Consider the following 72,089-nt stretch of genomic DNA (forward strand, 5'->3'; position numbering starts at 1 on the left):
TACATCTCAGTGACTTTTAACGTCACCTTACATTGCTTTTACCCCCACATTATAATGTAACCCATTATTTTAACAACCAGAGGTGGGTCGTGCCCAGTATGACTATTGATAAAGCCTTCACCCTACTTGGTTAAATGCTGACTGTGTTCTTGGCTCACTTCACTTTTTAGTTGCAAAAACAAGACATTCTACAACTTTTTTTCTTGTTTTGTCTGTCTCTCCACAAGAGCATAGTGAGGTATCCTGTATCCTTTTCCCTAAATTTGTGCACTTAACTCCTTTTATTTCTACTCACCAAACTCCTCCTATCAATTCCTTCTCCATTCCTTCCTGAAATTCCCTTCAGCAAACTCAACATGAGATTGCCTACGTTGTCATCAACTCACTGGTCTAGACCTCAGTTTCTTCATCTGTAACAGGGAGGTTGGAATGAGCTGCGATCTCCCAGCTCTGATGGTCTCACAGAGTGCACAGAACCTTCTCTGGTAATGTTCTTTTGCCACCTCCTTATCAAGATTTTACTTTAAATCATGAGCTGTGCTAATGAGATAATTAATGCCTGTCATGTTTTGAAACAGAAAAAAATAAAGCCTATGAGTTGAATTTTGGATATGAAATGTCTCCTTTAATTTGAAAATTTCACTTTTCTTTAATTTTTTTCAAATAGCCTTTTGTGAATTGAATCATTTAGGATCATTCTTTAATTCACATAGCTCAGTATACATCTTACTCTTGCATGTAAGCAGTGTTATGATTCATAAATAGGGAAAGTATACAATTCTTCTGAAAAAATAATAAGTCACTTCCTATGGATTTTCTTCCCATGGTTTTCCCAAAGACTTAGTAACTTGAAACCAGGACTACATAGAGCTATTGAGTTAATTTTGAAGATAACAGATACCTAAATTGATGAGATGCTTATATAGAAACTTAACCATTCCCTTGTACAAAGGTGAGTTTCTTGATTGTTTTAACTGCATAAAAAATATAACTAAAATGTTTCAGGAAGTGGGATCAGTCCTAACTCTATTCTCTTCACAGAATGTTCTGTTTTAACCATGTCTTTTGAAGACTAAACATTGAGGGGAAAATGTCTTCCTCTGTTGATATGGTTATTTATTAAGCAGCATCAACTTTTAAAATCCTTTAACCAAAGTAATGTTTAGGTCAATAACGGTGAATGCAAGGATTTTCCTCTCAAAGCTGACGACATATCCATGGACACTCTTAGCAATGTGGGATGGTTTGGGGTCACACTCAAGATACACAGGGCCTGTGTGGGTGCGAAATGGTGTGTGGGGCCTGGCCTGCATTTTGAGGCTGTTGTAAGTGTGCATCTGAGAAGAGGTAGGGTTGTGCATTTTTGTGCTCTGTGTTCAGGCTGTAGGGGCTGTACGTGTGCTCATCGTCTCAGTGAGAATGTAGGGAGTGTAGTTTTGGTGCGGGGGAATTTGGGGAGAGTGGGGGCATCAGCGTTTGGGTGTTGTGATTTGCATGTATGTAACTGTGGGACATGGACAGGCGCTGTTTATAGATTTTCAAGGGATATGGGTCTGTCTGTACTGGGTGTGAGGTCATGTGTGTTTGAGGGAGTGTTAGGAGAAGGTGGGAAACCCTGCATGTCTGTCAGATGGTATTTACGTGTTTGTTTTGGCCTCTGACACACTGTCCGGAGTGGATATCATAGCCCTGGGGGACCGTATGTGCTGTGTTTGGGACTGGGGGTGTGGGTCTAATATTAAGAAGTAAGAGTTTGGTGTGAATACACTGAGTGATTCTTACAGGGATTGAAGGCCTCCCTGGGAGGAGATGCAGGTTTGGGTGATTTCTGAGGGACCAGAGGATGTGTGTGGAAGTGTCTGATTACTGAGGGTGGTTAGAAGTGTTTTGTATTGAAGACTAGCTGTGATATTACTGGGGTTTGGGGTGCATATCTCTTTGTGGCACAAGGGTGTTGGGTGCACAGCCAGGCACCTGGTAGGTGGGGGGTTCATGTATGAGGATGTTCAGAGCTCCAGGGCACTGGGTGATGTTGGCATAGGTCACTGCGACTGGGTGGAGCATGTGTCGGGCTGGGAGGGGTATTACTGGAGACTGTGAGGCTCCCCTGTTGGGTGACCCCTGTTCCGTCTGACCTGTGACTCGAACTCCTGTGGTGTCCTCAGGGCTGCCACTCCCCTGGTTGGCCAGTGATCTCACCCAGGCTTCCAGAGGTGAATGGGCTTGGCTTCTAAGATTCAGGGCTGGAGGATGCATGCAGAGTGGGGCACTCTCCTCAGTGGAGGGCCTGGGAGGCCAGGGCTTCTCCTCCCAGATCAGACACCACCAGTCCCCCACAGAGTGGGCTGACCCCATGGACAGACCCTGCCGGGAGATAAGCAGGCCTGAGGGCAGTTCCTGACGTGAAGTCTGCATCTGCCCATCTGCTGCTCTCTCTCATCGGTGGCTCCCATTGGCAGGCAAAGGCTGACTCCCCACCGGGCCCTTCTTGGCCTGGCCCATACGCCCTGGCTCACCAGGTGACCTCTGGGGACACCAGCCTGAGGCCCCCGCACGTCAGTTCTCACTGCCCTTCCCTTGGCCCATGCTGCCTCTGCGACCCCTCCGCCAAGTTCACACACTGTCCTAGTCCCCTTCTTGCACTCACAGCTCTCAGAACAAACTGCAAGCTCCCATTGACACCCCTCCCAGGCAGGCCAGCCCATCCCCTTCCCTGCCTGCTGCTCTGGCCTTGGTCAGGAGCCCCAGGGGCAGCGGCCTCCTCTCTTCCTAAAATGCTCCTTGGGGCCTCTGCAGCCTCTGGGCCCATCGTCTAGAATGCTGCCAGAGGCCCTGGAGAGTGCTTGCCTGACTGCTGTTCTCCTGGGCCTTCTCGGACTTCACCGGCGTCCAAGTGTTGTTCTGTCTCTCTCAAGTCAAAAATGGGCAACTGGTCAGGGTCTTGGCCACTGACTCGTCTCCAGTAACTGGCAACCTTGTGATATGTGAAAGATGTAAAGACCTGCCGTGAACCAACGAACAGCACTACCCAGTCTGCTGGCAGCAGAGGCCTGTGAATCTGCTGCCAAGCATCCCAGTGCTCCTTGAGGGTGAGACCACCGGGCCTTCATTACCTCCTCCCAGAGCACATCCCAGGGCTGATCACACTAACAACTCACATCCCTGGGAGGCAGAACAAACTCTGAGCCAGGTAACACTGACCAATGGCACACTGCAAAGTCCCAAACACAAGTGCTGCTTAGGAAAACTAAACTAAGTTGGCTCACAGTCCAAAGTGCAATGACACAGGCATGACATTATTTCATGTAGGTTGAGCTGTAGGATCATAAATGTCTGGTAACCTTTAGAGAGCACTGTGTTTCCCATGATCCAGAGGCTGAAATGCTCATCTGTGTTCACTGGGCTCCAATGAGCATGCAAGTTTGAGTTGTCACTGCATCACTTGAGTCTCTATCACATGTGCCACGCACGGCAGTGGGTACATTCATAGTCACTGTAAGTCCGGAAAGAGGTGATCCCAGGGCAAAATACCTCTAAAAACCAAAATCAGTCAAAGAGAGAAGTGAAGTTTAAAATCCGTTTATTGCTTACAAACTGCAGTCCAGCGCTGTCTCTCTCCCCTGCTCTGGAAGAAGCAAGAGAGCAAGCAAGCCCCTCCTCTTAGGCTCAGACACACCCTCAGTTGCCCAGGTAATTCCCATTGACATGGAGATGAACTTCTCTCAACCCCTGAAGATATGCAAATGAACCAAAGCCAGGAGAGACATTATAGAAATGTTACAATTTTAGCCACAGTCATGCTTGCCAAATTCATAAAAGCCCAGTAGACGGATACATTATTAGTTAGCTCTCCTTTGAAGGCAAGGAAGCTGATGTTCAGAGTGAGTAGTCGCGACCAAGCACTTTGTACGTGCCAGAATTTATCAATCTGATTGGTTAACCCATCTAACAAACCAAGTGTCCCCACGATTGGTGCACTCTGTGCTAGCCCGTCAGGGCCCAACATTCATCCCAGCCGCGGAATGAATTGTGCCAAATATTCCAACTCCTCCAACTGGTATGAGGTGACACCTCATTGTGGTTTCAATTTTCATGTTCCTGACAGTGATGGTGAGCACCCTTTCATGTGTCTGTTGGCCATTGGTATTTTTTAGAGAAATGTCTATTCAAGTCCCTTGAACATGTTTAAAAAATTGAGTTATTGAAGTTAAATGTTATTCTTCCAAGTTTAAGGAGTTCCTTATGTATTTTGGATGTTAATGCCTCATTAGGTATATGAGTTGAAAAAATGTTTTCTCCCATCATATAGGTTGTTGCCCTCTTTGTTTTCTTTGATTCCTTCCTTGGCTGTGCAGAAGCTTTCTGGTTTGATGCAAATCCACTTGTGTTTTTACTTTTGTTCCTTTTGCTTTTGGTGGCTGATCCAAAAATCAGTGCCTAGACCAATGTACAGAAGTTTTAGACCGATGTTTTCATCCAACGGTTTTATGGTTTCTGGTCTTATGTGTACATCTTTTATCATTTGCCATTGAGTTTCACATATGAAATTAGATGAGGGACCAATTTCAGTCTTATGCGTATAGATATCCAGTTTTCCCATCACCATTTATTGATACGAATTTCCTTTCCCCATTGTGAGCTCTTAGCATTCTTCTTGAAGATCAGGCTACAGAAGCACATATTTATTTCTGAGCTCTTAGTTCCTTTGATCTATATATCATTTTATATGCCAGTACCATACTGTTTTAATTATTTTATCAAAATTATTTTGGCTACTTACCATCTTTTGTGGATCCATATGAATTTTTGTGTTTTTGTTTTTTTTTCCTATCTCAGTAAAGAATGCCTTTGGGATTTCAATGGGGGTTGCAATAATCTGTAGGTCACTTCGGTAGTATGGGCATTTCAACAAAAGTCCTCCAATCCATGAATATGGAATGTCTTTCCATACTGCCAGTGCCTTTAATTTACTCCATCAATTATTCATACTTTCAGCGTATAGGTTTTTCACCTCTTCAGTTAAACTTATTCCTAAATATTTAATTCTTCATATTGAAATTGAGCATCAGATTTTTTTTAATTTCCTTTTTGAGTAATTTGGTGTTTTGTTTAGACACATGACTGGTTTCCATAAGTTGATTTTGTATCCTGCAAGTTTGCTGAATTGGTTTATGACTTCTAAGAGCTTTTGCTGTTGACACTTTAGGGTTTACTACATGTATGATCATGACATGTATGAGCAGAGATAGTTTTACTTCTTTTCTGATTTCGGTGCCTTTTATTTCTTTTTCCCCCCTAATTCCCCTGACTGGGCCTTCCAGTGCTATTGAATAGAAACAGTGAGGGTGGGCACCTTTGCCTTCTGCCTAATGTTGGAAGAAAAGATTTCAGTTTTTCATCAATGAGTATGCTTGTTGTGGGTTTTTCATATATGCTTTTATTGTGTTGAAGTACATTCCTTCTATACCCAATTTGTTGAAGTTTGTATCATGAAATGAGTGCTGAATTTTCTCAAGTCCCATTTGTGCATCGATTGAGACAGATTATTTTATTCCCTCCCTTTGTTAATTCAGTGTGTCACATTCATTTGGTATGTTGAACTGTCCTTATATCCCAGGAATAAATCTGACTTGATCATTGTGTGTGATCCTTTTAATGTGCTGTTTAATTTGATGTGCTAAAATTTTGTTGAGGATTTTTCCATCTATGTTTATCAGGGATATTGGCCTGGAATCTTATTTTATTGTATTATCCTGTCTAGCTTCAGTATCAGGTAATGCTGATCATCTAAATGAGGTTGTAAGTGCTCCCTCCTATCCAATTTTTTGGAACCATTTAAGAAGGACTATATTAATGTCTCTTTAAGTGTTTGGTAGAGTTCACCAGTGAAGCCATATCATCTTGAACTTTGCTGTTTGGGGAGGTCTTTAAAAATTGATTCAATCTCATTTGTTCTTTGTGTGTTCAGACTTTCTATTTCAGCTTGATTCAGTTTTGGTGGATTATGTTTCTAAGAATTTATCTGTTTCTTCTAGGTCATCCAATTTGTTGGCACATAATTGCTCATAGTTATCTTCTATGACCCCTTCTATTTCTGAGTCATCTGCCCTGGCTGCCGCAGCTCCGAGCTAAAAGCCCACGAGGTGCTGGAGGCAGGCAACCGCCTGTGAGTCCCCGCCCCCAGGCAGTTGCCACGCCCCCCTCGCAGCGAGGATGCAGGGGCCACGCCCCCTCAAGCACCAAGCAGAGCAGCCGCCCAGGGCCAGACCAAATGCACGGCCGTTGGCCCTGCCCCCACGTGCTTGCACGGAGCTGGAGGGGCACGCCGCAACTGACCCTGGGAGCCCTCGAGGTGCTGGAGGCCGGCAACCGCCTGCATATCCCAGCTCCCAGGCAGCCAACACACCCTGCCCACCACGCACCAGCAGCTAGGACGCAGGGGCCACGCCCCCTCACGAGCCAGGAGGACCAGCCACAGCCAGCTCCGGACCAATAGCACGACCGTTGGCCCCTCGCCCGCACGCTTGCGCACAGTTCCAGGGGCCCCACCACAACGACCCTGTCAGAGCTGCTCGTCCACGCTCCCGCAGCTGCTCCCTGGGCGTGTGGTGCGCGTGCGCGAGGCAAAGCGGGAATCCGCTGCTGGGTGGATCCAGCTTCAGGGTCCTGGGGCCTTGGAGCTGGGCCTGCATTCTGCTGCCTGTGGACTGGGCATCCCCGGTCCACATCCTGTGCGTGGCTGCCCAAGCACCGCGGGGTTGCTGCCTCACAACCATCCTGTCTCACAGGCCTTAGGGGCAGCGGGCTTGAGTTCAGCGGCGGCCTTCTGAAAGACAGGCTGAAGCTTCCCTCCAGACCTCATCGATATTAAAAACATTTGCTCTGCCAGTGATCCCCTTAACAAGATGGAAAAACAAGTTACAGGCTGGGAGCAAATATTTGCAAAACATGTATCTCACAATAGACTAGTATCTAAAACGTAAAAGTATCTCTCTGAGAACACTCCGGGCTCGGAGCTCTAGACCCACCCGGGAAACACTCGGGTTCTTCCACGGGCCTGCTGCACTAGGTGTCCCCTTCAAGGCACCTGCTGAGTGCATGCAGGTTTCCCCACCGTGAGCACGCCTCCAGGTGGAGGGTGGCAGGCACACCCTGCTCTGTGAGCATGGCGCTCTGACCTGGATCCACACGGGCCAAGGGGCCAAATGAAGTTCCACAGCAGGTAGTGTAGGAAGAGCATCACTCCCCTCCTCTTCCAGGGGGAATTTTGTAGAATTTGAGCTGGCAATGAAAACAACAGGCAGCAGAAGCTACTTTGGGACTTGAGTTTGTAATGCATTCCAAGAGGCTCCAAACACCCATCCGGCCTGTTGCAAGGTGGGTACCGGGTCTCAACTCCGCAACCTCACCTACCGCACTAAAACGTTATGTGCACACGTGATCTCCCCATTCTGCTGCTCTTCCCTTACTGGGAAGACGATCTTCTGTCCGCTAAGGCCTGAGACCCACGTCTGGAGATTTTTGTTTGCTCAAAAGTCACCTGCCCCTGGCCTTCCTGCAGGAATGGTCAGAAATCAGAGTGCAGAGGACTGACATCTAGCCCTTGCATGGGTGGTGTTTTCAAACACATTTGGGCTAACAATTCTGTCTGCTTCTGGAGCCTAGGCTTTTTGATGGAGTCATACAAAAAGGGATGTGGAATTGGGACGAGATAATTTTTCCACAATGCAGTTTTCCAGTCGGTGGTCCTGAGAAGAATAAGCAAATCCTACATCAAAGCCGTGAGGGAGATTCTTGTCCACAATTGGTGGAGGAAGCAAGAGGGAAGCCTGCCTTTCGTGAGTGTCTCAGTACCATACTTTGCTTCATCATCCCTCTGAATATGAAGTTACTTGGTACAAATCATCTAAGGTTTCCCATGATAAAAACCCAAGTCCTGGGAGATGTCTGCAAGTTGTTCTTGTTTCAATCCCAATCAGGAGTTCTGTTAAATAAAGCTCACTGTGATTTGCTTGCAAGGCTGTAAATATCTGCAAATATATCAGAACATAAATGAATTTTCACCAGAAGAGAAAACGGAAGAAATGAAAAAATAAGAAGAGATTGCATTTGCCTTTGGCCGCATAGTACATGTCTGAGAAGATCTGCACAATCAGATGACACTGGTTCCCGGTGGACAGAGATCTGAGCTGCTGGGAAAGAGACGGGAGAAGGACTTGCCACTGGACTTCCCATGTTTGCAATGGACTGTGAATCATGCAAAGGTCTTACTTGTGTGAGATAGTGCATTAAAATAATTAAAAAGGTAAAAACATATTTAGCAGGAGCATGATGTCCCAAGAAGAGCAAAGGAGGAATTTCTGGTCTTGGACGTGGAGGCTGCAGGGCCTTTCTTTGACAGGCTGGGGCTTTCCAGCAATGGGGGCCTGGCTGGGGTCTGCAGGGACTCCACAGACAGCCCTGGGGACACACGGGCTGCTTCCTAAAGCACGATGGGCACAGTGCCCTGAACAAGGCATGGCTGCATAGACATCCCCATGTGAAACGCAGGGCTGCCCGTGGCCATGAGTACCGGGGTGCTTATCAGAGCACACGTTCCCATGGGTTCAGAATGCCCAGCCTCTGTGGAAGTCAGTCATGAGCGGTAGGAAGCAGTGGGTTCCCAGCCACAAACTAGGTCGATGGACACAGAATGAAAGTAGTGGGAACAACAGCTAGGACCTTGGTGCTGTGAGCCCGAAAAACGATTTGTAAGATGCCAAGAGAGGCACCCACCGAGGGTGTGGCCCTGTAAGCTGGGAAAGCACCTGTGCTCTAGCCCACCTGCCAGAGTGCCCATGGAATGCCTCCCCCTCCCTCCTGCCCCAAGCCCACCTGCCCCTGCCCCTCCCCCACTGCAGAATGTCTGGACCCCCTACATTCTAGGCCTGTTTAGATTCAAACTTGCCCTCCCTGAGTGGGCTCCTGAGCAGTTGGTGGAGGAGGCTGCTCTCTCGGACTGACTGCACTGGGTCCTCGATGTCGAACGGCCAGGCAGCTGCGGTCGGCTCTCAGCCCGTGGGGATGACTTCAGGAGGAGGTAAGGCCTGAAGGCTGGGTGGGACTGTTTCAGGGGCCCCCACCCACCGGTCCCTGGGATTCAAATGTGACTCTTATCCAGGCACAGTGGTTAGACCATCAAGGGAGGAGAGAGCTCCGGGCCCGAGGGTATCTCACCTTGCAGGTGGGGGGGCCTCTGGGAACCTGAGGAGGCCCTGGGAAGGTGGCTTCTGTAGGTGGGTCAGGTGACACGAGGGAAGTGCCCTGAGCAGGGAGAAGGGACGGCCACCAACACGCTGCTGCTTCCTAGAAGGGAGGCAAGCCATGGGCCCTGCGTTTGGGGAGGCTCTGGTGGTGGCTCGGGGGGATCCCAGGAAAGCCCAGTCCTGAGTCCTTCCCCTGGGCACACGGCTGGCCCCACGATGTCATCCCAAGGGATCTGGAGTGGACTTTACCAGACCCCACAGTGCGCTAGGAGAGGTAGAGAGACTTGGAGTCAGAAAATTGTCCAGGGGCCCTATCTGTGGCCAAGTCTGCAGGCACATGTCCTCTCCACCAGCAAGGCCACAGCATCCCCTGACTGCTGGAGCCCAGACCTCCCGCCCTCCCTCCAGCCAGAGCTCCTCTCCTCTGGGCAGTGGGCTGTTGTTGGGCTCAATGGGGACAGGGCAGCCGGGTGACGCCAGCAGGATAGGGCTTGGGCTCCTGAGTCATCCTGAGTCCTTCTCCCTATGAGGAGACTCAGTTGTGTAGAGCCACTTCCTCCTGGTGCCTGGGGACCAGCTGGCTCTGACCCCCCACAGGAATGTCCCCGAGCTCGGTCCTCCCTGAGCACACTCGGTGCTGGGGAGTTGCCGCCGGGCCACCCACCCTCCTTCCCTGCACCCTCCTCAGCTCGCATCCCCGAGAAGGCCGGCACTAGGGCCCAGCCCACCACCGCCCAGGCGCACCAATGCCAGCGGAGCCTGCACACCAAGGCCCTGATTGAGATCCCTCCTGAGGCCATGACCGACGACCTCGGCATCACGGAGGGGCCACCGGGGCCCGGCAGCCCAGCTGATGGGGCGCCCGGTGGAGAACGGGGAGAGGAGAGCTCTGGGCCGCCACCAGGAGAGGAGGGCGACTACCCAGACCCGGGTCTCCTAAGCTTCCTGGATGATCTTTGTGCCCAGGATAAATATTTTCTCATCAAGGTGGGCTGGCCCTGGCCTGGGTGCCACAGGATTTTGGGGAGCAGCACTCCCACCACCCACGTCTGGGTGGTGCCCAGGGAGCAGGGATTAAGTTTGTTTCTTATTCCTGAGCTCTGGTGTGTGTGTGTGTGTGTGTGTGTGTGTGTGTGTGTGTCTGTGTGTGTGTGTGTGTGATGGTGGAGGTGCACATGTAGGTATGTAAATGTGTGTGTGTGTCTGCGTGTTGTACAGGGATAACCCAGGTGAGCCAGGGGTGTGTGTGTTGTTGGTGTGCATGCTGGTGTGTGCGTGTGTGCGCATAAGTACGTGTATATATACTTGTGTGGGCGTGCATACGTTTGTGTGCATGTCTCATGCGGGGTGTGTGGCATGCAGATATATACTTGTGTATAATCTGTGCATGTGCATGTGTGCCTGTGGTCGGGGACCATGACCATGTCTTTCCAACAACCCCTTGTTGTGGAGGATGGAGCTGGTCTCTGCTCTTCCCTTGCCCTCCCGGTCCTGTGGGTGCCCAGGAGATCCCCTCCAAGGGTGCTCACAGCCTCTTGCTTCTGTGCCAGGTGGACGTAGTGCTGCACCCACGCTTCCTGGCGGAGTTGCTCTCCCCAGATCCGGAGCTGGACCTCTTGGCCCTCGCTGAGGAGCTGGAGAAGGAGGAAGGACTGTCCATCTTACAGGTGAGCTGGGAAAGGGAAGGAGACAGGTGAGCCCGGGGAGGGGGCAACCCAGGTGAGCCAGGTCAGGGGACCCCAGGACAGGATTCCTTCCTGACTGCCCCCTGCATTGCATGGCAGGAGTGGCTGGGAGGGCCTCTCTGAGGGTGGGGGCTGGGCAGGAGGATGGCAGGGAGAGGATGGGGAGCCGGGGAGGTGAGGGAGGACACAGGCTGGGGTACCAAGCAGGAGGATGAGGTTTGGCAGGAGAGCCACAGCGGCTGTCGTTGACATGGTACCTCCTCCCCCTCGGGCCGCCTCACAGTCCTCTCTCTCCTCGCAGCTGGAGCACATCCGACTCCTGGAACTGAGGCAGGAGGAGGGTGTGCAGGCCCCCCCGAGTCACGGCGCACCCCGACTGGACTCAAGGCCTCCTGAGTGTGAGGCGGAACAGTCTCCCCAGAGGCCAGGCCTCAGCCCTGCTGGCCCTCCAGCTGCCAAGGCCAGCAGTCAGCCCCCGTGTGCAGGCACAGCCCCTGCTGGGAAGACACCCCTGCCAGGGGCCAGCCTCGGGGTCGCTGGGGGGCCACCCTTGGCTCTGGGTCTGGGCTGCCCCTCACAGGCCCAGAAGAGAAAGGGGGACCCTTTTGTCCCAGAGAGGTCTAAGAAGCGGCACTGCAGCCAGTAGGGAGGAGCCGGCCCTCCAGGGCAGCTTCAGGCTCCTCCACATCCCAGTCCTGATCCTGGCTGCCGGGGGACAGGGAGGGTGGGGTGGGAGAGGTGGGAGGGCGGGGCCCCTGGGGGTAGCTGGTTGGGGGGTGGGATAAGAGGGCGGTGGGAGAGGTGGGTGGTGGGGGGTTTCAGCCCATTAGGACATTGTGTGTAAATGTAAATAAAGCCTGTTTTGTTAGGAAATGCTCTGGGCTTCTCCGTGGAAGGGGCACCAAAAGCAAGAAGGTCCTGGGCTTCAGGATCCAAGGTGCTGTCCCTGTTCCCCCTCCGGATTCATGTGCATTCTCCAGGTGGCTCCCGACAGCCCCCCCGCCCCCATAAGCCCCCAGCCCCACCCCTGCTCCTCTGGAGGCCGCTTTTGGGAGTCCGCAGGACACAGCATCATCACAGGACCCCAAACGTCTAAGGATGGCAGCTGCTTGGCGCTGTGCCCTCTGCAGCGTCAGCCGACTTTCTGCACAGAGCCTGCAGACAGTCCTTGTCTAGTCTCGCTGAAGCAGGCTGGTGGGCTGGTGGGGCGCTGCTGAGAAGACACCTCTGCCAGCCAGGGGTCAGCCTCGGGGTCGTTGGGGTGCCAGCCTTGGCTCTGGGGCTGGGCCACCCCTCACAGCCCCAGAAGAGAAGGGGGGACCCTTTTGTCTCAGGGAAGAGTAAGAAGCAGCACTGCACCCAGTATGGGGGATGCTCAGACATCAGGGTCTCCTGGGGGTGGTGAGCAGAGAAGAAAGGCATGTCATGAGGAGAAAAGCTCCACAACCGACATAGAAGGCCCCTCCTCCAGCCTCGGTGGGAGCATGGCATGTGTGGGCTGGTGGGCAGGCCCTCTTACCTCGGTGAGTACAGAGGGCGTCGGGCTGGGAAGAGAATCGGGGCACTCAGAAAGGATATTGGGCGGGTGGCACCTTGTCTCTCTGGGGGATTTCTGTGCAGGAGCGTCTCGCCCACTGAGGTAGGAGGCCCCATGCAGCTGTAGCCTGAGAGGCTGGCCTTGGGACCTTTGCGTTTCAACGATGCCCACACTACTGTCCCCTCGCCTCCCCCCAGGGCTGGACCCTCTGTGAATAGGTGTGGATGTTGCTTTGGTTTTGAATGTGCTCCTACTGAGACACCACAACTGACACACACAAGCACATGAGGGCTGCAGGGGCTCCGGGCTGAGGTCTGCACCCAGGGTTGGCGGAATGGGAGTCCAGGCAGGGTCCTCCTTGGCCCTTCTGGGATGGTGACACAGACCTCATGGCACAACAGTGGCCAACCTGGCTCCCAAGAGGGAGAGGAGCACAGAATGAGGGGCAGGAGCTGCAGGTGGAGGCCCTGCCTTCCCTCCTGGCCAACACCGCTTCTCCAGGTTCTGAGTTCTGATTCCCTCCCGGTGGGTCCTGAGGCTGAGTCTCCCCCAGTGGGGCCCTGCTCCTTCGGGACCCTCAGGTGGCCTGGCCCTCTGCTTGGAGCTCTGCAAAGGGAGGGCTACCCCTCCCCAACTCCCACAGGCCCCACCAGTCAGCCCCTGACCTTGCCGTCTGCCTCCCTCACATGCCCAGGCCCAGGCGGCCGCACCAAGGACTGGTCCAGGTGTTGTGTTCCCTCGTGGCCACTCTGCTGTGTCCCTCCCCGGGGAGGCCCATGTGGCAATCTGGGGGGACTGAAACAAGGTGGGTGAAGGTTTGCATGCTGTCTTGGAAAGGACAGAGGGAGGTCCACTGGGACGAAAAATGAAATGTTTAAATTTGCATCATGGCCAAGCTTGTTTATTATAGAAAAACAAAGCAGACTTGATGTTTGCTGGGACAGTGTACAAGGGGTGACTCCGGGAGGCATTGGTAGGAGGTGAAGCAGATTCTGTGCGAATGGCCAGGTCCCTGTCTCCCCTCCAGGTCACAATGCTCCTCCAGCAGGTGCTGTGCCTCCTGTAGCTTGTGGGCTCCCCACATAGATCAGGAGGGGTCCCACGTCACCCGTCACTCTGTGAGGACACGGGGCTCAGGCTGGTATGGATCCCGGGGCAGGTCCAGCACTCGGAGCTGAAGACCCCGGGCTGGCACCACGTGGCCTGGCTTCAGAGTCCCCTTCCTACCTTGCCAAAATCATCCCCCAGAGAGGCCGTGGAGTCCTGGGGAAATCCCAGTAACCCAGAGGCAGCCTGGGCCCATAGGAGCTGCCCCTCTGTTCCGGCTGCAGATGTCATGGTGTCCTGGTCACTGTGCACGGGGGGGCGGAGACCCACTTCTGGGGCCTTGGCCAGCTGCCCTCGTCCTTGCCAATCTGCGGACGGATGGTGAGGCTGCCTCCTCTGTCTCATCGGTCCTTCACTGGCTGTCCCTGGGCATGGGTGTCCTAGGAGGCTCAGACAGAGGAAGATGTGTCGGGCGGGTGGGAGGACAGGCTCTGACTGCTGGAATAGCTGGACAGATCAAGTTGGGAAAAGAAGTCCCCCACTCACAACTCTAGGAAACCCTCACTGGCTTCTTGGCCAAACTCACCCCTTGTGGCTGCCAGTAGGAGGGACACTGAGGGAATGTCAGCAGGGAGGTCAGTGGTCTGGGTCCTTCCCCAGCTCTCCCATGCTTTAAACAGCAAAGTGCCCGTGGGGCGCCCCGAGGAGACTCTGGGAACACCCCAGAAATCTAATCAGAAATACAGTCTGCTTTGATAACTCACAAATCTGTGTTTACACCTTCCCCTGTTTTTATTACCTGTTCCTCCTCTGTAGAGTCTTGAACCATGTTCACGGATCCTTGATAAATAATTGTCATACTTCGGATTCTTTGAAAAACAGACTCAGAGACAGAGTTTAGGGAACACCCGGGAGGGGTAGAAGAAGAAAGGATTGGGCAGAGGCAAAGTTGAACTTTGACCCAGACCCCAAACAGCCTCAGTCCACCGCATGGGAGCTGAGGTGCCAGCCCGTCTCTTCAGAGGTGTCTCAGTTGGAAGGATTTGGCCAAGCCTTTCTAAAGATGCCTGTGTCTCGTATCTGCCTCAAGCAGCCTGCAGAGCCACCTGCCATGTCTCCAAACTCACATCCTCTGCCATTTCTTCACACCGTGAGGGTGTCTTCAGGGTGGTGGTAACTCTGTGTGCGTGTGTGTGTGTGTGTGTGTGTGTGTGTGTGTGTTGGGGCTGAGAGTGCATGTATAAGCGTGGTACTTGTGTGAAGCCAGGGAATGGGGAGGTTTGTGCTTGTATGTTGTGGTGCAGCACGTTGGGGGTGTGTAGCTGGGGTGTTACATGAGGAAGACACAGACTATGACCTGCTGAACGAGACACAAGCCACCTACAGAGACCAGCAGGCGGCTTCCTCAGCATCTGAGCTCCCACTCGAAGGATGTGAAAACCCTAGAGTCCCTTTGATCGGAGGCGCAGCTTCAGTACACCCACACAGAGGTGTAACGTCACAGGTTTATTGCTCATGGAGCCCAGAGGTGGGGAAGGGCAGTCCTCTGCCTCAGGTCAATGGTGAGCAGTAGGCGGTGGGGCAGTAGGCGGTGGGGCAGCAGGCACTTCAGTGCCTACGCAGAGGCAGGGGTGGTGCCACTGACTTCACAGCCTCGACTCTTCAAGTGCCTACCTTCAAGGTGCCCTGGGAAGAGCAACGCTGGAACTTGGGCCAGCAGCCTAAGCTCCGGTCTGATCTTAATGTCCAGACTCGGTGTGAGCAGGCTCCCTGCCGTATAAGCCTGGGCAGCCCCTTGGGATGGCCGTTTGCTCCCCCAAAGGGCAGCTCCACATACATACGTGTGCCCATGAGGTATGGGCTGTCTGTGCTGGGGTGGTGGGCAGCTCCTGCAAGGCTCAAGGTGTTTATAGTAAGTTTCCTGGGTCTGCTTTGTGTACATAGTACAGGTTGAGTTGTGGCATGTGTAAACTCAGAGTGTTTAGTAACCTAATGTGTGCACTGGAGGATCGAGGCAGGTCATATACGCCTGTGTCCATGTGCATCTGGACAGCTGGGCTGGGGGTATATTTCTTTGTACAGGTATATTTATTTCTGTACCTATGTAGGTGGTCTGAGAGCGTGTTGGAGGGATGGTGTGTATTTTGAGAGGTTTGAGGGGTTGACCCTATACACTCAGGTCCAAGGGGATTTTGTGAGTACTTAGTCTCTCAGGATTATCAGGGGCCTTGGAGGAGTGGGGGGCTAGAGGGGTTTTTTTTTTTTGTGTGTGTGTGTGTGTGTGTGTGTGTGTTTTGCATGTGGAAGGAGGCTGGGAGAAGCAATACAGTTCAGGACGTGGTGGGTTATGCTACCAAGGGATGTGCAGGATCTGGGGGTTCATTGGGGTGTGGGATAGTTTGGGGTCCCCCTCAGGATGTGAAGGGCCTGTGTGGGTGTGTCCTGGGGGAGGTGAGGGGCATGAGTGCCCTGGTCCAATTGTCCTCCTTCCTCAGGAGCACACAAGAATTCTTTGTGAGCTTTGGTTATAATGAGAACCATTAATAATGAAATCTGCAGTGGTCTGGGCTTTTTAAAGGCGGTACAAGGAGAGAGGATGGCAGGTCGACATGAACATAGACACATAGGACACCATTTGCCCAATAGCCTCCCTCTCTTTCCTTTTCCATTCTTGGTTTTGTTGCTGGTGCTGAAATGTAGTGAAATTGCCTCAGCTGCTGGAGAAAGTTTTCTGTTAGCCAGTGTACTCCACTCCATGTTATCTGCATCCAGTTAGTGCATGATTTCCACTTTGGTGCTGTGTGAACTTTTTTGAGTATTGCAAAATAGAATTTCTGGCCTTCAGCTTCAGGAGTGTACTCTAACCCTGCAGTTTCACTGTAGAAATCTCATCTGCCTCTAGGAGATAAGTCTGTGGGAAGCAGCACCGTGAACTTGGAGCCCTAGCCCAGGAGTTGGCTTCTGACTGCCATTGCCCAGTTGTGTGACCTGGGACAAATCATTTGTCATCACTATTATATGAGGAAATGGAGGGGCTGGGACACTACTGTGACCTGCAAAAAGACATTTGTAAACAATGAAGTGTTTTTATTTATGATAACATTATAGTCCAGACCACTGGTGTTGGCATAAAGACAGACAGATGGATCAATGGAACAGAGAAGAGGGTCCACAGGTAGGCCCACACAAAGGTGCCAAGGTCACTCACTGTTGAGGAGACTGTGTCTTGTATTTTTTACAATAGAACCACTGGACATTCATGTGCAAAGTAATGAACCTCAACCACACCTTCCATCATACAAAAGAAATCAACTCAAATGGATCATAGACTTAATAAACTCTAAAGCTATAAAATTTCTAGGGGGAAACATAGGGGAATATCTTTGCAACCTTAGAGTAGGGAAGGAAAAACAGATATAAATGGAGAAATATGACAAAGAACCTTATCAAAATTTAACATCTCTGATTCTTAAAAGAAAATGAAAAGGCAAGCCACAGAGTGAAAGAAAATATTTTATAATACAAATATCTGACAAAAGACTTGAATTCTGAATATATAACTTCTCTATGACTCAAAAATAAGATGATAAGCCCTATTTTTAAAAAGGAGGTGGCAAATACTTGGAAAAAACATGTCACAAAAGAAGATATACAAATGGTCAATATGCACACAAGAATGTGTGCAGATCATCAGTTATTAGGGAAATGCAAATCTTAAAACCACAACCAGCTTCTGCTATACACCCATAAAAAAATCTAAAATTTAATACTAAATGTTGGCAAGGATATGTAGAAACCAGAACTCTCCTACACTGCTGGTGGGACTAATAGAATGAGATAACCACTTTGGAAACAGTTTGGCATTTTCTTACAAAGAAAGAGTGTCAGTTAAACATACACTTGCCATATGTTTCAGCAATCTCACTCCTGGGTATTTACCCTAGAGAAATGAAAACATGTGGCCACACAAAGACTTGTACAGAAAGTTCATTGCAAGTTTATTCAGAATAGCCAGAGAGTGGAAACAACCCAAATGTCCATCAATCGGTGAATGTATAAACAAATGGTGGTATATCCATACAATGGAACACTATTTAGCAAAGGAAAAAGGAATGACCCACTTACACTCAATAATATGGATGAGTTTCATAAGCACTGTGCTGAGTCATGAAGTTTACATGTTCAGATATCCACAAACAAAAGAATGTCTGCCACATGGTTACATTGATGTAAAATTCTAGAAAACACTAAACTCATTTATGGTGACAGTAGGTGGTAGTTACCTGGAGGCTGACTGCAAAGTAGTATAAGGGAAATTTTTGAGTGATGCAGATGGTCTGTATTTGGTTATGGTGGTGGTCACACAGGTAGATATAGACAGATTTGCAAAAATACATCAACCTTATAATAAATAAAATTGATCTTACAAATAGCTTAAAATGCTATACAAATACAAATTGCCAGGAAAGAGGCTGTAATGCAAATAAATGCCATGTGTAATACTTGAATTTAATATTAATCTTAATGTTATATTATTAAGAATGTAGGTGCTGGAGTTCAGACACCAGTTCTGCTTGTCATCATTCCTAAACTATAACCTTGACCAAGTTATTCAATCTTTCAGACCCTCAGTTTTTAAATCTATAAAAGGAGGACTATCATATCGACCTTACAGAGCTTTTGGGCACTAACAGACATCAAGTATTTAGAACAGTGCCTGGCATACAGTACATGTTTATAAATATTGTGTGTAATTATTAATGGACTTTAGTCTTTTCTTTCCTTCTTCTGTTAACCAGATTATATCAAGTCTTCTGCAAGTAGCACTGAAAGGAAGATCCTTATAAACAACCTCTGTCTTCATGTCTTTCTTATCCAAAACCCACCAAGTCTAGTCCTCTCACAGGAGTTTAAGAACCAAGACTAGAGTTAGGGCCAATCCCTTTCCAGCCCAGCATCAAATCAAATCAGGAGCCCTTCCACAGTTTTCAGGTGCAAATGAGAGGCTTTCTTCTTCCCCATGAGAATCTACACTTACATGTGACAGTATTTTCTGTTTGTCATGTGAGTCCTTCCATTTCCTTAAGCTACTAAATAACAACCAGACAGTCCCTCATGGGCTTCAGCACACCCAGCCCAGTTTGTCCTCTCATGCCTTGTGGACTTCTTTACCGGCAAGCGAGAGAGAGAGGAAAGGACAAGCTTCAGAGTTTCCTTCTCCTGCAAGTAATTTTCAACCACATGGAGTGGAGATCTTCTTACCACCACTTGTCATATAAGAAACCAAGAAAGTAAGTAAATAAGTGTCTCTTCCCCCAGCCCATCTTCCCTGTCCTTCTGACCTGGCCTTTAACTCTTACCAGGACCCTAAACCCAGGCTGAACCCTTGGCCACTCCTGACCAGGGTTTGATGGGTCAGGAAGTTGGATGTAGTGAACCTGGCCTGCAATCTCTCTCTTGGCACCTGCTTTCTTTGGACCATTTCACTTGGCCCTCTGGTGCACTACTGAGGTAGAGTCCTGTCCTGATCTCTACCTGGCAGTGTGTGGCCCTGGCACCTTGCAGTCTCCTCCTGCCACTTGCATTCTCTTTTCCAATCCCTGTCCACTCACAACTGGCATTAGGCACCTTGGTCCCATGGAATTCTGATCATGCCGTTTTTTAGCAGTGTGGTGTGGAGAAGGTTTTTAGCCTATCTGAGTCTCAAGTTGCCTTCCATAAAGTGATATATAAGGTGCACTTTTGAGGTTGTGGGGAGTAAATTAGATCACCTCTATAATTTTAACCTCATATGTAACCCACAGTAGGCAGCCAATTAATAGTGGATATTAATGCCATTTTTATCTATTTGAAATGCACATTTCCTCTACCATTTTAGTACCTCTGAAATCAGGGTGTGTGTCACAGAGGATGACATCTTACCATCTCTGTGGGCCAGGAGACTGGTGTGACACGGCTGCCCATGCATTGCTGCTCCTAGACACTTGGTGGTTATTTCCAGTGGTGCAACTAAACCATTTGAGGAAGGGATATGAGTCCTGGGAATGGTCTGCAAGCCTTCCATTGACACCCACAGGGGAGGTGAGGAAAGCAAGCATCAAATCTTGCTTGAGTGGGTGTTGAAGACTTGAGAAAAAGTCCTGAACAGATAACAGAACCCTCTCTGTGAAGTTCTGCATCACCAACACACTCCTCTTAATGGTCCAGGAAATGATCGTGTGTGTAGAAAAAAATGGACAATTACAGTTTTGAGCCAAAAAAAAGTTATTCAGATGAGCACATTCTGCTTTTGAAGGTTTAAGGAGTCAACTGATTTGTTTCTGTTTCTCTTCTTATATAAGCACAAGAATGATATAAAGATGATCATCTCTGTCTAAATAGGTCCAAAAAAGCTTTTTAAATAACTGTTAAATAAATCTAGTTGTTCTGAAAATGTTGTGTTACATTTGAATAGGGACCATATTTTTTCTTCCTTAGTGATATATAAATATGGTGCATCTTACCACCAATGAAATAAAATAGGCACAAACACGATTACCCAGAACATGATTATTTTCTCGCTCCTGACTTGGGAAACTCCCTTTGCCTGGGAATCCTTTTGTGATTGAATCCCAGGGATGGCAGCAAGTTCTCTTCACCATTGCTCTGGTGTGCTGGCCCTTGGGGGACGTGGAGAGGAGCGATATTTCATCAGCTGCCAGCTCTGCTCACTCTTGGCATCTTCACCTTCCCACCAGGCCTCCCTGGAGGCCCCAGTATGGGAAAATTGTGGGCATGCATTTGTTTAATGTCTAGAACCCAGCCTGTCTAAGTTATGACATCTACAGTATGAAGATATGGACTAGCCATTTGCTTTACCTGATGAGAAATGTAGAACTTAGTCTTTTCTTAAAATCCAGGAGAAAAGATAACCAACAGTGTTGTACCTTGGTGTACATCTTCCCTAAGAGTGATTCTTAAATCAGAATCACTTTTGGAATCACTGAGAGAGCTTTTAAAAAGACTGATGTCTGGGCTCTCTTCCAGGTCAGTTAAATTAGACTCCCTAGGGTAGGGGCTTCAGGCACCTTGGGTTCTGCAAGCTCCCAACTAATTACCACTGAAGTGAAAGACACAACACACTGTGTGGGACTTCAGGCAATGATAACCTGACTTAAGATGGACTGGAACCATGCCTTGCTGTCTCCAACCTTAAGGCCCAATTTCTGGACGCCTGAGGAAGCACGCTGGGTTTTATGCTTGGTCTACAATAAAACACATGACATTTTAATTATTTTCATTCCTGTTTAATTGTTTAGTGGGGATACTGTAAGAGTACAAGGATAGCTACCAACCATCAGGTTAATGCCACAGAACTTGAACAGTTACTAATAACTTCAAATCTCATAGTTAAGCTGTGACACCTCCTTTCACACTGAAACTAAAGTTAGTTTTCTGTTTTTCTTCTGCAGTAAAATACACACAATATAAAATCTATCATTTAAACCATTTTTAAGGGTACAGTGGCATGAAGCACATCCATTATTGTGCAGCCATACCCACTATCCATCTCCAGAACTGTTTTATCTTTTCACAGTGAAACTCCATTCCCATTAAATAGTAACAACCCCTTTCTCTCTCCTCCCCACACTGATCTGCTTTCTGTCTCTATGGTTCTGGCCACTTTGAGAGAGAGATAATCAAGAAAAAGATGAGTAAAAAGAAAAATGCAGATAACCCCTCCTTGAATTTCCTTTGTTGATGACGGATGCCAATCATGCTACTTTGCCAGCTAAGAGCAAAACTTTATCAAAGGGACTTGAACCAAACTAGGACAAGAGGAGTGGGGAGAAGATGGAGTGGGAAAGAGTGTTTTAAAGGAAATGGGATCAGGATGCTGGGTGTGACATAAAACAAGTATGCTGGATCAAATTATTTCCTGTGATACCGCATGGGGAGCATGGCTTTATGGGAGATGGGTGAGGGGAAAATTAGAAAGTAAAAAAGGGAGTTGCAATGTGACTATGACCCTAAACCATAGGAAATGTCATTTAGTCTAAGTCTCTGAAATGGAGAGGCACTTGGAGAAAATCACATACTTTGGGTGTTGTGTGGGGACACATGCAGAGGGACTCCTAAACCGTCCCCACTGTATGCGGCCTCCCAGCTTCTCTCTGGCATGCAGTGTGGCTCCCTTTCTCTGCTCTCCCAGAGCCCACAGCAAGTGTCTCCCATCAGATGGTGGACTCCAGTGTGGGGAGAGAGTGTTATATGATTGACATTGTGCAATTCCACATGGAAGCTGTAGATAATCATGTGCAGATGGGACAGGAAATGCATGCACATCAAAATGTGCTGTCTTGCTCTTGTCTTGGTTGCTAACCTGGTTCTCTATTTTGTTCCTGAAACACTGTGTGTTTTGGGTCACTGTTTATTGAATAAATAAACAATTATAGAACATAAGTTTGAATTTGCAATGTGAAAAAAAAAGCTGCCAATATAAGCGAATATGATGACCCTTTTAAAAACTGAGAAAATACACTTTAGTGGCAAATAAGTGTGTGTTGAGAACCAAAATTAAAATGTGAAAGATTACTGGGGGTCACCAACCTCCTAGATGGCCCCCAATGGCCCCTGACACTTGGTGTTCCTTCCCTGCAGAGCCCCTTCCATGCAAAGACTGGTCTGTGTGATCAGCATAGTGCAGCAAAAGGGACAGTATGTCACTTCTGAGATGTGGTTATAAAGGACATTGGCCTCTGTCCTGGGCTCTCTGTCTTGGAACACTCTCTTTGAGGGGAACCAGATGTCGCATCTTGAGGACACTCAGGTGGCCTACAGCAATGCCTTTGTGAGGAGGGACTGACATCTCCAGCCGACACCCTGTGAGGAACCATGACCTGCCACAGCCCCTTGAAGGAGCTTAGAATCAGTTGAGTAACCTAAGCTGTCCTCAGAAAATGTGAGATTATAAATGTTTACTGTTTTAAGCTTCTAAATTTGGCCTGATTTGTTACACAGCAATAGATAACTAATACACCACTTTCACAGTTATTCCTTCATCTAGTTCTAGAAATCAGGAGCTGGCTTTGCTGGAGAGACGTACAGAATGCAAAGAAGAGTGACTAGCCAAACAAGATGGACTGTGTATGTGATCTGACTGTCACATCTGACCTCCCTCTCTGGGGACTCCCTGGGGGTCTGGAAGGAGGTGTCCTCAAAGAAAGAGAACCATTCTTCAGAAGAAGTATATGAATGGCTTTCATTTTCAGCAGGAATCTGTCGGGGAAAGATAAAGAAAAAAAAAGTAATGAAACTCTATCCAGAATTTTCAAAAAGGGCAAATTGGTGAAATGTTAAATCTGAATGAAATCTACAAATATTCCGGCAAATAACTACAACCATTTACCTGTATTCAAGAGGGAAATCCCAGGATGATGACATTATGGAGAACTTTAGATGACAATCTACATGATGCTTTACCTCAGAGAACTGCTTTCCTTGGCTGCTTAAAAAAACAAAACAAAACAAAAAAGGAAAACAAGCTGTGTTTGTGATTACAAGTGAAGATTTCCCCAACAATTAGGGAAAACAATGGAATAGGCGCCTTCAGTGTCCGGCAGTGTGCTGAGGGCTTTGCATGAGTAACGTGGGGTTCACAGACCATGCTCTGTGCTCAGCGGTCATTCCTCACCAGTGCAGCCCAGCCTCGGCCCCACCCAGGGCAAGTGTGCCTGGCCAGTCCATTCAGCAACCATGGCCCTTTGAGGCTAACCAGGTGCCAGACCCCAAGCCTAGGAGGATGACAGCGAGCACAATCTGAAGGCCTCTCTGGGCAACTTTACCCATTAGACAGTCAGTTCAGCCTGCAGGCACATCACCAGCAGTGAGAATAGAAGCCTCGCTCTGCAGAGGTCCCTAGAGAAGGGATGCATGAGGGCACAGGGGGCCTAGGGGTGACATAGGGGTGACAGCTCCCAGCTTGTTCTCCCTGTGATCCTTACCCCGACTCCTTCATGGCCCTGCCCCAACCCATGGACAGCTCCCCAGGATGCTATCCCCAGCATCAGGGCCCCACAATTGCTCCCAGCTGCCCCAGCCCCTCCTCCCACCTCAGAAGTTCCTACTTGCACCATCTTGATCCCAAGGTTGTATTCTCCATTCTCACTAGAACTTATAACTTATTAAAACCAAATCCCAAGTCATTTGCCACAGAAAAAAACTGGTTCACTTTTTCTCAAGAGAAAGGAGAGAGACAAAGTCTGACTTCTTCAAAGCAGCAAAGACAGGAAAAGATGCAAGCCCCACTCCCATAACCTGGCGCTGTTGAACACTAAACATTTATATCGTTCTTATATGTTCTCTCTTCTAATTTTTCAATACAGCCCTAGAAAGCAGATACGATTCTCTATTTTTTTTTACAGGTGGTGGTAAACTTGTGGGAGAGAGAAGGTGGGTACCTCGTCGAAGGCGACACAGCCAGTAGGTGAGTGGCTGGGATCGGGAGTTGAAGCACTTGGTCTCCAAAAGCTGGACATGCCTTTGACCCCTAGTCTGCCTTGACCCCATCTGATTCTCATTCAGGTTCCCACCTGAAAAGTCATCTCAAACACTGTTAGAAATAGTCCATGTGCCAAGGTTTAGAAAAGCATCATTCATTTGCCAATCAGTTTTCCCTGGCAACTTTCCTGAGGGAACCAGAGTCCTTTCACTGGGTGACAGAGTATTATCATTTCAAAATGAAGAGAGGCCCAGGCACAGCTGGAGGGGGGCAGTTGTCTGCTGTGTGTCCTTGCACAGCCTCGATGGGACAGCAGAGTCCCCTTTGCTGCATCGGATACTGCTGGTAAGGCAAAAAAGAGACTCAAAGTTTCCCTTTGCTGATGACATGTTCCCCACTCCCTTTAAATACTCATAAATCTCCTTAAGACATTCCCAAGCCTCCCTCCTTTTTTGAATTTGGGGGCAGTGTCCAGTTTCAGTGGGGGATGAAAGTCATGTGGGTTTTAGACTTTTGCACTCATATCTCTTATATTCTTTATCAAGACAAGGTGTTGTGAGGGAGAGAAAGATTATTTCAACAGAAATGACTCAGGTAAGGTGCCAGAAAATGTCAATCACAAATAGGAAAATAATAATAATCATGGTAACAAAAATAGCTAATGTTCAGTCAACACTCATTTTGTGTGAAATGCTGTTCTAAGCATTTCACGTGTATAAACTCATCTGCTCTCCAAACAATACTATGAGTTAGATACTCATTATTATGATCCCATTTTTCAGATGAGGAAATGGAGATACAAGGAAGTTCAGTAACTTGCCTAAGATCACAAATCTATTAGGAGACAGATCCAAGATTTAAACTCAGGGAGGATGGCTCCACTAAGCACATAAATGCTAGGATATTCTGAAAAGATTATAGCTTGCAACCACAATCATTTAATTTGGGGGAGGGTCATAGCTATTAGTGGAGGAAATATTCCAACATAGCTAATACATTGGTCATTAAAATAACACATGGCTAGGGAAGGAAGAGTTATTGCCGATAATGGGGCAGACATTCAGATGGCACCTGCATGGCATAGCTGGTGAGCGTTACAGGACGGAGATGTGGAGAGCATCCTGGAGAAACTTTTCAGCTTGCGCAGAGCCCTCTGTGAGCAGGAAGCTCAGTGGGTCTCAAGAAAACTCCTGGGAGGGCAAGGTGTTCTCCACTAACTTTGAAATCTGGTGGAAACTCAATGTCTGTCTGATTTAACCTGTGCCCCCATATGCCTCATCCTGGACTGAGATTCCTGCAGGGTCCATGCAGAAAGCAGTGTTTTCGTCCCCTCTGTGCCACCCCAGAATGCCTAACAGAAAAGACCAATAATAGTCTTTTGGGGAGGGGAAAAAAACCAGAATTAGCAATTCAGGCAGGCACGGGGCCACTGTGCTAGTGGTGCGATCATTGGCCTGTACTGATCCCCACCCCCACGCCTGCCCCCACTGGGAATGTATAGACTCAGCAGTATCCCACTAACGCTTGTACGTCTTCAAATCATTTCAAATGTCAGGTTTAAAAATATCATTATGAAGGGTCCCTGTGCTGCGAGTCTCTGGCGTTGAATGGTCTGGCAGAGATAATGTAGGCAACTTGGGCCTGCCGCTGAACTGCAGCTTCATCAACTGGCCCTGTGAATCCATGATGTCATCTGTTCCCTCCGAGTTCGGGCTCCAGAGCCCCAGACCACCCACGCAGGCGGCCTATTCTCTCCCCGCTTCGTCGGGAGGGACCTGCCTTTATAAATGATTCAAGGTCTAAACGGAGGACCAGAGCTTGAATTGTTATACAGAAGTGCTGCCTGCGACAGTGATAAGCATTTAGACATGTGGACGTGGTGGGCTTTTTTTTCTTATTTGAACACTGAAATTCTCTTTAACACACAGTGGAAGGGCTGAGAGACGGAGTGAGGCAAGGGAGGTTTCAGAAACGGGTCGGAAAATTTGTAATGGAACAGTAAGCAAGAGAGAAAATATATAAAAAGATGGAAACCCTGGAAATATTGGGGCAATAAGATGATTAGATCATCAACGATGTTAGATTCACACATAGATGCCTTGTTTCCCCTGGCTCTTGGTTATAAGAAGGAAATCTTATAAGAAATGTTATAAGGAGGAAACGTCCACATGGCTGAAAAGTAAAAAAATGCATCTTTCAAAACAATTTGAAGGAAGCCGAGACATTTGGGGCTTTTGAATACTTTTAATTAATCCTTAGTTGGCAAGGAGAAAGAGTTCCCCTGGGGCCACAGTGTGACAGGGCCGTGAGGGCCGTGTGTGCAGAACCAATCTAGTGACATGCTGTGGTGAGCGGTGAAGGGCCCTTGTCTGCTGTTTGCCTTTGGGACAGCAGGAGAGTGAAGTGTAGTTGCTGGAAGGGACGACGATCAGAGTTTACATTCATAGCCCTGAAGATACTGCTAGACGGAGAGAAAAATTAACATGGAAACCAAACCCCGGTTCTGTGATGTCTCTAGAGAAACAAGTCATCCTCGGGCTGGGGTCCTAACCTTTCCCAGGCATGGATCTCTTTAGCTGTCTGGTGAAGCTTGTGGATAAGTTCTCAGAATAATGTTTTTAAGTGAATTAAGCAAAATATACAGGATTACCAAGGCAACTGGTGACATCAAAATGCATTTATCCAAACATTTCTAAAATACTTATTAACATATTAATATGTGTACTTCTTTTTGACTCTTGAAATAACAAAACCAAATGGTGAGTTTAGTAACTATTATGATTCTAAAGAAGTGCTGCTGAGCAAAAGCATAATTCCAGATTTCTGCTGCGACAGTAGACAACATGTAGGTGTAGAGATTTCCTTTGGTGTCAAAGTCACAGGAAATGCCTTACAATTGGGATTGGCTGCTTATTTTCATAACTGGAGGAAATGCTGAATTTCAGCTAGATATTGAAAATAATAATTTTTCCCATTTAAGTTCACAGATGTCCCTGTTAATTGTCTCTACCCAAAGGAAGACGTGTATGAGAGAGTCAGTCCTGACTAGTCCTTTTCATAAAGGAAAAATGGGAAGAACCATTTCCCTAAGGGTTTCTTGAGACACTGGGGCACAAGGAACTATGCTTTGAGACCTCTCTGAAGACTGTAAAGCAAATGTGTACCCCTTCTCTTTGAAGCAGAACAGCCTGATGGGGATGAAGGTGGTACCAGGTGGAGGATAACGGGCTGGTGCCCCCTGGTCTAAGTGTTAGCAGTGCATGGCCAATAAGTGGAAGTTGAACAGAGAGGAAAATAAACAAATGGAAAAACCCCAAGGTTTCTTTGTTGGACTGATTAGACCGGTTTGTGGACCTGTAGGAGTGTTCCTCTGGGGAGGCTCAGCAATCTACTGGGTGTGGAAGGCTTCATTGGTCTGGTATTAATAGGAATAGGTGACAGTCAGAGAGCACTGTGAATGGGCTCTGTTGGTTTCCTGTCTGGCATCCATATCCACCCTTCCATTTCCTAACAGTACCCAGAACCTCATATGGCATTCTCCCTTCCCCACCCCCCCTGTGATCTCTGTTTGGGGGAAAGCTTCAGAAGTGGGGCACGACCAGGTGGAGATGATCTTTGTGTTTCTCCTTCTGTGCACTGTCACTGGTCAGGGGTGGGCATGCCACTCAGCTGATGTAATCCAGGTGACTTTCAGGATTCTTGCTGGGAAGGCTGCAACAGAAGCATTCTCTTTTCCCCTTAATTGGTATGGTGGAAATATCAATCTTGAACCAGCAATGGTCATTTTGCTACCAAAAGAAGGCCAGCCTGGAAATGAAGTCAACACATAAAGCAGAACCTCTGAGAAATGAGCCAGGAACCCTGGATGAAGAAAACCCCAAAACTTAGCCTACAGTTAGGTTTCCAGTTAGAAGAGTCAATGAATTCTCCTCTTGTTTAAATCAGTGTGAGATAGGTTTCTGTTGCTTGCAGTCCAAAACATCCTTCTTGGGTGCCCAAAGCAGGCTTCCTGGCATAGTCATGCAGTCATCAAGCACCATGTTGTCCATTGAATCCCTAAGGCTTTGTCAAAGTGTTACCCAGACATCTACTGCTCTGTCCACTCTTCCATGTTGCATATTCATGAGGCTGAAATAGGATGTGTCTCAGAGTCCAAACTCCCAGAGTGAATTCTCAGCTCCATCACTAACTTATCCTTTGACCAAGAACAGGATATGCTACCTCTCTGATTCTAACATCTTCATTTGTAAAATTAGGCCACAGATGTAAATGGCTGGAATAATTGATCCCAAAAGCCTTTTCTACCTAAATAGATCTCAGTATATTGCAAAGAGGAAGACTAGTTCTACCAGTCATCCCAGTTTGACTGATGGCTTAGAAAAGTGGTTACCCACCTAGGATAGATTCATATCTGTGTTACTATTATAAAACTGAGAATTTTGTGTGAACATGAATGTTAGTAGTCCAGGATATATAATGTTATACTTAGAGATTTTTAGATATTTATTCAATAAATTCTATATGCCAGGAATTGTAGCAGGCAGGAAGGATATAGAAATAAAAGGTAGACACAGCTTTTGTCTTTAAAGGGCTCCCAACTTAACAAGGAAGGCAGCTGGACTGCTGTGTACAGTTATACAGGTTGTACACTGAACAACTCTGGGTGTTGCCCTTAATGCTAATGTCTGTGTAACAAGTCAGGGAGACAAAAATAATAATTCTATACAGAGCAAGATATTGGACAGTATGTACCCTCTGATCTCATCTGTGTAAGAAAAAGATGGTGAGACATGTAGATCTCTATCGTTACTTTTAGATAATCTCTGTAAAGAGACTCACAAAACTGTTAACAGCAGTTAACTCTGTGAAGTATGACTGGAGGGAAATAGGGATGGGGAAGAGGGAAATTTTTACTGTGCACTTTATATCCTGTTCTATTTTATTTGTTTCCCATGAGAAAAATGTACCATCTATCAAGATACACTTTTCCAAAATTAGCAGTTACCACCTAGTTGAGTAAGTGCTCCACAGAGACACCCTTGAAGTTGCAGCTCCATGGGGGTGAGTCCAAGCTTGCCTGATGGGATTGTTAATTTATGTGTCAACTTGATGGGCTTAAGGGATGCCCACATAGCTGGGAGAACATTATGTCCAGGTGAGGGTGCTTCGGGAAGAGATTAGCATTTGAATATAGACTGTATAGACTGAGTGAAGATCGCCAACTGGAGCATCATCCAATGTGTTGAGGGCTTGAATAGAATCAAAAGGCAGAGGAAGGGAGAATTTCCTCTCTCTGGGACATCCATCCCCTCAGGCCTTTGACGTCAGCCTGGATCATACCACCAGCTTTTCTGGTTCTCCAGTTTGAGTCATCTTGGTCTCCATAATCATGTGAGCCCATTCCTATGATGAATAAATGAATGAAAAAATCCATAGACCCTACTGGTACTGCTTCTCTGGAGAACCCTGAGTAATAAGACACCTGGGATGATAACCAAAGGATTCCTGGAGCAGGTGTTATTTTGGTTGAGCCTTAAAGAATGACTAGGAGTCAATCAAGTGAAGGAGGAAAGGAAGAGAGCATCTCACACAGAGGGAATCACACATACAAGGCGCAGAGTGAGAGAGGTGGCTGCTTCTTCAAAAACTGAATAGCTGACATAGCTGAAGAGTGGAGGGTATGTGGGGAAATGACAAAATTTAATTTAAGACTGCAAATATGAGATTATATAAGACTCAATATTTAATCAAATTTAGACAGGTAGTATGGATGCACTGGAGAATTTTAAATAGGGGAGTGACCATTTTGTATTTGGGTCCTAGCTCATTCTCAGAGTAATAGGGAGGCTGAAATAGAGGGCACACGGGTGGCATCCATGCACACACATGTGCACACACACACATATGAAACCTGCACAGGAATGTTATGGAAACTTTTATCTATCATTTGTTATTTTTTCATCCTTTGCTTTACTTTTCTTAAAAATCCATTTCCCATCCACCTAGAATTTATGTTTATCATGTTAAAGATTCACTTTCTTCCCGATGTTTAACTGATTGTCACAGTACCATTAATTAAATAGTTTACTCTTTTTTCACTTATCCAAAACACCACCTTTGCCATGTATTAAATTCCTGTTGCCATCAAAGATGGCTTCTGAGCACTTTCTTTTCAAGTAGATAGTCTATTTTGTGCATGCTTTCCAGAACACCATAGTTTTATAGTATTTCTTGATAAGTGCAAACTCAAATGTTCCTCTTTTATTTTCTTTGCCAAAGTCATCTAAACTAGTTTCATATATGTATTCTCCCAGGTTAACATTACAATCAATTTGCTGAGTTAAAAAGAAAGAAATCTCTGGAATTTATTTGGGAGTTGCATGCAATATGTAAATCTAATGGGGGCAGAATTTAACACTTTTACTGTTATACATTCTTAATTTCAGTAAATCTGAGGTAGTAAATGAGTCTATCCCTCACTTCCTAAAAGAAAAAAAATGCTTTTAAAAATGTGTTTGGGAAAGAGCACAGGACCAACTTAATCATTTGTTTCCACTCCCAACCAGTGTTTAAAATGATCCTTTAACAGGGAATTCTGCATTAAAAAATCCATCACTTCATGAACCCAGCACAGAGCAATGACAATACCATTACCGCCATGACACATCTCCTTGTAAAGTCTGCCAGGAGTCAGCAAGCCATTTCCTGAAATAGTCTAGTTCATTTTTGAAGGAAAGAGCTCTCTAGCAAAGCAAAGCCAACCTGCTCAACTTTCAGGTGAGAATTGTTCTTCTTTTCTTGTTTTTCCTTTTGCCTTTTCTAAGGGCAGTTCCTCAATAGAACTCCAAAATAGCGTCTCCTATGAACTGGGAAGTCTTAACAGCTTGGGGACAGTCACCCATGTTTTAAAGGATATTATTACAGTTGTATTTAACACTAATGCCTCTCTCTACTGGATGCTAAGACAACTTCATTCCCTGTCCAGCAAGTCATAGACAGAGAAACGTTTGTCTATAGGACCATCGCTGTGTTACTGAGTGTAGTGACAATCTGCCAAGCGATTGTTAGGAAAAGCCCACTGACACTCTGTGGCCAAATTCCACGGTGACATCTGGTGAATCACAGGTGTTGTTGGGAAAGACTCCAGCCCTGCTTAAATGTTCCAGAGAGTTCTTTATTATTTTAAACACCACGTTTGGAGAGTGCTTAATTTGCTCGAATTCAAAACATTCCTGGTGGGCAAAGTGCAATGTAAACAACGTTCCAGGAGAGAGTCATGTCAACCTAATTTCTTATTTGCAAACAGCGTGGTTAAAAGCAAAGTGCTTAAGTATTTTCTGACAGTGATAGTGCCACATAGGCATTTAAGAAGATTATGAAGGAAAAATATTCTTAGCTAAGCCTACCATAATGTATGATATTTGACATTAGCTGGGGAAGACAGACCGTTAGACAAATTCAGGGCATCTGTCTTTGCAGGGCAGTGTGAGAAGAGATGAGATACACTGCAAGATGGGTTGTAACCTTCAGGGTCCAGAAGCGTTTTGAAGGTACTCGCACCCTTCTTGTGAACCCCAGTCCCATTCTAGTGTGTGATGCATAGTTTAGGAAGTGAAAAATAATCCCTCAGAGGTACAGAAGTCATGGATGCTAAATCCCACTTCACATAAAAAATGTATCTGAGACCACATGCCTTGCAGTTGTGTCTAAGCAGGGCTTTCCTGTTCAGACACCTGGTTTAATTTGGCCCCTTCTGTCACACACGAGTCCATTCATACAGTCTTTCATTTTTCAAATATTTAGCAAATGCCTACAGAATTCCAGACCCTGTGCAGAAGCAAAGAGAGCTATGGGAACTAGATTCAGTCCTCCTAGAGGGACTGTGCCTGAGTGAGGGACAGATGAGAAATAACAGTTCCAGCACAGAGGAATGAATGCTCCCCGAGACAGAGCAGGAAGGATTGTGCAGGTCACAGTTCCCTGCGTTAGCCCCGTCTGTGGCCCCGCTGCACCTCCAGGCACAGTCCAGCCCCCTGGCCCAGGCATCAGTGTATGTCAGCCCTCTTAGCAGAGTGATCGGTCTGGGAATAAGGCCGGTACCCCACCTGGGGAAACCGAAGTTGGTAGGAAGGACAGTTCTTTCTCTCTGCTCGCCATCTAGGCCATCGGAACCGCATTCGGGAAAGAATGGTGCCAGTTCCCTGAGAGGAGCAAAGGCAGGGCAGAGACACAGCCTCCTGACAGCACTTCCTGTGGCCAGCGGCTCCCTGGTCCTTTCTGTGGCTTGAACATTTGATCCAGTAGATCCCCTCCTGCTTTTCTTTCATTTTATTTAAGCTCTTTTGAATTGAGACTCTGTCCCTTACGACCAGACAGTGTTGTTTACTCCATGTACCAAAATGTGGGTAAGTACAGAGGCTCCAGAGCACCTGGGTGGAGGCACTGAACCCAGGCTAGAGGTCTGAGGGAGCTTCCTGGTGGAGGTGACACTAAGCAGGTGTCACTAAGGACAGCTGTCCCCTGAGTAGTGACTCAGCTCCATTGTTTTTGAAAAACAAACAACTACCCTTTTCCCCTTTCTCCTCCTAGAAGAAGTGGGTTTTGCAAAAAAAGAAATAAGTGGGACCCCAGAGAGGCAGTTAGAGGGCACATGGAAGGAGTGTCCAGTATTAGTTCTCTTTGGCAATGCGAGTGAGCTGACCTAGGAGCAGAAATCAGGAGGGAGGAGGCCTCAGAGGTCACGGTGATGGCAGTTTGCATTGTCAGGATGTCACTGGCAACTGTGTGGATGGCCAAGACCACTGCTGGCCTGAGCTTGTGTCACTTTAAGCAAACTGAGGGATCCCCCACCAACCCTGATGTGGTCATCAGCCCAGCTGGACTCTTCTGTCCCAAGGACCATGCATCCTGTGCTTGCCTTCCCCCACAACCGCCACCTTCACCACTCCTGGGAAAGAGAGGGAGGTCCTTCCTGAATGTCAGAGGGGCCCAAGCGGGACAAGGCAGGGAAGGGAATTCGCCAGAGGGAACAGGAGGTGCGAAGGCATGGGAGCACATAAATGTCACATTGCGTCCAGAGAATGCCACATGGTGCTGCTGTTCAGCTGGATTGAATTGCGTCTTATGTCACCAGCAATGCACGTGAGCACCTTGAATGGATGTATCTGGGTAAGTGTTTTGTAAATCGTAATGTGCTCCACAGACGCCGTTTTCTATTATGACCCATATCGCAGGGTTGCTGCAAGGCCCAAATGAGCTCCCACACCCATAAAGTGGCTCTGGAGGCTGGAAAAGCGTGGTGAGCATGCTAATTAACAGAGTTCGGGCTACAGCTGGGTTATGTCTCAGACCACAAAGGAATAGTAAAAATTGAAACACAGCAAATTTCTCTGAAATCCACAGTATTAAATGTGTTTGTAAGCTGGGTATTTTAATTAAAATACTTCCTATCACCTCTTTACAGATAAATGAATTATTTCACTGTCTATTAAAAAGAATTTCCTGCTAATAGTCAGACCACCAAGCTTCAGGTTGCAAGCCTGAGAGTTGTGTTTGTTGACTTAACACATCACGAAAAACACTCGGTATACCAACTAAAATATATGTATATATATGTACTTGTGGGTGTTCACATATTTTTTTGCTTTCAAATCTTTATCTGTTATCATAGTTTAGGACACTGTCACTTCTCTCCTGAAATGCTCCAGTGGAACCTTAGCTGCTCACTGTCTCGGGCCTCTCACCTCTCTGCTGTCAGATCCTGTACTTCCACAGCTGCTCAGAAACGCAACAGCACTGTCATCGCTCCACCCAATTTGGCTATAACATGCTTTCTTTCTTTGTGAAAAGGCATAAAATAGAAACTAGAAATATGACCACAAAAAAGGAAAAAGAAAATGATCATTTATTCCAGTTGGTATGATTGTTTATGTAGACTCCCAAGAGAATTAGCTAAAAACATCATGACACTAATCTGAAAAATTGGTGCCATTGCTCATTATCCAATAAATACCAAAGGGTCCATTGTTTCCCTACCTACCTGCAAAAACTAGTCAGACTATATTATGGGAAACAAAAGTCACCCATCCTTGGGGTATCACAGAGGTGTTGAGTGTTGTCCCTGTGGGTTCCAAAGAATTCTGATTGTGCCCACAGCCTCACAAAATCTCCCCTGAACACAGTTCTTCAGATTCTAGTTTCTCTTCTTTAATCTAGAGGCCCTGCTCCAGCACTGAGGTCAAGGTGAGATCAAGATATCTTGTTCCTTGTGATACCTCTCCAAAAGAAACCTAAAAATAAAAATAGTGTGCAGAAATGCTTCCCTGCCTCCTTCAGAGAAATTATCTTTTTCTTTCTCACTCAGAAAGCAATCTGAGTACCTTAGAACAACACCTCTGTAGCAAGTGCAGTCCCTGGTCTACACACACCTACCAAGTGCCCCCTCAGGGTGGTTTTCTCTGGACAAAAGGGCAGTGCGCCCTCAAGAAGTATTTAGGTAGCTTTGATCTGCCAGATAACAATGCTTGCAGTTTTTGATAAGATTGTTTTCAGTTTCTACCCACCAGATTTGCAAAACTTTAAATCACCTTTGAAGTTCCTGAAGCCAGGTGTCTGCACTCACTTGGCTATAATCTTGTTGAAGCTGAGACCTGAAGGAAGAGCAGGAGTGCATCCAGGAGCAGGGGCTGGAGGTAGGTCCAGGCAGAGAAAACAGTCTGCAAGGAGGGAGCCGGTGGTGGGAGAGAGCACCCCGCAGGTCAGGAGAGCTGAGGCTCAGGGACAGGTTTAGGACAGAGAGGCAAGAGAGTGGCTGCTGACTAAAATGACAGGGGAAGAGACTGAAGATTAAAGCGGTAGGTTTCCAGAGCACAGAGGCTAAGAAACACTACATTGTCACTTTCTGTCATCAGATTTTTCCTGTACTATACATGGTTGACGCTCAGGAAGAGGTCAGTGGGAGAACGCTCTTCTTCTGTCTGCATCTGAATTCACATCAGGCCCTTCTCGTCCCTGTTATTCTCCCGCAAGGGAGCATCGGTAATGGCAACAGCTACTGAAGAGACCAAGCAAGTAAAATCCCATCCACCACAAACCTCATTCTTCAAATCCTAGAATTCATAGTTCCTGCCATTACTGCAAATCTGGACAAAACCATAGTCAGAAAGGTTGGCATGGATTCCTGAGTTCTCAGGCCTTCCAGGGGAATTAGACGGGGTTTTGTGGCTTCCCTCTGCAAAACATACTTTTTGCTCCAAGCACTTGTCTTCATGGACACATACCTCAACTCTGTCATTGGTAGAGTCAGAGTCCAAATTTCCAGTTGGCAATAGGCACCAATACTTTTGATATAGTAATCAATTATGTTAAATATAAACTTTTATTTGAGGATATGTAAACATTTTTTCAAAGGAAACAATCTAAATGTCGGACAGCAGACAGGTTTTTTTTTCCCCTAATCTCTCTAATGCAGCCCAGAAATGAAAAACTAAAAATCTCTGCTTGAATAACATTTAACAATATGGAGCTACTCTCAAAGCCTTTCAAGTGAAAATCTGATTATCAACGGTATATGAATTACGATTTCTATTTTGTGACATCTGCTCTCGGAAGCTATAAAACTCAGAAAGAAGACTGGCTAAAGTAGGAACCCTCGTTTTCTCTGAAAGATTCGGCTTTGGGTAGTTTATTTATCTTGTCATTCTTCTTCCATTTTTTTCCAAGGTGTTTAAAAAAAATGCAATACTTTTACAGTCAGAAAAAAAGACAAAAAATCCTCCAAAGGGCTTGTGTTTTCCATGGCAAAGCCTATTCCTGACTGGGTGTGCGACTGAATCACACTGCGGTCTCCATGCAAATAAACAGAGGTCTGATTTTCCTGAGTGTTCCAGAAAAATGAAATGTTTCTGTGAGATTCATCTGTCCATGTCTTTGCCTGAGCAAGAAAACACAAGCACAATTACACATGTTTATTCCTTTGTGCTGCCCTCGAATAATTTGGGCGTTTGGCTCCCAGTCCAGGATACCAGTTGCCTCCTCCAAATCTGGGAGCCTCTTGCATCTGAAACGCAAGCTGCTGCTCCCCAGGGAGAAGACGCTCCTCAGCTTCCTGCCTCGTCCCAGAGAAAACTGCCCTTGTGTGCACAGACCTCACCACTGGGGCAGAAAATGAGAATGGCTTGGAAAAACAGCAAGATGCTTGCAATCGTTTGTTTGCTGTGTCAGAAAATAAAATCCATCTTTCTGCACCAGATGACTCTCCTTTTGCTTTCAGATGTTTTGGCGGGGACTCACTCCCTGCGCTGAAACCAGGAAGCTGAGTGGGTTTCCAGAATGATGTTTCCACGGACACAATGGAGAATTTTCTGAGAAAATGAGAAATATGATGTAGGAGACTTGCTTTCTTCAGGATTTTTTACCTCCTGTGGATTCTCCCAGAGGTTAGTGAGAGCTGTTTTATCAGAATCTCCAAGGGTGGGGCCTTGGCATCTGTAATAAGATTTATAGCCAATTTGCATGTAAAGCAAACTTTGAGAAGGACAGAATGACTGCTGTAGCCAACCAAAGGGGGGCTTGCAGAGAAAAGAACAGCCGTTACAGCACATGCAGTATTTGCAGTGGAGATATTTAAATGCAGCCTTAAAAATTATTTTTCAAAAAGTGTCTTCTTTGCTAGAAAGGCCTACATGCCATTAATACACTTCATTCACAGATTTCTCTCACAGTCTGAACAGAAACAATACAGCAACCCAAAGGCACACTTCGTCACAGCTATAGGATGCCTCATAAATCAGCTCAGGGCAAGCCAGACCAAGCGAGGGTGAGCGCCCCCAGTGCAAAACAGCCTGTCTGGTGACCAAACGCCTTTTGCCTGTTAACTGCACATGTTGACTTTGTGTGGGGACCCAGAGAGTCCAGGCACCATAAACCCAAGGGTCAACAGCCACTTGGCAGCCTCTTTGCACTTGGCAAGTGCTGAATTAAATAAAACCAGCGTGGAAACAGCTCAGCAGCCTCTTAGAAGTTATTCTTCGAAGTTGGGTGAACACACGTCCTGATTTGCAAACGGAGTTTCAGCCTATTACCCAGGTGTAATTATGAATAGCACCCCTTTCACTCCGACTTATCCCAGTTTGAGAGTATATCATACAGCTACCTAATAACAAGTTCAAGGCGATGGCACCTTGGCTAGGGGATAGCGGGAGGGAAAATGATTAGTAACTCCTGCAAACAGTCATGAAGCATGTGCTTCAATGCAGACCAAGCCCCTCCTCACTTAGCAAGCAGCCAAACTAACTGCTTAGGAAAGGTCCCTCTATCCTTTCTCCCACCCCGTCCATTCATTGCATACATTTTTAACTCTTTCAATTTCTTGACTATCCATCATCATCTGAGCAGCACAGGGCAGTAACTCTATGTCAATTTTCATTTTGCTGCATGCACACTTTATTCCCAAATTACCCCAGTAACCCAAATAAGAAAGGAGAAAACACACAAAGAATTACTGTGGCCATCTGGAATGCATAATGTGGAAAGATCTGCAGTACATTACATGGTCTGGAAAGTGGCTGGTCGAATTCCAGAGAGCTAAGACAGACTTCAAAGTCTGGCTGTACATCAGTGAAACTGCTGATCGGCTCCGATATTTAAAGTGGGTGTAGATGAATGAATTTATTACAGTTTTTATCTTCTGGGCTCAGATGGGGAAATGGGATCATAGTCAGATTCTCCTTTAATTTCAAGCTGAATTTTTTTCTTAGATTTTATTTTTCTCTTTGTTAATGCTGCACCATGTCTGGAGTTTTCTTTTTGGACAGGAACGTCCCTTCCTTATCTCTACTACGGTCCTTAAAACTCACTCATGTGTATGAGCGACTTAAATACTGGTGACTTGACCATAAGATGTTTTGCACAAAAGGTCTCAGTTCAAAAAAAATTATAATAATTTCATAGTCTTTGTTTTTCTCTCTGATGGAGAAAGTAGTTGAGATGTGAACTCAACTGCATGGAATTTATTTCTAAAATTGAATTTGGGTGCTATCTAGCTATATTTCCTAATTAGAAATATTTTATGAGCAAAACCTGGACTCAATAAATATTTGGGAACACTTGTTTTGAGGACTGTTGTCAGAAACTCCCTTTAGGAAGGGATGAAAGAGCAGTTCTTTAGCCAATGGCCTCAAAATCCCTTTGAGAAAGAAACTTCTCCTCCTCTCTGCCAAGTGGGTTGCTTTTATCTTCATACAAAGTTATCTTGACCCTTAAGAGAACCTCAACAAATAGACTATTTTAAGCCAACTCCATAACAAATGTCCTCCTCCACCTCCAAGAATACTTAAGGCCTCATTTCTAGGTCTGAAACACAACCTCATTAGCCATGGAGTATTACTTTGGATCTCTTCTGAGACTGAGAAGGAAAGAATTATTTTTCACACACACAGAAAGGAAAGAAAGTAAGGCTAATAGTCTCATGATAACCTATAACAACCACTTGCCTTCTATACTAAGCTGGATATGCAGTTGAGATTTCTTGGATTTCTACAGTAGATGATTAAAACATAGATGAAGCTCCTACTAAAACATTCAAGTCTAGCCCAGGACATGATGGTAGTGTAAGGTAGAATTTTACTTCAAGGTTCCCACTCAAATTCCTGGCCCCATTTTGATTTTCATGGGCTCTCTTTCCACCTCCCACACCTGCTAATCAACGAACAAGATATTAATTCTTGAAATGAGTCTCCCCTATAAAGAACTTTTGTATTTTAAAAGGGGAATTGAGACACGGACTATGTTTAACCCAAAGGGGTGAATCTCTTACAGCAGAACATGGAAGAAGAAAATTGGGGACATGCCTGACACCTTTGACACCCCTCAAATCTTATCATGACAGGGCTTTCCTACATACCACTGTACTCTAATATAATCCTTGATTTCTGCACATTTTCTGCTTTGTGGCTAAAACCATGATGACAGAAAGGATTTGCATTCAATCTTTAGGACAAGTTTCATGGGACTGTGTACCCTATAGAAAGTTAACAAATAAAGATTCAAAGTTCTCCCCATGGCCCAGATTGTCTGGTGGTATAATTCACAAGTACCTGCTTTCAAAGCCACCATGTTCTGAGACTAAGGGAGAGTCACATTACCACACTGAGTGGAGTTCCCTATGGGAATGCCAGGGACTTCCAGATGATAATGCCAGGTGGTGGCAAAATACTCAAGGGGCCTTCCCTCCAGGCAGCTTGCAGAGAAGTGCCGTGAGAGGGGCGTGCCAGCTGATAGCCCTTTCGAAGGCTTAGATCCCTGCAATTTCTCTCTTTCCAAGAGAATTTCTTCCTGAGCTGAGCACATTCAAATAGACATGGAAGGAATCACAGTGACCCTCTGGTGCAGAGCCATGTCATCAGAAGACCTCCGTAACACCTGGAATGAATAGCCCAGCGGGTGGGAGAGGCACAGTGCATGGAGCCGTGACAACTGAGGGCCTGAGAGCCTCAATGGTCTCGTGTGTGAGGGGGTAATACCAGGACCCCACGGACCTGGGGTGAGCATGATCAGGCAAGTACAGAGCGCACAGGGCCAGGCTCCTAGTAAGTGCCCAAAATATATTCTTCCCCCTTTGTCCTACCATCCCTCTTCTCATTGGCCACACCTGTAAGTAGGGATTCTCCAGCTGAGGCATTCAGTTGTCCATCCCAGGATTTTACTTTCTGGATAAGACTAAAATTTTCCTTTTGTCCAACCCAGGTCTCCCTCTTTACATAAGTTCATGTAGACAAACAGAATAGCTCACCAGTTCCTTCTTTTCTATTCCTAAAAGAAATCAACACCTCAGTATCTCTGGTTGGTCTGTGAAAAATAGGGAAAATTATATTGATCCTGCCCCAAAGCTTTGTGGTGAAATAGAATTACATAAAGCATATGCAAATACTGTGGAATTTTGGACGGCTCTAGACCAACATATTGCCCCCCAACATCACCACCTTAGTTGTGTTCTTTCTGGTCTCCTATCTGGATGTAGCAACAGCCCCCTCACACCTGCTGCTGACTCCCTCCAGCCCATGTGCCCACCGCACAAACACCAAGTCCCACTGTCATTAATTCTCTCCCCCATTCCTCAGGCACCTCACCACAGCTTAGAGGGCACAGAAACTAAAGACATTATTTCTAATGAAAAAAAATGAGCACAGGATTTTTAGTAACTAACCAGCGCTGTTCAATAGAACTTTCTGCAATGATGGTGATGTTCTGTCTACACTGTCCAATGCAGGAGGCACTAACCATTTAGGAATTAAAATGTGGATTTTTAATTTAACTTTTAATTTACTATCATTTTTTAATTTAATTTTAACCGATGTAAATTTAAATAGGCTAGTGGCCACCATATTGGGCAGCACCAAGACAAACCAATGCTTCTCCATCCTTACTGTACCTATGACTCAGAGGGATCTTGTCAAATGTAGGTTCTGATTTAGTAGGTCTTGGGTGGGGCCTGAAAGTCTGCATTCCTCACACAGGATGCTGCTACTGGACCAGAGACCATTCTTGAAGTAACGAGGATCTATCCTAAAGATTTTTTTTTTCAGAGAAAGAAGGACAGCAACCTGAAAAATGATAAAGGGCAGGGTAGGTTATTTCCAAAAGAAGAAACCCCAAAAGACTATTAAGCATATGAACAAGTTCAAACTCATTGGTGATCAGTAAAAGAAAAATAGAATAACAATGTAATATGACTGCTTGACAACTATAAGACTGGAAACGATTTAAAAGGCTGAAGTCACTAAGTGTAAGTGGGGATCATGTGCTGTTGATAGATGGGTAAGGTAGTGTAGCCATTCTGGAAAAAAATCTGGCACTACTGATTTAATGCTGCATACCCATGACCAGGCCATGAGTTTCCTGGGTGTGTATCCCAAAGTAGTTCTCCACAGATCATGTAAGAAAGTCATGATGGGGAAGCCAAAACAAGCCAGGTAACCATCACTGGGAGGGTGAAGGATAACTGCTGAGTGGATGGCATGGGACACCATGCAGCATTGGCAAGCAGTATCTTTAATGTGCAAGTAGCAATATGGACTGATCTTAATAGCACTGAGTGAAAAAAGTATGAATGAGGATGAGATGTACAATGAGAAACTAAAATACAAGTCTTGTTTTGGAAAAACACATACAGATTTTCAAAATCGATCTTAAGCACTTTAGATTGATTGCTCATGGTGGGAGTAAAGTGGCAGAATGGGAGTATGGGCAAAGGAAGAAAGAAAGGAAGTGAGATAGGGTCTTGCATGGACCTTGAAGATGTGGCAGGTAGCAGAGGAGAAGTCTGGAATTCAGCATCCCCAACAAGCTGGTCCCAGCAGTGACCCAGTCTCATCTCCTACTGCATCCTCCATGCTACTCTCCCTAGACTGTTGACAAACTGGCCCTGTGGCCCTCCTCCAGACATGCGTGAGCCATTTCTTCAGACTCCTCTCAGTATGGAATCTCTCTAAGCCCTGGAACCAAGTTGCATCTGTATGAACCCTGGACTGTTTCCTTTGGGAAATCTTCCCAATCATCAAAACTACAATGAATCCCTCTTTCTCCAATATCTGCCACACCCATATTCTGCACCTCTCCTTTGTCACTGATCACATACAGACTTACATCACTGGCTGCATTTGTGAAGACAGAGAAACGAAGAACAGCCAGAGCATCGGTAAGAAGACCAGTCTCAGAGCTTGTAAGCTGCTGGAGCTCATGGTCGGCATCTCCGTCCTCTTCAGGATCCATCACCAAATTTTTCAAAGACCAGCTTACTGATTCACTTACTCCTCGTCTTAACAATTATTCCTTTGTGAAGAGAAAGTCCAGTATTCCCTTCTCATCAGGAAGGCAATGTACTTGAAAGCAGAATTCAGAGTTGAAGTCAGGAATGTGTGGAAAAATAGGTTTTGCAGACCCATGTCACTAGTGTTCCTTATAAATATATTTATATCCTTTAAATTCAAGCAATAAAGATAACACACAGTAAAGTCAATGTCAACAGTCCTTTGTACTGAACGTTGTCCCGCTCACAATCATCTACTGTGGCTTATAATACAGAGCTTCTCCAGGAAATCTTTCTTCAGCAGTTTTAATGGAGCTCTTGTAAATTTGGCATTCTGTTTATAAACATTGAGCATGATAATAACTGCCGTTTGTTGAGTATCTACTCTGTTTCCAGCTGTAAACACTTTACTCATTTTATGCAGTCCTGTACTGTAGGATCTTCATTTTATGGTTGAGGAAACAGGGTCATAAGCAATAAAGTTTCTTCCTCAAGGTCATCACTAGTAAGCAAGAAAGCCAACGTGGTTTCAAACCAGGTTTGTCTGCCTCCCAAACTGAAACCCTTTCCACTATTCACTTCTTCCAAGGACTTTCCTGGTGTGCCTGATTCTCCAAGCAAATGTCTACTCAATATTGTTACTCAGAACACCTAAGTCATAAGAAGAAGTGTCTATGATCTGCATAAATCAGTGGTTCTCAAACATGCATGCATTTCCGTCAGTGATTATAGCAGAATTGGTCTGGGGGTGGACTCCGGGCATTATACAGTTATAAGAGTTCCCGGTGATTCTAATGTGCACCCAGGGTTAAGAACCACTGGCACAGACCTGAAATAGGTGGTCAGATGCAGGTCTACATAAGCCTCAATGGGAAGGAATTCCTATCATAAAATTGCCTTGAGCTTTTTTTTCCAGATTAAATCTCTGTAGAGATAACTTCCGATGTTTTTTCCAACATGTTTACCAATTTTCTCTCATCCCTCTCCAACATCATCTTGCCCTTTTGCAATGCAATATCAAAATAGGAAGAACTCTGTCAAGAGTCTGATAAATGCAGAGCATCCCTGCCATGATGTCTTCAGGACTGCCTTGGTCAGGGTAGGCTAACTACCAAGCACCCCAACTCTTAGTGGCTTAACATGATAGAAGTTTAGTTCTCTTCCCAGAACAGTGCAGCAGGCAGCTTTCCCCCCAGTGGCTCGGGCCCCGGGCTCTCCCACCTGTGGCTTCACCATCCCCTACAGCCTCCTCGGACCCCTCTCACCCTTTCTATCCTCCTAGCAGATGAGGAAAGAAGAACAGTGGAGGACCCCCACCTTATGACTTCCCAGGCTAGTCCTGGAGAGCAGCATGCCCTTTCTGCCTACATTGCTGTTTAATTCAACTCAAGGTTACTTATGATCTTCAGATGTTTCCCTGTGACTTATACCTAAGTAGTTTTACCTATTCTAGCTGGGAGTTGATATAACACTTATTGAGTGCCAAAGAAATTGCAGTCATATGTTATTTTATGTTATCAAAATAATCCTGTGAGGGATGTACTGACATTATTCCCTTTGTACGGAAGAAAATGAAGCTAGCAGAATTTAAGTGACCTTATCATACTTAGGTACCAGATACAGGAGCTCATACTGGAGCCTAGTTTGTTGATTTGTTTGATTTTGATCTTCAAGAGCATGATATTAAAAAGTTGCTTGTGATGTAATCTGAAATAATCTGATCAGATTACAAGAGAGGGATTCACAGAAGTAGAACCGTTCTCCCACCTGGCCTCCTGGAACCATGCAGAGCCCCCTGGTTCTCTCTGCCAGGGCGCAAGGTCTCCTCTGTTAGATGGCATCAAAATGTCTGTTTGTTATTCCTTAACTTTTGTTTAAAAAAAAAAGCAAAAGGATTTGATGACACAATCTGTTGTTAGTTATTAATTTTCATCTTACCAAACACAGACTGATGTAGGATTAAGATGGATTATTTTAGAGTCTTTCAACCTCTAATAAATCTGAATATTTTGGCCCCATTGGGCAAGAAGAAAGCATTTTATTCCCCAAATGGAGAGTTTCTGTATTTCATGCCAAAAAGAAAGCTCCAGCCTGGGAATGTTCCCCTGCATGCCAACCAAGTTTCTCATTTCAAATCTGTTCCTACTCAAATCTTAAATACACAGACATTGAGGTGTATGAAGGGCTACAGGGACATAGGGAGGGAAAAACAAATTCTGCTGCAGAGGAAAGAAATGAAGTGGCATTTGCAATGAACATAACGGGAGAGCAGCAACTTTCAAAGCAAGGAATGGAAGGGAGGGCATTCCACGAAGGTAGGCTCAGGCATGGTGCTCAGCACAGAGGGCGGGAGAGACTTCATTCATGGAAGCAGTGGGAAGTCATGACACTTTGCTGAAGCTGCTGCTATTATTTTCTCTTCGTTATTGTCTTTGATGTTTTGTTTTTAAGGATAGGTAGGAAACAAGCATCTAGAGCTAAGACTAATGAGTACATTGTTGCCACAGTCATGGTGGAAAGGAAATGATAAAGAACTGAATGATATCTGTGGGGTCAGGGAGGAATAACAAGATACCAGAGTCATTTCAGAGAGAGAATTCCAAGAACTTGGTGTCTCTGGGATGGGAGAGAGGGAGCATCAGGTAATGTGTTGCTCCCACATTCTAGGATTGGACACTGGAAATGCCACTGCACCTTAATGACTGATGTTGGGGATGTCAGAGTAGGAAGGGGAATGGGATCAGTGAAGACAGGACTGGGGATGTACCAACAGAGTGTCCGACATGGCCACCCTGAGTTTCTGGGTGGCGACCCATGGACTGAAGCCCAGTCGCAGCAGATGCCCTAGTGGTCATCGTGCCCTTGGCTGATGGCTCAGTGATACAACCGTCAGTAGCACTTGGTTGTAGGACTAGGAATCTGAGGTCTGGCTCTAGCCCTGATCTGCCGTTAGCTGTGTGGCCATAAGAAAATCGCCACTGAATTTCTGTGTTTTAGAATATTTATCTTTAAACTAAAGCTGGTAATAAATCACCTCTAAGGCCTGGTTCTAAAATCCTACTTTGAGTGCTGACACTAGTTCACAATGAAGGATCCACAGAAAGAAGAGAAAAGTAGTATAGTGTTGTGTGGATATTTGGGTCCATATAATAACTACATAACTGGGCAGAGGATGAATGGATGGATGGCGCGTTGGCTGAGGAGAGAGAGAGGAAGACCTGTAAAGCTGAAACTGCAAATTCTATTTTCTGAAAAGGACTTTCCTTTATTCCAAGAATATGTTCTTACTTCACTTCTGGTGTTAAAATGTTCTTTCTTTTGTTAAGTGGTGGTGATAATAGATAGTAGTTATTTCAAACTTCCATAAAAGCTTTAAAACTTTCCAGATTTCTATAATTTCACATTTTTTTCTTTCCTAGAATCTTCTTAATCTGTAAAATTGAACAGTCTAGAAGTCAATTTCCTAGCATTTCTCCCAAATGTAGAGGCCTAGGCTGGGCTACAACAGCGGAATCACTGTTTTCTTTTTACAGCCCCTGACCCTGTACCTCACACTCACCCTGTGTTTGTTGTCTAACCAGCACCACTGGCCCACTGATGAGTGGAATGTGATCCCATCCCAACCCAGAAATTAAAGGATTTGCTTCTGGGGACCTTCAAAGAGAATCAACATTTCTTCTTCTGTCTTTTCTCCTTTATACCTTTTATTCTCTTCCATACACCAAAAACAAAAAGGAAAAGAAAAGAAAAAGAAAGGCAAGAAAATCAGTGGGAGGACAGAAATTTTGTTCTCCAGATGATATTTCTGCTCAACCTGTGATGTTTTAACCCCCAGCATCCCAAGGACCCTCTGCCTGCCTCCCAGGGGGCTGAATGGAGGTCTCCTGTTACATATTTGACCAGGGCAATTTTTTTCTTCCAAAGAACAGTTTGCAGTTGGAAGGTATGGAGACTGGTTCTGCTAAAGCTTCAACACATGATCAGATAACACAGATTAAGTTGATGTATGACAAGATCTCAGCCTACAGGGTAATTATGGGATACCTCAACTGTGAACCTCTGAAGAAACAGTCATTTGTCCCCCACAGGGAAACCAAAGGCAATCACACAGGGCTATAGCTGACCCTAAGCCTATCGTGTACCTCCTAGACATAACAGACATGATAACTAATAACAGCTATTATTTTTCAGGCATTTACTGTGGACCAAAGAGCCTTACACCAACCTCTAAATTAGGAATTATGCCTCTTTCAATTTACGGATGAGAAAGTTGAGATGGGGAAATTAGTTCCTTGCCCAGATTATACAGTAAATCAGTAATGGAGTTGGGATCCAAATCCAGATTTATCCAATTAAAAGACCTAATTACTGGGTAATTCTGAACAAATCCTCCACCATCTAAAGGTCTGGACACACTGCAAAGCATAAAGAGACAGTGTGAAGAGATGGTCCCACTTACAATCTGAGGGAGGGCTGGACCTGTAAACAACTGATTAGGCCTCAGGGCACATTCAGAGGAGGAGGGCTGCAATGCAAGCCTCAACCATCACTTCAGAGAAGCCTTCCATCAAGGCTGATATTTGAAGATTTGTTGGGATGGACTCAGATGAGAATCAATGTTCTTTAGAACAATAAGGCCAGGATCATTATGTCACAAGGAAGATGGTCAAATTCATATTTGAAGGCAGGATTCCAGCTTTCCTTTTATGATAAGAAGCAAAAATTAGGCCCTTGTTAGGTAGAGCAGGGACATAGGACAAGCATCATGATTAATTTTTCCTGCCTGTGATGAAAAATGCTGAGATATAAACAGTATAACAAGAGCAGGAGGGACTCTATCTTAAGGCTAAGAGTCCATTTTAAAAACCAGGAAGTTAGGAGGTAGGATTCCTAACATATTTCATGGTGATTAACCAACAACCTGCCCTGTCTTAAGGCAGAGCAAGTAGTCCTTAAATGATATGTTCCCAGGGCTTGAGAGTAACCATTTTCTTGGAGAAGAAAAGGATCAATAAATTTCTTTTGTTAAGTTTATCTTACACGATATCTAGAGGACTGACTGGATGGTGACATAATGTCTCTCCCCAGAGATAGACATCATAAGACAACAAGCCAAGCCAACACCCCCTGGCCCATCCTTGACATCCTTAAAACACAAAATCCTAAGCTTTAAGTAAGCCTTCTCTCTGAGGATGCCTGCATTCTCATTTCTTCAAGTGTGTACTTTGCCTTAAATAAAGAATTCTCCCTGCTCAACTTAGTGTTTTGTCCTTGTGCTGTTCCAGTGGTAAATGCCTTTGTTACTTTGCTATTTCATTCAGTTTTCTAGACTTAAGCACAGGTCTTCTCTCTCTCTGTTCTACTTCAGACAAGTAGGGAAGGACTGCTGAGATGTCCAATTGAGCTTGCAAGTTCCCATTGCCGGAGTGACCTGGATGGGACTGCAGCTGTAAAAGCATGCTCTTTAGTAGTTGGCTTGAAAATCTCCTTTCTTTGCTTTAGGAAGTTCTCAGAACATAATCTCACTCTGTGGCTCCCCCAAATCCTGGGGTGGTAAGTGCTCAGTTCCCACACCGTGCAGATTCAAGTAGACACTGGATGCCAGGTGACCCCTGGCTTCAGGAGTTGGCAAGGGATCTGCCCTATGCCGAGCAGGAGTTCAATGAGCTTCCCCCTCCTCCCTCTGCTCCTCGTTGCTCTCTGCTGCCTGCAAGGCCACTGCCCTTTGCTACTACTCTCACTTTAATGAATTCCTTCCTTACCTGCACTCATCTGATGTGTTCCAGAACTATTTCTCAAGTCAAGAACGCTCCCCTCTCCAGGCTGACTTTTTGCCTAGTGCTCAGGGAGAGACCTCCCCAGACGCAGGGGCCAGACAACAGTTTTTTCTGGGTGGGCTTGTTGCTGAGCTAGCTGAAACACAGCTCTAACACTGGTGACTGAACTGCCCCTATGCACTGCCATCAAACTGAATAATAAAATCGGGGCCATCCCTGAACCTTCAAAGGTGACAAAACATGGTCAGAGATGAAGTTTCCTTTGGAAGGAGGTAAGGGGCCTGAAGAGGGTCAGCGTGAGAAGAGTTGGTGGTGAAACGAGGGTGGAGAACTCCTGGTTGCCGGCTAGCTTGGGTGCCGGGGATGGAGGTGCGCACTAAGATAAAGCAGGACAGAGGCCTGGGGAGACAACCCAGCGGATCTGGGAAGTCTGGCTGTGAAGACAAAGAAAGCATTCCAGGTGGCAGTGAGTAAAATTAACGGAGGTTCCCTTTGTCAAGATGAACGGCCGAGTGTGTGTCAGGGCTGTTGGGCGCAGCCGGGGAAAGGCTGAAGTCCAGGTAAGCTGAGCGACAGCTGGTGGAGGCAGGATGTCCGAGAGGGGAGGTGGCCCCAGGATCAGCAGGAACAGCAGCAGGGGCGCGGGGCTGACTGCCAGGAGGACAGGCAGAGCGCAGCGGACTCGCGGGCGCGTGGCTTTAACGTGCTGCCTGAAGCCATGCACAGTCTGGTCTTTTCTCTGTGAAGAAGGAGCTGATGACATCTGTTCAGGGGTAAGATATGAAGGGTGTGCATAAAGTGTGAACTACCCACCACAGAGGGTGGGAGAGTGCTATGAGCTGAACGACACGGCGACACGCAGGGCTGGGCGAGGCCCCCACTAAATCAGTGGTGGAGACCACATGGCCTGTGGCTTTGCAGCTTGATGCCCCACCACAGCCTGCCCATGGGGGCAGGAGCACAGCAACAGAGGCTGGGGTCTGACCCAAAGGAAGGATGAAATAATCAGCTGGACAGACAGGGAACCAGACAGGGAAGGGCAGGCAGAGGCACCCCATACTATAGAAATATAGTCCTGCAGCCTCTTGGCATTTTGCTAACTTCTGAAGTTCTGTTAGAAGGTTGCACTCAATCGTGGGGACTTAGCACCTGCAGGTGGTCTCAGGGACACGAAGTGACCCTAAACCAGTGTCTCCTCCCCTCTTTCCCTGGGCTGTGGTGGGTTTGTCTCTGATTGGGTTCACAGTCTTCTCAAGCTTCCTCTACCCCCCAGGGAATAGCTGGTGAGACTATGTCACCTTGGTCTTCATTTGGGGTCTTGGGAGTGAGAAATACACATCTCCGTCCTCTGATCTGGAGAGACTTGAGTTTGAGTGAAATTCCTGGAATCCTCCAGAGATTCCGATCTGAGGACAGTGGAATATGTATACATCACTGTTGTTGTCTTCATACAAGGAACATGGATTTGCATTTTAATTTTTAAATTATTAAGTAATACATGCACACATGCTTCATCTATGTTTTACAAAATTAAAGAAGTACATAGAGAAAGGTAAAAGTACCCCTTTCTCACACCCCTCACCCAGTTCCACTCCCGTGCCTGTAGGTAACTACAAACAACAACTCAGTAATCCGTCATTCAAACCTTTTCATTGTATTTACAACATTATGCATATATGAATATACATTTCTATACTCATGTTTTTCATTAAGTTGTATCAGACAATAAATATTTCCCTGCGATCAATTTTGCCCTTACAAAGATGTCTTAAAGAACTCATGCTAGGGAATGTAAATTTATTTTTCTTCTTAAAATTTTATTATGAAACATTTAAAAAAGAAAAAAGAGAGTCTAACAACAACCTATTTACCTGCCACCCAGATTTATATAATTAACATTCTTTATATTTCTTCAGATTTTTTTTAAAGAAATCAAAAACTTTGTAGAAAGAATTGAATTGCCCTTTTTAAAGACTATTCCAATCTTATTCTCTTCCCACTTCCCAGAAGAAGCTACAATCCTGAGAAACTGTTGGGGTATATGTTTGATATAAGTTTTTTTCTTAACCATATGTGTATGTATCCATAAACTAATTATGATATTTTTCTGGGAGTTTTAAAAACTCAGAAATGGTCTCATATTGTACATGACTTCCTGTGACTGACTTGTCTTGCTCAGCATTAATTTTCTAGAAGTATCTAGATGTATCTGTATTGATACATGAACACTAATTCATTTTGATTATTGGTTTTCATTGTCTTAATTTATGATACTGCCTTATCCATTCTCCTTTTGGTGGATATTTAAGCATTTTGCAAGTTCTGCTGCAATGAACAGAGTACATGTCCCCTTGAGCAGATGTGAGAGTTTCTCAGGGCATTTCCTTTGGACACATGCCTGTCATTGTAGGGCTCCAGAACTTGTATTAATGCTGAATATTAGTTAACTGTTAATTCTACTGAAGAAGTGATAGACAGATATGTGCAGTACAAGAGTACAAGGTGTCTCTGTAAATTGGTTATGCTGGTTTCTTTACAAGTTTTAACTTGATGGGGGTTTAAACGAGCCCCTATTCCAAGAAACTAGAAGTGAGGATATAGTATCATCCCTGAGATTAAAACTGTCACTTGCACACACAATGGGTCACAGCAGGGATGTTCACAGTCACTTGAGAGAATGACTCCTAAACTAAACAGGATTGAAATGTAACCTGAATGAAGCAGTAAATGTTCTGAAGAAAGAATATTGCAATCCACAAGAGGACTGTCTTCTGAGGAATCAGAAAATGGAGGACCCAGGGGAAAGTTCAGCAAAGCTAGTCCAATCATTGTGCAAAGGAAGGGAAGTCTGACTGCAGATTTCTAAGCCAGCCTGCAGAGATGGTTGGGCACACAGTATTCTTCCTCATTCATCTTTGGTAGTCCTTGCGCTTCCCTTGACTGTCAACCAAAAATTACTTTGGTTCTTAGGACTCTGAGTGCTTCCAGTTATATGACATATTTTTCAATGTGAGTAGTAAATCAGCATTCTAATATTATAACTCTTGCACATCTTTCCTCTGAAGTTCACCACTGTGAAATGGGCACCTTCTCAGAATGGCCACATCAGGTTTGGAACTGAGACCCTGAGCTCAGACTGACCTAGGTCAATAGGGGTAATGAACCCCATGCAGGAAAATCCTTGGTCAAACTGCTCTGGCTCCCTTTTCCTGGGTCTGCAGCACTGCTAACTTCTATCGTAACCATGTGCACATGGTTTCTGCAATTTGCACATTCTACATTCTGGGAACCCTGAAGAACATCAATGTTGTATATACTTTTTTTCATGCAAATTGAAGTCGTAGCGAATTCAGGTCCCAGTAATCAAAAAGGGGCAACACATCAGCCAGTGAGTAAGTCTAAGCCCATAGGCCTCTGCCTAAAAGATGTTGATATGCCTAAGGGAAGTGAAAGTGATTTAACCTTTTCATTGAGCGAAAAAGGGTGGCCAATTGGAAAACTCTAAAACTTGCATTATATATTTTAATGATACTTCTATTAATGTTTTTCATATGTCACACCTTAATGCCATCTTAATGATGTGAAATGATTATGAGAAATAACAAGCTCAATATCCAGAGGTATGTGTATGTGGTTTAATCAGCATTCCAAACATCAGGAAGAGCGCTTCACTGGATGCAAGAAAAAGCTGCATCGTTGTCTTAGGAAGGGAGAGTATTAAATGACCCTGCTTGCAGAATGAGGCAGTGGAATGGTGGAACAAACGAGAAGGAACTGTGGTTATTTTCTACACTCTGACCACTCTTCCAACAAATAATCATAGTTATGATAATTATTGGTTTGTTCGCATAACAGTTTGTATCTTTAAATATATGAACATCACCAGCAATCCCTGCTGTTGTTTCTGATGTTTTGGCACCACATTAAAAAAGTTCCAGATTTTTAATGAAGGTTGGATGCCTTCATAACAGGAAAACAACTGTCATAAGCACTGTACAAATATTTATAAGGCTAAGCTGGCAGTATGCAGCCTCCTCTCTCCCCTTCTTAATCAGGACTGAATGTACAAGGCCAAACACCCCAGGAAAACAGCTTACAGAGGGTCACAGGATGCTGGTGTGAGGAGCACTGACGTGTTGTCAACTCAGAAATTCTCCAAGCTGAGCAAAGAAAACATGCTGTGGGAAGCTCCCTGGTATCTGAGCTTCTTTATCAGGCTCTTTGGCGTATGTTATACAATGGCAGTCTCTTCCTTTTTCTTTTCATTGCAGATTTTTTTCTTTTCCCCATGAGGGAAACCTGAGCCACAGATGTGTTATATTCTTCTGATAAAGTCCTCAACACCTCTATTCTGTCTGATCTAATTCAATGTAGCATTTTCATTTTACCCCATATTGAAATAACACATACATCTGATAAGGGTTATCTAGACAATGATGCTGAAAAAGAGACACCCCAGAAAGATTCAATTAACTTCCAAGTAAAAAGACAGTAAATATCAGAGCCTTAAATTAAAGAAACAGTCTGTCTTCCAATCTCTGTTCCTCAGCCCCACTATCACCACCATCACACAAAACGTATCTCTAGATATGGGTCCCTGTTCTCTACCAGTTCTCTGCAAGATGGGGTTTTGCTTTTGATGCTGTATTCAGACACAGTGACTTACAAGAACCATAAATGAATTATAATGTCTATCTGCTTTGGCTTTATGCTTTGTGAATCCATAAAAAGGGCAGAGTACAGGTGTCACAATGTTTTACTTAAGAATCAGTATCAAAGTTCACGCTGGGAAAAATTATGATGTAAAAATGTTGATTTGCATGCTCTCCCCATCTTCTGATTTAGTACCTCTCACTCCAAATGTGGGAAGGAAATACAATAATGTGACTTTTGGAGACTGATCCAAATCTGGTATTTCTTGTGTAATCTGAGCTCATTAATAAATCTGTTTATGTCAGTTTTCCATATCTTCGAAATGGAGGCTTAGTGGAGGTTGAGTCAATGTTGTAAAAGCACTTAGCCTGTGCTTTAAATCCAACAAGGTCCCAATAAAAAATATTTCTTTTTCTGTAATTCCATTCCCTCTCTTTTTATCTGACTTTATATTTTATCCAGACTTATGAATAACTCATGGTCAGAAACAAAATTAAAAGGGAAATTAGAAAATATTTTGAACTGAAGGAAAATGAAAGTACAACCTGTCAAATTTGTAGGATTGCAGCTAAAGCAGGACATAGGAGGGAAATGTATAGTCGTAAAGTGCATCTATTATAAAAGAAGAGAGTTCTCAAATAAATGACCTGTGTTTCCACCTAAGTCTCTAGAGAAACAAGAGCACACTGAACACAAAATAAGCAGAAGAAAAGAAATAGTGAAAAACAAAGTACAAATCAATGAATTAGAAAACAGACAACTGGGAAGATCAATGAAATCAACACCTGGTTCTTTGAGAATATCAATAAAATTGATAAAGTTTTAGCCAGCCTGATCAAGAAAAAAATGAGAAAGGACACAAATTGCCAATATCAAGAATGAGGAAGGTGGCATTGCTACAAATTCTACAGATACTGAAATGATAATAATGGGCTATTATGAACCACTTCATTGTTAATAAATTCAAGAACTTACATGAGGTGAACAAATTCTTTGAAAGACACGATTACCACAGCTCACTCAAAATGAAACAGATAACCAGGAGCATATATCTATGAAATAAATTAAATTGGTAATTAAAAACCTTGGAAAAAGTCAAATTCCAGGCACAGATGGCTTCATTAGCAAATTCTAGCAAATATTCAAGAAAGAATACCAGTTCAAGACAAATTATTCCAGAGAATTGAAGAGAAGAGAATATTTCACAACTCATTCTATAACTTCAGCATTATAATAACACCAAAATGAAAGTCATTATAAGAAAATTAGCCTATAAATCAATGTCCTTCATGAGTATGGATGCACAAATTCTTAACAAATCTTAGCAAATTGAATCCAACAATATATATTAAGAGGATAATACCTCATGACAGGAATGCAAAGTTGGTTCAACATTAGAAAATCAATCAATGCAATAGTACAATCATCTCTATCACTGCAGAAAAGGTATTTCATAAAATCTAACATAAAACTCTGACAAAAACTCTCAGCAAACTGGGAATATAAAAGAACATCTTTAATCTGACAGAAGACATCTACAAAAACCTATGGCCCCCATCATACTTAATGAGGAAAGATTGCATCTTTTCCCCTTAAGCCAGTAGCAAGGCAGATGTCCATTCTCATTACTTCTATTCCACGTTGTGCTGGAAGTTTTTGCCACTGCCACAAAGAGAGTGGAAAAACACATCTGGATTAGAAAGAAAAAAAGTAAAAGTGCCCTTTTGCACAGATGACATAAACATTTACATAGACACTCTTACGAAGTCTACTTAAAAATTACTAAAATTAACAAGTGAGTTTATCAAGATTATAGGGCATAAAAATCAATATATAAAAATTAATTATATTTCTAAATATTAACAATGAACAATCAGAAACTGAACTTTTAAAAAATACTATTTATACTAACATTGAAAAATAAGAGATAAACCTGACAAAAGATATGAAAGACTTGTAGACTGAAAACTATAAAATATTGCTGAGAGAAATGAAAGAAGACCTCAATAAATGGAGAGATACTACTTTTTCTTGGGCCAGAAGACTCAATACTTTTAAAATACCAGTTCTCTCCAAGTTGGTCTGTAGATTTAGTGCAATCCCAACCAATATCCTAGCAGGCTTTTTATGGAAATTGGCAGGCTGAGTCTCGGGTTCATGTGGAGGTACACAGGACCTCAAAGAATCAAAACAATTTTGAAAAATAAGAACAGAGTAGTCACACTGTCTGACTTCAAAACTTATAAATCTTTAGTAATCAAGACAATTGATATTAGCATCAAAAATATACAAATGTATTAATTGGAACAAAATAGTGTCCGGAAATAGACCCACACATATATGATCAACTGATTTTGACACAGGTACAAAGGCAATTCAGTTGAGAAAGGGTAATCTTTTTAACAAGTAATGCTGGGCAATTAGAAAGGCAATTTAAAAAAAAGAGAAAGAAAAATTTAACCTTGATCCAAATCTCACACTATATGCAAACATTAACTCAAAATAGTTCATGGACCTAAATGTAAATCTTAAAACTATTAAAATTCCAGAAGGAAACAGGAGAAATCTTTGTGTCTTTGGATTAGGCAGAGATTACTTAGATACAAAACCAAAAATATGATCCATAAAATAAAAAATTCATATATTGAGCTTCATCAAAATGAAGAACTTCTGCTCTTTGAAAGACATTATTAAGAGAATAAGACAAGCCACAGATTGGAATAAAATAATTGCAAATCATACACCTGATACAGGAATTGCACCCAGAATATAAAAAATTATGCTGAATATTCAATAGTAAGAAAACAAAGAACCTATTTTTTAAAATGAGGTTTGAGCACATACTTCAGCAAAGAAAACATAAAAATTGTAAGTAAGCACACAAAAGATGGCCAATACCATTAGTCACCAGGAAAATGAAATTAAAATAAGAAGGTGCCACAATACACCTACTAAAAGGTCTAAAATTAAAAAGAATGACCATTCCAAATGTTAGCAAGGATGGGTAGCAGACAGAATGCTAATAAACTGCAGCTGGGAATGCAAAATAGTAAAACCATTTTAGAAAACAGTTTGGCAGTTTCTTTAAAAATTAAACATATACCTAACAAAATATCTGGCCTTTCCACTCCTAGCTATTTACCATGGGAAAAGAAAACATAGATTTACACACAAATATTCATTCCAGCTTTATTTGTAATAGTAATAAAAAAAAAGACTAGAAACAACCCCAATGAATATCAACAATGAATAGATAAACAAATTTTGGTCTGTCTATATAATGGAATACTATTTGGCAATAAAAAGAAATGAGCTTTGGTACATACAATGACAAAATGAATCTCAAGATAACGATGCTGAGTGAAAGAAGCCAGACTCAAAAGAGTAAATATTTATGATTCCATTGATATAAAATCCTAGAAAATGCAAACTTATCTACAGTGTCAGAGCACTTCAGTGGCTGCCTTGGGGGTGTGGGACAGAGCGGGGAGGTGGTGGGAATTACAAAGGGACACAAGAAAACTTGGAAGTAATGGTTATGTTCACCTATGTTGATTTTGGTGATGGTTTCACAGTTGTATAAACCTTATCAACTTATACACTTTAAATACATGCAGTCTTTTGTAAGTCAACCATAACTCAATAAAGCTGTTAAAAAGTCATTAGTTCAAAAATGTCATCAAATATTATCATGTTACAATGAATATCCTCAAGTTAAAAAGCCATCTAAAAGTGTGCCTTGAGGAACGAGTACCCTGATGAGTTAGTTGATCAGTGGAGACTGATTTTATTCTGGCCTTCCAGTTGAGGGCTTGTTCTGTTTCTTTGTGTTTAGCACAAAGAAGGTGTTTGGGAAGGTGGATGGAGGATCTCACGTAAGCCCATGAATTCCTCATACTCTAGAAACAATTTTGATCCTGGGATCCCTATCCCTTATCTACCCTTCTCAAGTGAACAATGATCATTTTAAAAACTCCTCTTATTAAGCATCTGCTAGCTTACTAAGCATAGAACTGTGCCAAGCAGTTGACATGCAATAGCCCAAATGCTCACAACAATCCTCTGAGATATTATTTTCCCATCTTTCGGATGCATTAACTTCCTTAGGAGTAACATTGCTAGTAAGCAATAGGGATAGAATCAGGACCTTGACTTGCTCACCAAAATATAACTTGCCAGATAAATTTCTTGTGCTGGCAGATAAATCAGAGCTCTGATGGCAACATAAATGTCATCCCTCATCAAGGACAGAAAAGAAAGAACAAGGGAAGGTGTAGCTGTCTGGATTTGTCCCACTGAGGGGTGCTTTCCTCTTTAGGTTTCAGAACCGGTCATTAAAAAACACTTAGCCAAGCTCTCAATGTGTCTTACCAAACACTTTTCCCCTTCATTTTTAAACCCATGTGTTATTTCAGGAATAATAGAAACCATATGTCTCTGACATATTTTACACTTAAATCATCAAACGCTGTTTTGTCAGAACTTTATGTCTCCCAAGATTTTTTATTTTTAATGAGACTCTTCTGGAAGTAGCAAGTCCCCATCACAAATAAGTAAGTTAAAATAAAAAGGCTGAATCGGGACCCAGCTTCAGGCTGGCTGTGTGGGATGCATTTGAGACTCAGCAACGGCATCAGTCTTCCCTTGCCACAGGAGGAGAAGTTGGTGCTGATGGTCATTTCGGAATTGCTCTATTCTGTTTCTAGCTTTGTGAAAACTTGAGTTCAGTGAGAAGCTCTTTATTGATGGGGTGATGTTGCAATACCTGTTCTTGGAATCTTGGAAAGTCAAATGCAAAAAATAGAAGGCAAATCAATGTACCTTGATTTTATGAGATTTGATGAAGCATAAATGTTAGCGGGAAAGATGCCTGAGAAAATTACCCCTTTGGGGAAGAAGGAATCACAAGTGTTTAAACAAGCTGCTGTGTTCTAAGTGGTTTTGCCAGCCCTGCGCCAAGCTAGAACCTTCCTTCTTGTTGGAAATAATGAGCTGAGCTCACCCATTTCGATGGAAGTTGTTATTCTGACACCTGAAAGACTGGAGAGAAAAATCTCTTAAATGTTGAACATCTCTGTTTCAAGGTATTAGTAATACACTTCATAATGCACTTGATAAAAATATGCAATTATTAAATTCGAGATGATGTCAGATGACAAGTCTTTGCTGCCAGTTGTCTTGTGTGTACTGTTTGGTTTTCAGTCCACTAACAAGTATCTGTTCATCACATAAGGCATTGTTTTCCTCACCCAAAGTGTATGGGGATGTCCATCTCTGTATTTTGAAAATGTATGTGTTGTTAAGAATTTTAGAGCTGGGACATGGTCCAGCATTGTAGATTAAGAGGAAACTGAAGTCTGCAATGTTGAGGGACTTGTCTAAGGTCATGATGCTATTTACCATCATTTTGGGATGAGCTCCCAGGCCAGTGTTCATGCCACATCACTCCTGTTTCCTATCTGCAGTAACTTTTTTTCTCTTCTTTTGTTTCTTTCTTACAATGACATTACTATATTTAAAGCATAATCCAGAATCAATTTTCTCTACTGAAAAAAGTGCCCTTGTGAACTTGACGGTTGCACCTGGCACTCCTAGTCTAGGATAGTGGCCAGAGCACGACAGAAAGCTGTGTCCTCAGGGAGTACTCAAACTTGTGGTGCTGGTGGAATGTTCCGGAACACCGCAGTCAGCCGACAGATGGGGAGGCCTGCTTGTGATTACCAGAAAACGTGGGGGAATGGATGGGTTTGGGAAACATTTTTGTAGGGTTTTGCTAACAAAAAAAGAAAGGGAATCTGGTGTATGTTAATTGACAGATTAATCCTGAAGTCTCTCAAAATATAAAATCTAAATTGGCAAATTCAAGAATGTCTGCAACATGTTTACTGGGATGCTCATGTGCTTTCAGAGAAATGATGACATTTGCATTCAAGCCAAACTCCTGAGGGTTTCGAGTCACTTTCCAACCCATTCTCATCCATTCTCATCTGCTTTTCTAAGGAGGGTTTCCTAAACTGGATCTGGGAGGGGGTGGGGGTTCAGATTATCTTGATTCCCGTTCACCCAGGTTAAATCTACCCACAGTTGTGCTGTTCTTCACTTTGGCAGGCAGTGTGGACAGAGGCTCCGAGAAGCCCCTACCTCTGGGCCATAGGAGAACTCCAAGTACAGTGAGAAAAGGCTGACCTCACCCGCAGGTGGGATGCACAGATGTTTCCAAGGGAGGAGGTGGACATCAGCATGCTCTGCAGAGGGGCGATGGCGAAAGAGGAGAAGATGGAAAGAGAGTCCTTGGAGTCATTCCGCTGTTTGGAGTACGGGCCAGCTCACCTGCGATCATGGCACCTGGAGGGCTACCAGCCCGCCTCACCCAAGGCATGCCTTGATCATGCCATGGCTTTTCTGGACTACTTAGTCCAGATGAAGCCCAGCTGTTCCCAGCTGGGGGAGCCAGGCATAGGGTGGGAAAATGAGGGAGGCCCATGAGGACACCCATGTACCCCCAATGTCAGTCAGCTGGCTACTCCCCTTAGGGAAATGTCTTTAAACCTGCCCTTTTCTTGTGTCCCCCTTGGCAAGGGACCTAAACTTTAGGACCCTGTGGCTGTTTAACCTTTATTTCACAACTTAGAGATAGGAGATGCCTTGGTGCCTCCCCACAACCCACCGGTGCTCACAGGGCAGTGGCCAGCTTTCCTGCCAGCTGCCCAGGACCCTGTGGAGGCCTTGCAGTCTTCGTGAGCATGCTCCTCTGTGCGTCAGGGAGTTCAGTGGCCCAGAGACAGCCCACACCCAGGCACAGGGACGAGCAACCCTGATGGGACAACTCCAGGCTGTGCTCTGCAGAGCAGGGGCAGGATGGAGCCCCTGTTGCCTTCAGGGCTGAACAGCTCACCAGCCGCACTGTGCTGGAGCAACCCTGTCTTCCCTCTTCCCTTTCCTGCCCCCCACTGGTGCTCCTGGGGATCATTGCCTGAGTAGACGGCTTGTTTCTTGAATCCTTGTCTTAGTGTCTGCCTCTGTGCGGACCAGACATACACATACTGGGTTTCCATTACTCAATGAGTGCTTGGTGAGCCCTGATGCACCAAGCATCGTGCTGGAGGCAGAGAAGGAAAGACTAATGCCAGGCTGAACAAGACAGTTTCTCAGTCCCTGTCCTTGAGACACTTGCATGTTATTAAAGGAAATAAAAGCAGATACACAATCAACATACATCAAATGGCAGAAAGTAAAAGTTCCATAAAAGAAGAATAGGGGGGAAAAAAGCTCTGGAAATTTGGGGAGGAAACACAGATGTGGCCAGGGGGTTAGAAGCGAAGCTCGGAGGGCTTAGAGGGGAGGCAGAGCAGAGTTCGACCTGAGAGCAGGTAGACGCAGGTGAAGCATGTCCCCTCTGGGGAGCAGCAGGCCCGTGAGGACACTGCTCTGGCCCCGGCTGGTGGACCCCGCAGAGGCTCCCATCCTGGCCTGGCTAGCCAGAGGGCTGGTGGGCTGTCAGGGAGCTCCGCTCAAAAGCAGACTTGGAGGGACCAGCCAGCTTCCCCTGCGGAGTCTCTTGAATGTTACTCTAGGGCACCAACCGTTCTCAGGAAGGGCGGGGGGCCAGACACTGTAGTAATCATGTCTTCTATTTTCTCTGTTCTGATGCTTAGACATCTGGAGCCTTGTTGACGGTGGCGGCACTGCCCCTCCCAGGGCCAGCCAATTCCTAGAAATAGAAAACAATTTGCCCTTGAGCACAAGTTTCGAATACAAATTCATATCCCAAGTGGCTGGGACCCTCATACTCTGGGCCACTGTCCACCTGCCCTGCCACCCCAGGGCCACATTACAGACAGCTAGCGACAGGCCCTGTGCCCCCGAGTCTGCTGACATTGCTCCAACCGGCCACTCCTCATTCACTCCGCCTCACCCATTCTTCTCCTGGACGCGACAACAAAGGCTCTTGCCCCCAGTTCTTCCTCTCCCTCCACCTTCTGACTGATGCTAGTGCTGCCCTGCATGGCTGTCTGTGGCTTGATCCACTCCCACCTCTTGGGATCTGTGAGTAACAAGCTATCTTTTCAGTGGCAGTCATCTCCGGCTCTGCTGGCCTTGCTATACCTCCAATTTGCTACCAACACACTGTATTTTAGAACAGAGATCCACTGAGTGAAGGCAGTAAGAAGCCGTGAGGCAGAGAAAGAAGGTGCTGAGAAGAGAATGCGGTGCTGGCAAGAGAAACGGAGAGAGAGAGTGGCTGAGTCATGGTAACGAAGCTGTGTTAGGGGAAGGCGTGTGGACACTGGCTACAAGGAGGCTCCATGATCATCTGTGCAAGGGCAGTGCTGGACCTGGAATGATGTTCCAGTCCTTGGACACTGTTCCATGTTCCCGGATGCCAGGTTGCGTGATGGCTGGGTGTGTTTGCTGCCTTTCTTCAGTCCCCACATATCCTGGCAAGGAACCTCCCTGTGAGTGTACAACCTGGGTGTGTCTCGTTGCTCCTGCAAACAGGAAGAGCATAATTAGTAGAGCCTGAGCTGAAGGAACACATGAAAAGCTAAGGGAGCGTCAGTGAGTCACAGAATATTGGCATTTGGACAGACATTAAAAATCTTCTAGACTAGGGACACCAAAATTACTGACCATTAAGGAAAAGATTGATGAACTGGTCTACATTAAATTAGGAACACATGGTCACCCAAAGATACCATTAAGATGGATAAAAGGCAAGCGACAAATTGGGAGAAAATGCTTGCAATATGTATACTGCCAAAATAACTTGTATCCAGTATATATAAATACTCCTACAAATCAATAAAAAGGGAATATCCAATTTTTTTAATGTGTTAAAGAATTGAATAGGCACATCACAAAAGAAAATGTCAAAATGGAGATTAAACATATGAAAAGGTGCTTGGCACGTGGTGCTACCAGCAGTCTTCCAGGATATACACCATTGGGGGGACTGTAAATTGATACATCCACTATGGAAAGCTGTTTTGTGACCTCTGTTAAAGCTGAATGTATGCACACATTGCAATCCAGCAAATCCACACCCAGGTACAGCTGACAAATTGGTATGGAGTCAAATTAGGAAGACATCCAATTAAACTTTTGCAGAAATCTTCAAAATCTTTTAAACAAATGTGTACATAGCCTCACCAAAACACAAGTTCTAGAATGTGCATAGCAACCTTCTTTGTAACAGCTGCAAATTGAAAACAATCAAAATAGTCATCAATCATAGAACAGATAAATTGCAAGACAGTCCCACTGCAGAATATGACATAACATGAACAAAACAACTTTAACTACACAACATCAGCAGATCTCACAAACATGCTGAGCAAAAAAAGCCAGCACTACAGAGCTTAAATGTGTGATTCTATTTATTTCAAGTTCAAAATTACATGTAAAAGACAAGCTGATCTGTGTTCATGTAAGTCAGGACAATGATTATTTGGTGGGAAATTGCACAGCACATGGGAGGCGGTTAAGAAGCTTTTCTGGAAGGTTGGTAATGCGTTTTAAGTCCTTGTCTGGGTATAAATTACATTTTGTTGTACATCCGTGACTTGTACACTTTCCTGCACGTATCTTATAGTTCACTACAGATATTTATTAGGAAGAATCCTCTAGCCTGCCTTCCTAACAATTTGTCACGAGGCCTCTCTGCATCTCTCCTAACTATAAGTCATTCAACCTGTTTCTGCTTAACCTCCTCTCAGATAAGACAGGCAAGTAGAGAATTATTTCATATCAGAATAAGGAAATGATGTGAATTCCTCTAAGGATCATGTCACCAAATGGCCAACTTGCTGAATTTTCTCAATTCACCCATAATCTTATAAATTTATTCTTGAGCATAGTAACAGATATGAATATACATTTCTTCTGGATGTGTTCAGGAGTGAATCAGCCTTCTGCATTTTACCTGTGAGGAGAACCCTCTTCCTCTTTGTATTTTTTCATACCTTTTTGAATATCTTTATTGCTCCCAATTTGGGTCCCCTCCCCCTCACACCCACTCTTTCAAGGACTTTTCTTAAATTTGTTTTTCTAACAGTAGCCAAGTTTTACATTGCTGTGAAATTGCTGTGAAAGATCAGATCCATCCTCAGACATCTTTATGGTGAATAGGGTATTAACATTACATGAAAATCTTAAAATACAATTTTCTGAAAAGGAAATATGTTCATAAGAAGCACAAATCCATTATGTTCCTTAAGAATTCTTTATATTGCTACTCTAATGAGTATTAAAAATCACACAAATATAATTTACCTATAAAAACAGTACTATCCCATATAAATTCCTATAAATTGTATAATTAAAGTTTGTAACAAATAAATATTAATGTGCTATTGAAGAAGTTAGAGAACTCTATGATTGCCAGAGTTTTGGCAGTGAATAAGAAAATGAAGTTATGGGATTTCAGATGAACTCACAATACACTGAAAATCCATAAATGAGAAGCTGAAATTCAAAATGTTATCTTTAGAAAAGATAAATATAAATACTGAGAGTGTGAACTTCTCAAGCCAGGAAAGGAGTCAGCCAAAGATACTTTCACCTCTGCCATCTTCCTTTCTAACTCATTGTAACCAGGTACTAAGGGGTCTAATGGATCCTCACCCCTTTCACTTGCATTTGCGTATGATGATAGCAATGGAGTCCTGGTTTGAGGGGAGAAAAGGATGAGGAGGGAAAAGAGGGGGAGAAAGAAAATGTAATGAAGGACATTTATTGTTATTTTTTCCAGCTTTCATTATTTTTCCAGATTGACATGTGTAAGTTTATGTTGTAAATGTGTTGCTTTGATACACTTAAATATTGCAAACCGATTGCCACCATAGCACCAGCTAACGCCTCCATCCCATCACATAATTACCATTTCTTGTTTTGTAATGAGAGTGTTGCAAGTTGCTAAGAGTAAAGGGATATTTTTTTAATACTTGCTCTATGTAAGACACTGTATAGTTATACAAGGATAGTTTGGAAAATTGTGAAGGTAATAAAAACAAGCACTCATATAGCACTTATACACTGGGCACCACCCTCAACATTTACTATATGTGACTTGACTTTAATCCTCCCAACAGCCTTAGCAGATAGAGAGTAGTATCGTTATTGCCACTTTATGGATGCAGTAATTGAGGTACCGGGAGTTTAGGTAACTTGTCCAAGGGCACACAGCTCCCAAGTGGCAGAGCTGGGTTTGAACATTTTGCTGCAGAATCTATGTGCACTAGTGTGATCTGGGTAGACAGTGATCAACATCAGGGCATGTGACCACTCGTTAGAAGCTCCATCGAAGAGTAAATTGAGAAATAAAAGGAGGCCAAAAAAATCTATTTAGCTACTGGCAGGAAAATTACATAAAAGGAAGACTTCAGATTAGTGTTGAGCTTTTGTCTTCCCAGGGTAAGCCTACGCCTTATTATCTTTTATTGGTGCCCTCACTACCACGTCAAATTAGGACCTGACATAGGGTCTCCTCTTCTGCCACTTTTCCACTTTGCTGCGAGCCCTGCCCTCACTCAGCCATGTTAAACTGTCTTCTTTAATTACTGGTGGGAGCTCAGTCTTGCCCAAGGAGGGCTCGGGTGATAAACTAAAACAAGGGGCCTTTGTTTGGTGCACGCAGTTGCTAAGGTATCACCGTCACCTTAATTTACACCATGATGTCACCCCGGGTGGACGGTGGGGCGGGGGGAGGGGAGTCTAAGGGCTTAATCACTGGGAGGTGTGGGAGGCCCATGAGTAACGAGTAATGGGCACTGTTGCCGGTGCTCGGTAGCAACACACTTCCTGTCCTGGGCAAAGCCTGCTGCAAACGGGACACAGGAGTCAGTGGGGCCCCTTCCATGAGGGAAGCAACAAAGTGCAGTGGGCCAGACCATGGCCCTTGGGATCAGTGAGCTTCAGGTTTGAATCCTGGCTGGGGCATGACCTTGCTGCGGTGTCCCTGGGGGAGTTCCCTCAGTTTGCTCCAGAGAGTGGGGTGATGATAACTAACTCACAGGTTCGTGAGGAGCAAATGACACAGCATAGTTTGGTGCCGATGCCAGTTCCTGGACAAAATAAGCACCCCGCGTTTGCACCACAAGAGGAGGGAAACCCCACTTTGCCATTAAGAATGTCTCATACTCCCCAAGAAAAGCAGGTCCAGGACCTGCTGTACAACCCTGACACATCACCAGCAACCTGGGTTTGTGAGCTTCCTCCTTGACCTTGAAAACATTATTTCACCTTTCTGGACCTCGATTTCCCCTTTTGTAAAATGGACTTAAGATTCGTGAGACTTGGCTGAGATAATGGATGTCAGAGAGCCCCACACAGTGCTTTCATCTGTTTCTAAATTGGGATGAGAAACAAATGTCCAGGGAGCACAAATGAGGGCCTGGTTTCTTCCCGGCCACCAGGAAGCTTTGTCATAACCGGCCTGCAGACAGAGGCTTTCACACTGCTCTGCTCGGCTGGCATCTGTCACAGAGAAGCATCTTCCCACTTATTTCCTCTTACCCGTTTCTCAGCTGCTGAGCTGAATCATTCCTTCGGCTCCTTACCTTCTCTTCTCCCCCCACCCCACCGCCCCGTTACTCACTTCCACCTCCGTTTGGCCACACTGGCTGCAAGCAGGAGCCAGGATACAGCAGAGGCGCTTGACCTTCCACCCGTCGGGTACCTGTCCTGCTCCCCGCACACCACCTGTTTCCACTGTGCTTCTGGGCGGTGACCAGTGTGATCTGTGATCTGCAGTCTCCTTCCTATCCTTGCTGCCCCCGCCACTCCCAAGTTTTCTGTCTTTGTCAAGAGCAGGCAAGAACCTTCCTTCTTCTGTTTGTGGGACAAGTGAGAACTCCCAGAGCATCCAGGTCCCATGCTTTTGAACTCCCACTTGTTAGGATTTTTTATACACACACACATACACACATGTGTATGCTCTCACACACAAACACATACCCTCCACCATCCACCAAGGAGACAGGATTTGCATGCATGGTGTACGACCAACAGAGGAGGTCCGCAGCCTCTCATGGAAGCTCCTGGAGATGATTGCAGATAGGCTTTGGACAGTGAAGGAAAGGGCTTGGCACAAAGGCAGCAGGGAGCCATGTCACAGTGATGACTTGGCAGCTACACCGAGTCCAGAGCCAGCCCCAGTGGTGCGTGCTTCTGGGAAACATCTCTGCCACGAAGACAAGGCCACCCAGGCAAACTGTTGCCTTTTTGCTTATCCACATCCTATTTATAGTGTCAGCCCTGTGAAACAAATGTTTTCAACTATACATCTGCAAGCGTTTCTGGTATGTAAGCCCATTCCTTTCGGGTCTCAATCTGTACCACCCCAGAGGTTCCGTGCTCAGGCATTTCTAAGGGTATCGAGAAGGCATGCTCACCTGGGACTAAAACTCCACTGAACAGGTGGAAGAATCCATGCTGCTAGAAAGTCAAGGTCATACCTGCTCTGCAAAGAAAGGGCATGGCTTCTGTCCCTTCCCAGGCCACCTCTGACGTGCTGGCTGGTGGAGACTTGTTTCCCCCTGGAGCTGGAGTAAATGGGATAAGACAGAACACGCCCATGGTTGTGCCAGCTCTTCTTACTCAAGAGCCACACGCTTTATCATGTCAAATGATGAAAATATTTTGTTTTCTACCTAGCTTGGGGGCTTCTCATTCTGGCAGGAATAACATGAATGCTTGAGCAAGCCGTCTGCTAGGAATGTGAGCAAGCTGGCTGAGAACGGGGCCCTTGAGAGCCAAAAGCTACTGCATTTCCAACACAAGGAATCGCTTCTCAGATCTCTCTTTCTTGGGTCTCCATGGGGCTGCAATCTCCCCCATGGTGAATTTGATACTAAAGGGAGATTTTACCAGAGTTCTGTCTCTTACATGAATTAGCTCAATACTCTTAAAAAATATCCCTAACTTGTTTGTGAATTGATTTCTCAAGCTAAACAGATCAGATGAAAACATGATGCTTCACCTTCCACCCCACCCTCACCTTCACACACACTCCCCAGCTGGTCTCCCAGGCTGCTGGACCTTTGCTCACACAGCTGCCCCACCGGCAGCAGCCTTCCTCTGGCTCCTACTTCCCTCGAGGGGCAAGACAAGAGCCACATCTGCAGTGAAGCCTCCCTCACCCATCCCAGAAAAAATCAAACATTCTCCTTATAGCAGTTTTCTGAGGCTACTGGAACAAAGTAACACAACTGGCTTAAACAATAGAAATTTGTTCCCTCCCAGCTCTGGAAGCCAGAAGCATGGGCTGGGTCATGCTCCCTGCAGAGGCTCTAGGAGAGATGCTGTTTCTTGCCTTTTCCCCGCTCCTGGTGGCTCCCAGCATTCCTTGGCTTGTGACTCCATCACACCAGTCTTTGCCTCCCTCCCCACACCACCTTCACCTCTGTGTGTCTCAGGTCTTTCTCTGCCTTTCTCTTATATGGACACTTATACCGGATTCAAGGTCTTGGGTGATTTTATTTCAACATCCTTAATTATATCTGCAAAGACTCTTTTTCCAAATAGGGTGACATTCATAGGTTCCAGGGATTTGGACATACACAGATCTTTTTAGAGGCTACCATTCAACCCACTATCCCCTCACTCAGCTGAAAACCCACTACATCACCCTGCTACATACTGCCCTGCAAGACCTCCCCATCACTATGTTACAGCCCCGAGCACACTGAGCCATAAAGGGTACCCTCCCCCTTTATAGTTAGGACTTTGAACTACATAAACTCTAATGGCTTTTCCATTCAGATTGCAAAGCCATTATGTGCTTGCCACAGTAGACTAGTACTAAAGATGAAGCCAGGAGTGTCTCATGGCCCACCCAGATCTAGCTAGCGGTCATGTCTCTGCTCCTTCAGGGTAGCCAGGGTTCCCAGCTTGGTTTGTGTCCCTGTACAACATTCTCAACACTTACACAAACATGCAAAATATATATTTGTATGCACTCAACCATATACATGCAGAGGGTCTTTTGTTCTCCTTTCTTAAAAAAAAATTGTAAACCTCTTTTGCTACTGAAGAAGGTACTGTGGATTTCTCTCTCAGTGAAATATAGTGTGACCTTGTGGTGGCTGCAGCATCCCTCATTGCATAGACGCACCATGGTTTAACCAGTCAGTCCCTGTGGCTAGCTCTCAGATTGTTTCACTGTATTTTACCTCCAAAAATGTAATCAGAGACATCCTCTTATGAACATGGCCTGGTGTATTTCTGATGATGATGGTTTTTGTTTAACATTTGGGTCTTGAGGGGATCTAAACCAGTGGTTCTCAAATGGGGCAATTTCCTCTAGCACCACCACCTCCTGACAATGTCTGGACACATTTTGTTTGTGACAGCTGGGAGGAGGAGGCTGCTGCTGGCATCTAGTGGGTAGGGGCAAAGATGTCACCGGCAGTCCAGCGGAGCACAGGTTGGCCCCCATCACAGGATTTTTCCAGCCCCAGACAGCAAGAGAAACTCAAGCAGGTTTAGAAGTAAGGTGAAGCAGAGGTCTGTCTTTGTTTTCCTTTATATGGGTTGTTAATTGTGCCCCTACCCATTATTTATTAATCATTCTTTTCCCACTGAAATAAAAGGCTGTTTAATTCCATTTTTAGTTCACATTTATCTTCAGGTCTGAACTGTCTCTTCAGTGTTGCAGATCTTTCCGCTGATCTGTTTTTCTATTCTGGTGCCAAAGCTATGCTTTCTTTTTTTTATAGCTTAAGTTATTTTTTATGACAATATGCAAACAAATACTAGGCATAAACTCCTTTTTAGCTTTGCAACTAAACCTGCTCAACAAATTAAATACAAATAAAACTATAAAACTAGTAAACTTCAAATTAACACATGTGTTGCCATAACAAAGTTTCTGGTCAGCAGTGAACAGAGTACTAGGGTTGATGGGCAGGTTCCCTTGAGTTGGGTAGACCGAGAGTATTATTTATGTGACGACGAATGCTTTTTGATCAAATTGAAGTTAACAACCTTTGTTGTCTTTGTCACAGAGCCACACTGGCATTTGGCATTCAACTTGAACACATCATCAGTGTTTTAAATCTACCTCTGTTCTTATTCCCACCAGATTAAATCAGGGCTACTGACCCCCAGTACATACAGGCATCGTAACTGTAAGTGCAGATACAACACAGAGATCTTGTGGCTGTCCTTAGTAATCAGATGACCTTAAAAATCATGTTTACCTTTTGCCATTTATAATTTAAAATAAAACACATTTTAGATTTGCAGAGAATTGTCAGATCCCAGCAAATACCCACAGACACTAATCTGGAAAACTCTCTGTGTGTCTCCCTCCTGTCATTTAAGTTTTCCTCAGAACTACCTCCTTCCAGGAGCATGAAGGCTCCCTTAGCACTTCCCTGCCCAAATTTTAATGCCATGCTATTTTGCTTCCAGAAGTTTTATAGCATGTTTTTGCATCTGGCTTAGCAAATACTCTCAGCCACCCTCAGTATTTTCCTTTTTCAAATTTTAATAGAAATTCTTACACATTTGTACTTATCATATACACTTCAAATCAAGAAGTATGATTCTTAATGTCCCATAGAGAAAGAGGAGGGACTCGTGACAAATGCCTTTTGTGTAGCTACTGATTTCTTGAGGGTTGAGACTTAAAACATTGTCTTTCCTCCAGAATATGATATGTTTCTCTATTTGTTTCTACCTGAAGTCCCAAAATAAAGTTTTATAGTCCTCATCATTCTTATTAAATTTATTCCTGATTACTTTATAGCTTTTATATATGTATTTTTTTTGAGAGGGCATCTCTCATATTTATTGATCAAATAGTCGTTAACAACAATAAAATTCTGTATAAGGGACTCAATGCACAATCATTAATCAACCCCAAGCCTAATTCTCAACAGTCTCCAATCTTCTGAAGCATAACGAGCAGGTTCTTACATGGTGAGCAAGTTCTTACATAGTGAATAAGTTCTTACATGGTGAACAGTGCAAGGGAAGTCATCACAGAAACTTTCGGTTTTGATCACGCATTATGAACTATAAACAATCAGGTCAAATATGATTATTCATTTGATTTTTATGCTTGATTTATATGTGAATCCCACATTTCTCCCTTATTATTATTATTATTTTTTTAAAATAAAATGCTGAAGTGGTAGGTGGAGGCAAGATAAAGGTAGAAAACATAATTTAGTGCTGTAAGAGGGCAAATGTAGATGATCAGGTGTGTGCCTATAGACTAAGTATTAATCCAAGCTAGACAAGGGCAACAAAACATCCACGGATGCAGATTTCTCTCAGAACTGGGGGGTGAGGTTCTAAGCCTCACCTCTGTTGATCCCCAATTTCTCACCTGATGGCCCCCCTGCGACTGTGCCTGTCTTAGGTTGTTCCTCCCTTGAGGAATCTTACCCGTCTGTGGCTAACCAGTCATCTTCCGGGGCCATACAGGGAAATGTAAAGTTGGTAAGTGAGAGAGAAGAAATATTCTTTGAAAAGGTTAGCTTTTTACTTCTTTGCAGATTTATGCCCTGTGGTTTTTATGCCCAGCATTTGTCTTGAGGCATCTTTACCACTTGGAAGAATTATGATACTCGGTAATTTCAATATGAGGCACGAATTCTACTAAAGGGTTGTAATTAGGAAGGAAGAAGAAAAGCTATAGAAGTAGCAGACGGAAGGAAACATGGGAAGATTGATTATTTCTTTGACATATCTTCTTGTAGAGTAACATAAGCATGTATAGGTTTTAAACTACTAATTAAATTGCATATACACATTAACATAATAGGAATATAGCTACATAAAAAAAGCAGACCTACAATTACCAGCCATATCCAGTGAAACCAAGAAAACCAGTTAGGCACCCTAGGCATTTGTGAAAACTTATCAATGATATGATGGATATTGTCTAACTGAATTTGAATAGTTTGAGAAAAATCAGACAAATTAAAACAACACATTCCTGGGAACTGTTCACATCCCATATGTTCTTTTAACAGTAGATAGTCTATAGTCGCATGATTTTGGAGCACTGCAACTTGCACTTCTCCTAATTCTTGGTTGAGTTCCAACAGTATAGATCCAGTCAAATTTGTTGTTTTACTGTATGCACAGGCCAGCTTAGGTATCTCCTTCTTCATTCCAATGGCAAGTCCAGGAACTGGTGGGATGAATGCAGCTACAACTGCAAAAGCGCCAGGGTCTTTGTTGAAGTTTTTTGATGATCATCTTCTGGAATGACTCTTCCAGACAATGTTGATGTTGGAAGTTCTTCTTCATATCATATCTTAATTCATTTTCTGGGTGGCCAAATTAGGCTTTGATCCTCTGTATAAACACAAACAAACCCTTTGCCCACCCTTTGATATGACCTTTATACCATTGTGAAGAACTTATTGGAGATCACCACACAGGAACTGCTTTTTTCTTTTTTTTAAGAGAAAGGAATATTATCAGAAAAATGTACTTCCATAGCTGATCATCCGACACCCTTTAAAAGATCAAAATTAAGGATATGCAAAGCATGCATTAATCGTTGATTTGCAGTTAATTTTATCCTATCAGGGAATACTCCCCCCCTTTTTTTGTTATCATTAATCTACAATTACATGAAGAATATTATGTTTACTAGGCTCTCCCCTATACCAGGTCCCTCCCACAAACCCCATTACAGTCACTGTCCATCAGCATAGCAAAATGTTGTAGAATCTCTAGCTTTTATATCTATTTTAAATGAAATTTCCCCCATTCCCTTTCCTAACTATTCCTATATCAGAAAAAAGCACTATTGGTTTTGTACATTTATGTATATAACTACATATTCCTTGTCAAAATCTGCTAAATTCTAAATGGCTTTTTAATAATCTTTAAGTTTTCTAGAAATACATTCATATTTTCTGAAAATAAAAACTGTTTTGAGGAGTTTTGATGCTAACATATATTCTGCTGATTTAATTTTCTAGAAACTTCAAACAATGTTGAATAATAGCGGCGATGGTGGGCCCCTTCTCTCAGGCTTGATTTAATTGGAACAGCTTCAGCATTTTACCTTGTCATGTAGTTGTTCATAGTCTGAGCACAATGGGGGCTTTTTTTAATCATGTATATACTTTTCTTTTAATAATTTGTAAATGTGCTTCTATTTTCTTTTAACTTATAGTATTGCGGGTGAGAAGCTCAATACAAGTCTGATTCTCTATACTTTGTATTTATCTTGAAGTTTATAGCTTTTACACTGATCTGTGTACTTTAGAATTTCACCAGGAAAAGGCTAGATCTGAGCTGCCCCATGGGGTAGCGGCTAGCCACAAAGGACTATTTAAGTGTAAATGTTAATTAATTAAAATTAAAACAAATTTAAAGTCACTTCCTTGGTCATTCTGTTCACATTGCACATGCTCAGAAACTCTGCGTGGCTCCCGGCTACCATATTGCACAGCACAGAACATTTCCATCATTGCAGGAAGTTCTACAGCTCAGCTCTGGTCTGGTCTGTATTACAGGTATCACTGCCATTAATACTATTATTAACCCTGCCTGACATTTCCTGAGCCCTTTCAATTTCAAACTTGAAATTTTTAGTTTAAAATGTTTTCTTTTATTATTTATTTATAACTTCTCCATCAATTCCCTTTTTTTCCTATTGAAATGCCTCAGTATTGCATGTAAGGTCTTAACCTCCAAATCTTCCCTATTTGTTTCATTATTATTTTCTGTGTGTGTCTCTCTCTCCCTCCCTCCCATGTTTCCTTCCTGAGTTTTTCAGTCATCAGTAGTGATTATTTTTTGCATCAATTCTTCAATTAAATGTTTTACTTTGCAAAACATAGTCAAAAAAGTTCTTTTTAGGGAGCTCTGTGAATACATCTTTTCTT

General features: G+C 44.4%; 1 long non-coding RNA gene across 1 annotated transcript; it reads right to left on the reverse strand.

Annotated features, from left to right (window-relative positions):
* Positions 1 to 13,352: 13,352 nt before the first annotated feature.
* Positions 13,353 to 15,088, reverse strand: LOC130683175 (uncharacterized). The gene is made up of 3 exons (XR_008996790.1): positions 14,314 to 15,088; positions 14,101 to 14,225; positions 13,353 to 13,954 (listed from the first exon to the last, which is right to left on the reverse strand). It is a non-coding gene; the product is annotated as an uncharacterized LOC130683175 (long non-coding RNA).
* Positions 15,089 to 72,089: the final 57,001 nt, after the last annotated feature.

This window comes from Manis pentadactyla, chromosome 3 (genome assembly GCF_030020395.1).
Source record: "Manis pentadactyla isolate mManPen7 chromosome 3, mManPen7.hap1, whole genome shotgun sequence".
NCBI classification, from domain to species: Eukaryota; Metazoa; Chordata; class Mammalia; order Pholidota; family Manidae; genus Manis; species Manis pentadactyla.